Source organism: Hevea brasiliensis, chromosome 9 (assembly GCF_030052815.1).
Source record: "Hevea brasiliensis isolate MT/VB/25A 57/8 chromosome 9, ASM3005281v1, whole genome shotgun sequence".
NCBI classification, from domain to species: Eukaryota; Viridiplantae; Streptophyta; class Magnoliopsida; order Malpighiales; family Euphorbiaceae; genus Hevea; species Hevea brasiliensis.
The window spans coordinates 34,461,573-34,533,661 of record NC_079501.1 but is presented as its reverse complement, the minus strand read 5'-3'; the positions used below and the strand labels follow the sequence as shown (position 1 = coordinate 34,533,661).

The window sequence follows — 72,089 nt, the reverse complement described above, 5'->3', positions numbered from 1 at the left end:
TTCAGGTCATTTTGACCTTCCTAGCTCGAGTTATGACCAAATGAACAATTACTGTTCATTTGGTCAGTTTGTGTAGTGGCAGCCTGCTCTCATTTCACTTTGGTCAATTGGTTCACTAAGTTTTGGTCAGTTTTTGGCCATGGTTCCTTAATGAAAATTGTGATATTTTATGTCTATTTTCATCCCCAATTAGTGGCATATCAATTGGACTTGTAAAATTTCCATTTTGGTCCTTCAAAGTTGGCTTGGTCATGCTGCATTTGCCCTACGAATTTAACTTCCATTCTCACCATTTCCACACATCTCTTTTGGTCATTATTGACCATTTTTCAGTTCACAATTGGTCAAAGTCATCATTTATGCATTTCTCCAAAATTTGCCTCAAAACCCTAGGCCTCCAAACCCTAATCTCACTACCTTGTTGCAATTAATCACATTTAAGAATTTCAACTTAACCATTCAACTAATTAAGGCTTTTAAACTCTTTCTAATGCATCAAACCATACAAATTATGTCCCTTCTTCAAGCTGGCCGAAAATTTAATTTGTCCTTCCCCCCCCCCCCCACATATTTGTTTTCATTTCATTAGTTCTAAGCTCATTTCAACAACTAAATATGCATTTAAAATAGAAATTGAAGGTTAGAATACCAACCTTAGGTGAAGCCTTTGATCTTCACTTTTTGTTCCAACTTCACACTTTTTCTTTCCTCTATTCTTCCTTTCTATGATGATTTAGAGGTTTTCTAGGGTTTAGGATTAATTTTAATGAAAGAACATTAAGTTATTCAAGGTTGAATAACTCTTTAATGGTGGAAATTCATGGAGGAGGGAGAGAAGGAGTTTCGGCTAGCAAGAAGGAGAAGAAGCAAAAATGATTTTTGTTTCTTTATTTTGGATATTTATCTCTTAATTGACTTAGTCAAATTATCAAATAAATAAATTTTATTTATGACCTCATATATGATGTCACCACCTTTTTAACTTTTTGATTTTCCTCTTTTTTTTATTTCTATTTTTCTATTAGTTCTTTAATTTAATTCTCGATTCCGAAATTTTCTTTTCTCCAATTTTATTTGACAGTTAGGTCAGGAGTCAGCTCTCGGGATCAATTGACCAAATTGCCCCTCGCCGGTTCATCCCGGTTTGCAAATAATTCCCTATTTCTTTCGGTTCCCTGACCTAATTATTTGACTGACTTAACAGTTCTTTTTCGTGATTTTCTCTTTTCCACTGTGTCCATAAGGGTCCTAAGGACCGCAGCGTCACTTTTTACGGTTCGAAATTTGAGTTTAAAACGACTTCGCAGTCGTTCCCGAGGAGGTCACCCATCGCTGTGACTCTCAGCTCGTTTAACTTCTTATGTTCTGTTTTTCTTATTTATAATTAACTAATTGAACATTATTAATTATTTATGTTTATGGTTTCTCTAGTTGTCTTAAGTGTTGTTCTAATCCCCTTAATTGTCCGGACCGACACCGATCACCGGAACAGTGAAATCTACCAGGCTATGCAAACGGGGGTGTTACATACTACTAATAAGTGGGTTGCGTTAGACCATAGAGCACACAGGACTATAGAGATTAAAACACTAAAACCCATTCTTTTTCGGTCGATTCAGTTTTTATTGTTTTTTTAGTTAAAATTCCAAATCGAAATCAAATTGAAAAACCAAAAAACTAAACCGAAAAATCGAACTAAAACGATTCAATTCGATTTTAACTATTGTTCGCTCACCCTTACTATTGATTATATGGATCTCACTAATTATTACTTGTAAAAGAAAAATGCATTAAAATTGTGTATATATATGCCAGATGAATTATATAATGTCAAGTTACATATACTAGGCATATTGTATAATTTCACTCTATGATTTTTTTTTAAATAAAAATAGGACTCTCTGAATATAATGGTCATAACTTTTTTAGATTCGAGGTCTGAGATCACTAGTTATCATTCTCGATTTAACTCCTTCCTGACTATAAAAGGGGATCTACCACCAAATCCGAGGCTCTTTTATATACTCGAAGGTATGGGCATGAGGTGCTAACGTTCACCATTTCGTCATAACTCAAGTGAAACTATGCCTCCTCAATTACTATTAGCAAGGCTAAAAGAGTAAGTGTGATTCGTGTGATAGCGTAGTACAATGCAAAGAAGTTTAACAAAGGGATAATATTAGATTTGTAGAAATATATTGGAGTAACTATCCATTATCCCCAGCGGAGACACCAAACTATGGCGTGAGATTAAAGATTATCTATTAGGATTGCATAAAGTGCACCAGGTAATGCCTTTGAGTTTACTGGTAAATACCGTCTTCCTATAATACTATCACAGTATTAAGAATTTACACCACAAAGTCATAAATAGACAGGAGTCACTACCCAAGTGATAATTAGGACATATTCATTATTTTTTTCGAGGGACATCTGATTGAGGCATCAATTTTTGAAAGGACAACCGAATGGACTTAATTGATTCACTCAATTTTTCTGATAGGACCGTGGATGGCAACTTACTCTTTGCAGAAATTCTACAACCGTCATCACCATAACCCAATGCCTAGGTTTGGGATAGTGGGTATGCAAGGGGAAGGTATTAGGCACCCCTTATACCTGGTCTAATATCATTAATTCGAATATCAGTCCTCTACTAATATTTTTAAATGTCTTATTTATTATTTCTTTGTCAAACTTCTTATTTAAAAATGCAATTTCCAAACCTACACATGTAAGTAATTCAAACAGGAGTTATTATTTACAAATAATTTTATGCATAAGTATTTCTCATCTATGAGTTGCTAAATTAAATTAAGTGAAATTTACCGAATGACTAAAATTAATTTATTATCAATAATTTAATTTATACACAACTTCAATTTACAAATAACCTTAAGTTTCTATATAACTAATTAATTTATTTATTTACCAAGTTACCTTAAGGATAATTAAACTAAATAAATTATATACATATATAATTTATTTTAATAAATATATAAAAGATCAAGCAATTACATCCTCAAATATTTGTTTCAAATGTGCTAATTTATGTTTATTCTTTACCAAATATTTAATTATATTTAATTTACATGCTAAAGTTAGTTTTTCATGCAAAAAAATAATAATTTTAATTTACTTAATATTTGTTTAATTAAATTTCATACACAAGTGGGTTAAAATATAAATAAAATCGATTTTATTATTTACCAAGTAAATCCTATTATTACTGCTATTACATATAAAATTGTTATTTTAAAAAAGTTTAAGGGGTACTTACCTTTTAATTATTATAGTTGTCATTGGGGTAAGCTATCCTTAAAGAAGAGCCTTCTTTTCTAGTATAGTAATTTAATCCATGTCTTACTCCCATTAAACTCCATGTAAATATTGCTCTTTTTGGTCTTACCGTAGGACTACTTACCAATTTATTTTTTAAAATAAAATAAACATTATAATTAAAAATTTAATCACTTACAATATGTGCTTGTGATGGGTCAAAACTATATAATGGCCATGGGTCAATCTAACCTAATTCTAATACTTCATAACATCATATCACATCATATACATTATTAAAATTAGATCAAGATACAATTTAAAACTTAAACAAAATATATATATATATATAAACAAAAGGAAATTTCCATATCTGCCAGATTTACTATATTTTTGTATTTGAATTTCTAAAAATATCTAAACAAGTACAAAAATTACGTAAAAATTACAAGAGTAAGGTCAAACATCATATTAAATTATAACATTAATTACCTCATCAAGATCATTACCAAAAAATTTAAAAAAATTGAAATTTTTAACAGTGATCGATTTACACTACTTTTTTAAAACGGTATTATCTCTCATAATACAAAAGCTTTTTTCATGAAACTAATGGAAAAAGGTAGATGAGATCTTAAGTTTAATTTTAGACCTAAGAATCAAAGAAAAAGATGAAGAATTGAGGAAATGATCCTTGAAATTCGACTACATTGTAAATCGTGATCTGCTAGCACGCTAACTTTGGATAGCCATAACTTACTCAATTTAATAGCTTTTTTCACAATTCTTGAGGCTAAAATTATCACAATTTCATGAAGATTATGAATAAAATTTTTATACAATTTTATAGAAACTAAAGTACACAAAAATTGATTAAACACAAAGTACTAAAAATAAAAACATGCACAGAGTTGTTATCACTATCAAATTTATCACATATACATGAATATTATGAATATATAAAACTATCTAGAGGCACATGAATATGAAAGAACATATATATGATATGTTTCTTAAATATTCATAATTTAGAATACATGCTTTAAAAAAATCTTGAAGGTTTGTTGAAGAAAAAAGGAAGAAAGCAATAAGAAGAATCTTAAGAGTGAGATGAGGAAAGCTTACCGAATTGGAGAGATGAAGTAAGAGTTTTTTTTTTTGTATTGTTCTCTCCTCCCTTCCCTCTCTCCTCCTTTTGTCTTTTTTTCTGTTAGGTATTTATAGGGTTTAGGTCAAAATACTAGAGAGCACATAGAAGAAGCCCACCTAGATATGAATTCTAAATATGTATAAAAATAATATATTATCGATCAATGCATTCAGCATATTCAATAATGTTTATTTTATTTTATTATTCGGATATAATATGAGTTTTACAAATATCCATACATACGTACGCGCATACACAGACAAAGATCTTGTAACAAAACAATGATTTACTAAAGCTTACATACTATGGCGGACATGAATAGCAGCTTACCAATGCTAGATGTCAATATATCAATATTTCATTGTTATTGTTTTAATTTGAAATTCAATTTCTTGTATTTTTTTATTTAAAATAATTAAAATTATTTTTGTGTCATGAGATCAAATTTAACTACATTCCAATTGTTAAGTCAATAGTTCACAATAATTGGGATGTGACACTACTGGGTAGAGAATGGAAACTAAAATAAGAAAGTATCAATTGACATGATATGTCAAGCAAGAAATTAAGAAAGAGACATTCCAAAGAAAAAGAAAAATAAAAATAGAAATAGAAATATAAAAAGACCTTCTAAACAATGTGATTGTAATTTTGTGTTAGAAGTAAAATACTAGAATGAAAGATGACAAAGCAACTAATGATCATGATTTGTGAGATGGCAGTAGTGAAATGAATTCTACTCAGTATCATAAACCATTTTAAATTTGAAATAACTCTTTAGTGCATTTTGTTTAGCTCTTGAATCAAATATGTGTGTGTGTGTGTGTGAGAGAGAGAGAGAGAGAGAGATTAAAATTCTGCCTCTGTCACTGAACACAAATAAAGAACAAGGGGGGTTAGGTATCCACCCTGATAACAAAGATCCCAATTTAGCATTTTTAGCAATCTAGTCAACACATTTGTTAGCTACTTTAGGAATATCTAATTACATAGGAAGGATATACTGATAAAAATCTCTTAATGTCATGAATGAAAGGCTCTACATCCTAAGGCCAGACTGAAGCATGAGAAGAGAGTAAAAGAACTAGTTGTTGAGAATCAGTTTCAATATAAACTAGAAAGAAACCACTACTAGCAATAAAATGACATTATTCTTTGAGAGCATAAGCCTTAGCTGCAAGGGAGAATGACTGATATACTTAATAGCACAACCATTAATCAATATGCCATCTGCATTCCTGACAGTCACTCCATACCCAGCACAGTAGGATTCTCCATTAAAAAATGCATCAATATTGACCTTCACATTGCCAGTAGAATGGTGGGGGGGAGGGGGGGGGGGGGAGATGGCTTTGAGAGATTACCTCTCTACAAAGAGGATTCCCAAAATGCTATTGCGGAATGCTAGATTAAGCAGTTCATCAAGAGCATTCTGTGCTTTCTTAATAGTATCACTAGTATTCTGAAGCATTCTATATATTCTTCATTCTCAATAGCAAATTAAGCAAAAGGTTACTTGGCCACACATTATTCTCTATGCCTAAGTGACCAATGCAAAACTAATCCTGTCATTGAATTGAAATGCCTAAGCATGACAAAGAAGCCAATTATAACCTTAACCATGTCATCAGCATGCCTACGCGGCAAAAATCAATGAAATCAATATATCCAAAGAAAATTATTTTACATGCCCCAAGCAATAACTTTTAAAACAATTGCAAACCAGTTTTGGGAGGGGGATATGTGAATGTGATGGCATGGTGTAATTAATTAGAAATTGATACTATAGGGGACATCTAATAACAAAGTAAAATTTGGGTATGCCTGTTGGCAACACCCAACACCCAGGAATTGCTCTCGATGGGCTTGCGCAAGTGCCCTTAATAGTCCTGTGACACACGTAGCACCCAACAGTTGCCCTAACACTTATTAGCAGCACCCACAAATGGGCAAATGTCAAGCGGTAGGAAGTTTAGGTAGTGAAATATAATATTTAGGAACTAAAGAGGATAATATCCATTTATTTTTTATTTATTTTCACTTATGTAATTTCAAGGTTGTGATAGTTCAAACATGGTAATGTTTTCTCCTGGCATACTCTGTTGTGTCCCTAACGCACTTTTGGGAGAGTGACACTCTTTAGGGGAAGTGACTAGTTGAAATATCTAACTCTAATTCAACACCAAGAACACCTATGACAGCCCTTGAACAGCTTCTAAAGCTTTTTCTATTAATTAGAAAATCAAGTTCTGCCTTTTAAGAGATTAAAGATGTAAACAGGACACTAGAAATAATTTCTAGTATTTTTAATTCAAGAGATTGATTGCTAATCTCTTTGAATTGATGAGAGATGAAGAAGAAAAGATGGAGAGCCTCAAAATAGCGTGATAAAGGAGGAGGAGCTGCTGGTTGTCTTTTTTTTTCTCTTCATAACAACACTTATATAGCTAAGTTAACACATTAAACCTTTGCCACATGTCACCCTCTGATTGGTTCTAGGTTTAATTGACCCAATCACATTGTGCCAAGTGTCAAACCTATATTTAATCTTAATTTTAATCATCTTATATGATTAAAAGACATTTGGCAAGCTTATGTGTAATGCCATGTGTCACCATCTCATGGTGCTACATGTCACCCTGTGAAATGACCAAAATGCCCCTGCATCTTAATTTTGAGTTCTCAACCAAAAATAATTATTTTTCTTCTTCTAATCAATTTATATCAAATATAAATCAATTAATTAATCTCTATTAATTAATTTCTCATTAATTAAATTCATATTTAAACACTTTAAATATAAATTTAACTTATACTATACATCCAATAATCTAGATTTGGCTTCAAGTCATGCTAGGGACTTTGCAATCTAATTGCAAATCAAACCTATTTAATTAATCAATTAAACTCTTTAATTAATTAATTAAATCGTATTTAATTAGGTGATAACTTGTGTATATGTGTGACTTACTAGGCTCATCACTAACTGGCAATGAGATATGATATCAACTCTTAATATCATCAGAACTCTTTCTTACCATAAATGATTTCTCTAAATCATTTTATGCACCTCATAGACCATGGTTAACACCTAGCATAGCATGCCATGGCCACCCAATTAGTAATAAGGTTTACCTTAAATGAACCTATAATCATATGTTACCATGCACTGGAATCTCTCTGTTACAAAATCCCAACTCAAGCTGGAGTCATGGTTTATGTCAAACTCCATTTGCTATGAATATTATGTTCTCTTTTAATTCTAGTTCTTGATTAAAAAGATTTTCTCATCAGAAACTCTTTTCTGATTAAATCTATCTGTCCTGACCAGGAACTTGAAACATCAAGAACAATTAAATGAACATAGGATTTTATCTCTATTTACTTAGAGGAACAGATTCCATCTTGATCAATACCTACCTCCATATATAACTAGTAGGAGCCAACACATGCCCATATACCCATACATAGTACAAGTATGAAAGCAGTATCAAACTCAAACTACCTGTATACAAGATAACTGTACTATCTCAGGTCTAAAGATTATATGCACTGATATGATTTATGACAAAACATTGACAAGAGTAAACTCCATGTGCTTGTCATAAGTGTCGCTGGTTCGGCCTACTTATCATTTATAAGTGCCTATCATGTTTGTCATATGGCATGAGACTCACCATTCCATCTTATTTATATCTCATATAAATAACTTGGAAATAAACATGAATACAATCTGTCTGGATAAGTCATGTCCTTATTATGAAGTATCCTCAATTGTGAACCTATTTATGATACTTTGTACTAGAAATTCTGTCACTCATATTCTTAACAACTTAAGAATAGAATTTCTAACAAAATATCAATGGACCTTTTCTATTACATATAAATATCTTATGTAAACAGAAAAGTGGTAATGCCTTTTATTAATAAAAACATGTACAAGATACATACTAAATGATATACTCTAGGGCATACTACTAATAGTGACTAGTTGAAATATCTAACTCTAATTCAACACCAAAGTCATCTATCCTATTAGGATACTACTTCAACTTCTAATACAATTAGAATTACAAGATTATCTTATAATTTATAATAAACTCTGATAAGATCATAACTTTTCTACTATAAATACACTCCTTCGTAAATATGAAATCAAAACCTACAACAACATATGTTAATTAATAGCGAAGTTGTCATTATGCAAAATCTTAGAGATATTATTGAGCTGTTATTGAGCAAATTTTGTAGATATATTGCGCAGATATATTGGAGATATTATAGGACTCAAAATTCTGTTGTAATTGTTCTCCTATTTTTCGATATTTTGTTTTCCTATTGTAAATATAAGACCACTTTGCTTATTCAGAATAGATAGATACCTGATTTTCTTTTACCAAAGTTAACATGGTATCAGAGGGATTTTTAAAAAAAAATTATATAAGAATGACAAACTCATCCAACAAAAGTGTAGTCAAATCTCCATATGTGCTGCAACTAACTGACAATCCTGGAGTTTCTCTAGTCACCTGCTTACTCAAAGAGGATAATTATTCAACATGGAGAAGACCCATCACAAATGCCTTATTAGCCAAAAACAAAATGGGATTTGTGGATGTTAGTCTTCCACGACCTAAAGCAAATTCACCAGACGAAGCTGCATGGATTAAGGGAAATTCCATGGTAATCTCTTGGCTCTTTAATTCATTGCATTTCTCTCTTTATGACATCGTGGCTTTCTTTGATACGGCAACGGAGCTTTGGAAAGATTTGGAGCTATTCTCACAAGGAAATGCACCTCATGTTCATCAACTGAAGATGGAGATTGTTAATACTCAACAGGGGGATCAATCAGTGGTCACTTACTACACCAAATTGAAGGGATTATGGGATGATTATGGATCGTATTCTAACACACCAAAATGCACTTGTGGCGCTATTAAGGAATTTGCTACAGAAAAAGAAAAAGAGAAGGTTCACCAATTCCTTATGGGATTGCATGACAAGTTTAATGTTGTTCAATCTCAAATTTTAAATATTGAACCTTTGCCCTCTTTAGCTTGTGTTTATGGTTTGGTGGCACAAGAAGAATGACAGCAGCAACTTGCAGCCAGTAAAGGAGGTAACTCATTAAAGGGGCAGCTTTTGCAACTCCAAAAGGAAATTCCAAACCATCCAATTCTTGGCCATTAATAGGTAACTGTGATATTTCTAAATTTTTTTGTGATGACTGTAAAAGGACACAACACACCAAAGAGACCTGTTTTGAATTACATGGCTACTCGGATTAGTGGGAGAAAAACAAAAAAGGAAAAGGCAAATTGACTAATTCTAGTCGAATTCCAGTAGATCAATGTATGACTCCTTCTCCAGTAAGTGGTTTAACGAAGGAGCAATATCACTACTTTATTTCTCTTTTAAGCCTTGAAAACTCCAAAGGTGTTGAACCAATGGCCAATTTTGCTGGCAAGGCTGTTATTTTTCCTGCAACTAATTATGAATGGATATTTGATTCTGGGCCTTCTGATCATATGATTTGTGAAAGGAGTTTTATAATTAATGAAAGAAAGCTTCAATTTGGTTTTAATATATCCATTCCAAATGGCTCTTTTATCACTACTGATACTTGTGGTAATGTGGCTCTTAATTCTTCAATTACCTTAAACATTGTTTTCCATATACCCACCTTTGCTTGTAATCTCATTTCTATCAGCAAATTGACCCAAACACTAAATTGTGTTGCTCTTTTTTTCCCTTCCTTTTACATGTTACAGGACCTAACCACGAGGAAGCTGATTGGAATGGGTGAGCTGAAGAATGGCCTTTATTACTTCAAAAATCAAGCACCAGCTTCAGCTTTCTTGTCAAATAAAGACCAAACTGATTTATGGCATTAACGCCTCGGTCATTTATCTTTTAACCATTTGTCTCTTATTTCAGATTTTAGGCCTTTTACCTCAAATAATATTGATGTTTTTTGTGATGCTTGCCATCAAGCTAAGCAAATTCGCCAGCCTTTTCCTACTAGTTCAATTAAAACTAAAGGGGCTTTTGATCTTATTCATTGTGATTTATGGGGACTTTATCATACCCCTTCTTTATCTAAGTCTCATTATTTTTTTACTATTGTTGATGACTTTACCAGGGTTACTTGGGTTTATTTGCTCAAACATAAAACTAAAGTATCCCAAACATTACTTTCTTTTCTTGCCATGGTTCATCGACAATTTAATTACCTTGTTAAAATTATTCATAGTGACAATGGCACAGAATTCACCAACATTTCTCTTCAACAAAGTTGTCAACAAGAAGGAATTCTCAATCAGTTTTCTTGTGTTTCAACACCTCAACAAAATGGTATAGTGGAACGTAAACATAGACATTTACTTGAGGTTATTAGAGCTTTAAGATTTCACGCTTGTTTACCAATAAAATTTTGGGGTGAATGTGTTCTAACTGCTGCCTATTTAATAAATTACACACTCACACCTCTTTTATCCGGAAAAAGTCCATATGAATTTTTGTTTTATTCAAAGCCTTCATATGCTCATTTACTTGTTTTTAGATGCCTTTGTTATGCATCAGTTATCCCACGATCACATGATAAATTTCATGATAGAGCCACACCATGTATTTTTTTGGGATATCCATATGGACAAAAGGGGTATAAGGTTTATGATCTCAAAACACATCAATTCTTTGTATCTCGTGATGTCATTTTTCATGAAAAAATTTTTCCTTACAAAGAAAATGTCCTGTCCCATACAACACCACCATTTAAAGTACCTTTGCCATTACCCATTGATGATATGTCCACTTTATACCCATTCTCACCTAACCAAAATCCATCATCAACAGACTCTGACCACCACCCAATACCCACCCAAATACAACAAAATGACATAGATACACATGACATCATGCCTACCTCACAAATTCAACAACCAAATATTGAACAACCAGCACCATTTATTGCTCCTAGATGATCTCAACATGCCAAAACCCAACTAGCCCATTTTAAAGACTTTGAACTTAATTTATCAAAAAATAAAGGCTCTTTAGGTTCATCCAACACAGCTTGCTCAGGTACAGGTCCAACATATCCCTTGTCTACATATCTTTCTTATTCAAAATTTTCCTCTACTCACAAATGTTTTCTTTCAGCCATTACCCACCATAATGAGCCCACATCTTACCAACAAGCAGTGAAGGTTGATCATTAGAAGAAAGCCATGAAAAGTGAACTGGAAGCTCTTGAACAAAACCATACATGGACTTTGGAGCATCTTCCTCCTGATAAAAGGGCCATCAGGTGTAAATGGGTCTACAAAATAAAATACAATTCTGATGGATCCATTGAGCTTCACAAAGCTTGCCTTGTCGCCAAGGGTTATACTCAAGTTGAAGGTTTGGATTACACTGAAACTTTTGCTCCAGTTGCTAAACTCACTACTGTTCGTACACTTTTGGCTCTTATAGCTATTCGAAATCGGGAACTTCACCAATTAGATGTGCATAATGCTTTTATTCATGGCAATTTACATAAGGTAGTTTACATGCAACCACCACCTGGATATTTGTCTACTGATGACAATAGAGTTTGCCGTCTTCGTCACTTTCTTTATGGGTTAAAACAAGCCTCGCGATAATGGTTTGCTAAGTTTTCTACTGCTATCTTGCGGTTTGGTTTTAAACAATCCAAGGCTGACTCTTCTTTATTTATTTATCATCAAGGAAATTCTTTTGCAGCTATCCTTGTGTATGTGGATGATGTTATTGTTGCCACTAATGATTCATCCAAATTTGAGGATTTAAAGAGCTACTTAGCTTCTTGGTTTCTCATTAAAGATTTGGGTTCTCTTAAATATTTTCTTGGTTTAGAAGTTGCCCGGAGTTTAGAAGGAATAGCTCTTTCACAAAGAAAATATATGCTGGACATTTTAAAAGAAACGCGTATGCTAGCATCCAAACTAGTTAAATTTCCAATGGAGCAACACCATCATTTAGCTTTGGATGAAAGTTCTCTTCTTAAGGATCCTAGCCCTTACAGAAGGTTGATTGCAAGGTTGATTTATCTCACCATTACTAGACCTGATATTTGCTATTATGTTCATTTGTTATCTTAGTTTATGCATCAACCTCGACACAATCATTGGCTAGCTGCTTTGCGCATATTGCGCTATTTAAAACTTGCACCTGGTCAAGGTTTGTTTCTATCAGCCTCAAGTTTTTGGTCACTCAAAGCTTTTTGTGATTCAGATTGGGCAAGTTGCCTACTTACACGTCAATCTCTTAGTGGCTATTTCATTTTTTTGGGGCATTCACCTATTTCTTAGAAGAGCAAGAAACAAGTAACAGTGTCGCATTCTTCAGCTGAAGCGGAATACCGTTCTATGGCAGCCGCTGCTTGTGAGATTATTTAGTTACGACAAGTACTTGTAGATTTATGTGTTACACATTCAGATCCAGTCCCTTTATTTTGTGATAGTCAAGCAGCACACCATATTGCAAATAATCTGGTCTACCATGAATGGACTAAACATATTGAGGTGGACTGCCATTTTATCCGAGATTGCATCCAATAAGGTTTATTAATTTTCCATCATATCTCTACTAACAATCAGATTGCTGATGTATTCACAAAAGCATTTGGAGCTCATCAATTTCAGTCTTTAGTTGCCAAGTTGGGCATTCAAGATCTTCATGCTCCAACTTGAGGGGGCGTAATAGTGAAGCTGTCATTATGCAAAATCTTGGAGATATTATTGAGCTGTTATTGTGCAGATTTTGTAGATATATTGCACAGATATATTGGAGATATTATAGGACTCAAAATTCTGTTGTAACTGTTCTCTTATTTTTCGATATTCTATTTTCCTATTGTAACTATAAGACCACTTTGCTTATTCAGCAATAGATAGATATCTTATTTTCTTTTACCAAAGTTAACATTAATTGACTATAATGTATTCTCTCATGCATACTTTTCATTATATGATTCCTAACTTAGGCACAGGAATCCATAAAAAAAATTAAAAAAAAAAAACCTAGACATTGGAGAAAAACTCAAACATTTGGCCATAAACTTTCTGAGCTCTTCTTTGATCACATAGTTGCTCGACTCATTAAAAATTTAGTTTTGCATACCCTTTAATTCCGTTATCATAGTTACTTAGCGTAACACAAATACCTATGCTATTTGTGAACAAATACGAGAACAATAGGTGCTTCACCGAAAGCCCTTCATCCACATCAATATATGGAATTTTTTTCTTTTTTTTTTTTTAATTTCCAGCATATACCAGTGAGAGATCTATTGCCTTGATTTCCCAAATTTTTCTTATAAAAAAAATCTAAAAATTTAACATTTTCTATTTAGATTTAAAAAAAGAAGTCCACTATTGATAAATATTTACATTACTTTTAATATTTTAATGGAAAAATAAAGCCCTTTATTTTTTATTTTGATTATTGAAATTTTAAATTTAAGGGATGATGTCCAAAAAAATCTTAAACTTTGAGTTTTTACAATTATATCTAAATTTATTTTTTTTAACAAAAATAACTTGAACTTTTGACTTGTTTTTAATTGCATCTTGTCCTCTATTCTTTTGTTAATTCTAATGATGAAAATGTCCAAAAAAAATTTTCAAACTTTAACATTTTTTATAATTATACCCTAAATTATTTTTTTTAACAAATATACCCTGAACTTTGAAATTCACTATAATTGAATCACATCATTAGTTGCCCCAGTAGAAATGCCAAGTTAACACTTCTAATCCCTAAATTAAAACTAATTAAACCCAATTTATAATAAAATAAACCCTAATTGATGAATTAATAGGACTTATATTTTGCGGATGCAAGGTATGTCTGGTTGAATTGTTGAGAAGGGATATTGATAGGAAATGAGGTTGAGTCTTCATAAGGATAAAGTTGGGTTGGGCAAAGGTGAGCACCATAGAGATGAGGTTGTTGAGGTGATAAGGGCTGGTTGAGAAAGATGTTCTATGCTCTAATGTAATAGGGGAGCAATGAGAACGCTGGTTGGTAATGGTGGAGTGAGTGAGTGTAGGAGATCAATGTCAAATGGTTTTGTGAAGCGTAGAGGTTGAAGGAAGTTAGCAGCCAAGAGATGGGGAGATAGAAGATTAACCTCTGTGTTCTTGGTGGAAGTAGTGTCAATTTTTGTGGAAATGAATTTCTTTCCTTTTTTTTCTACTATAATTATATAAATTAACTTAGCACCTCTGTTAGTATTCAATGGGGCAGCTAACAATGGGATTCAATTATAGTGAAGTTCAAAATTCAGGATATATTCATTAAAAAAAAATTGGGGTACAATTGTGGAAAAAAGGTAAACTTTGAGAATTGTTTTTGGACATTTTCCTATACTAATGTGGTAAAGTTCATTACAATTAATGGTGAAATAGATGACAAAATGGAATTGTAAACAAGTTACAAGTTTAGAGTATTTTATTAAAAAATAAAAAGGTATGAGTACAATTGTAAAAAACCCCAAAATTTAGGATTTTTAAAACATTATACTAAATTTAATGCAAGAATATCAAACTCAAGATCAAACATAACATATACATGCACAAACTCTAATCTTAGCTTGCATCACATAGCTACGAATATGATCACAATGTACTTATCATGAATCACATCCATAGCCCACCAACTATATCAATGCCATAATAATTCCTCGATTAATACTTGTACCTCATGAGTTTAAATGCCCTTGATTCTTGCCATACATTGTGGCAGGGCTATGCATTGGTAGGGCTATGCATTATTTGATCTTGATGCTATCATAGAAATTTCCACGAGTATGGATTTGCAAAACAAGAGAGCACCAGTAGGTTAGTTAACCATCACTCTGATGCCTAAGTTAGCATTGAGAATTTGGAGAATGAGAGTAGAGTTGAGAGAATAAGGGTTGGATCTTGTGTACCTATCAATCTTTATAAATAGAGGCATCAATTGGACTCCTGTTGGGACTAGGAGTATTGAGTTGTGATAATGGTTAATCTCCGAATATCTCAAATTATCTGTTGGTAAAGTCCTTATTGGTCTTAGAGTCATCTTTTTATTAGGATTTTAACTCATCAAGCGAGTATCTTGGAATAATGTATAGAGAGAGGGAGATATTCTATTTATAGGCTAAGTATTCGAATGACCATCCTTATACCTGTTGGGCGATGGGTGGATCACCCTCTTGGGTGAGCATGGTTCAGATAGACACCCTCGATCGAGCGTATTTTGGACAATGTACCATCAGGTCTGAACTGACTCAATCTAGCAATTTAGTATTTTGATTTGGTTTCAGTTTTAGATTTTAAAATTTTTGGTTATTTTGGTTCGATTTAGTTTTGAGAAAAAATTACACAAAAACCAAATGAACTAAAATTTAAAAAATGCATCATTTTATATCTATATTGTTCCCAAATATCCTTAAACTTAGATACACTTATTCAGAGACTCAAATATCCTTATATTTGTTCCCAAATATCCTTCTTTTTCTCACCCCTATTTTAGAGACCATTCTTCATTTCCTTCTCTTATAGTCTTTTTCTTCTCTCTCTCTCTCTCTCTCTCTCTCTCTCTCTCTCTCTCTCTCTTCTTTTTCTTCTTCTTCTTCTTCTTCTTCTTCTTCTTCTTCTTCTTCTTCTTCTTCTTCACAATCAATCTCCGTCCAATAGACCTAAAACCACAATCGACAATGTTGGCTGTCGACACCATATTTTGGCCGATCCCCGAAATCAATAAACTTTGAAACCGATCCCTAACACTGAGTCTCCCTTTGCCAGCCAATCACATTTCCGATCCCTTCTCAAAAGGAATCGAATCAATACTGAGTCCCCATATCATTTAAAGCCTCACCGATCTCTCAAACCAATTGTCAAGTCCCCTGACCAGTCAATTATATTTCCGATCTCTCTTATCAAACGAGATTGAACCAACATTAGGCCTTCGTGCCACCAGTCTTATTGCCGATCTCTCTTTAAAAAGTTTGGGAATAATAAAGTTAAGGTTCCGATCCGGTTTAATGATGATTCCGATCTTAAGTGTTCAAGTCAAATTTCCAATTTTAATTAAGTCCCATTTAGCGTTTGTTCTCAGCCGATCTCATGCTTATAGTGTTTTCCGACCTCTTGCACTTAGATTAATAATCACTTTTAGTTGTTGTGACATGTTCAGACAATCAAGTGCTTATGCAATTCAGATACTTTCCGATCCCATCCATTCATTAAACAAAAAGGGAATTTCATTTCATTTCAAACTAAAATTTATACAAGTCATTCGGCTGGAGGATCACCCCCAGCCTGTTCTAAATTTTGTTTGCTCCCTCTCTCACCTTCAGCCTCCTCCTCACTATCTTCACCTTAGTCCTGGGGAGCCAGATCCACCATCCAAGAGAAGTCCTCCTCGGGATATCGCTTCCTGAGCTCGGCCAAGAGATCCCCATGAGCATTCACATAAGCACCAACCTCCCTCGTCACTGCCTCTTCTTCTTTTGCTTTAAGCTCCTCAGTGAGGCGAGCGACTTCAAATTTCTGAGCACCAACCTCTTTAAGAACATGAGCTCGCTTTCGGCTTATCCTCGTAAAATTTCATCCGCCCCTCAATTTCAGATATGTAGTTTTGGGCGGACGAAAGTTGAGATCGGAGGGAAGCAGCTTCCTGACCCACCTTCTCGACATCCTGCCTCAAGCGGTGAGCCTTCTCCTGGATAATATGTTGGTTCACCAGACTCTCCACGCTCAGGCTCATAGTTTGCGTCAGGATGTCGTCGAGGCTGTTCGGGGTTAGCCTATCCCGATCCTCCCAAAGGCAGATGGAGGACCCCAAGACCTTAGCAAAACCTGGGTTCTCTCGAACCATGCGGTTCTTCTCCAGCGAATGGATTAGGATCTGGGCGCCGCGGGAAAGGGTCCTCACAGGTGGTTGGGAAGGACCCCCTTCCGCACTCGAAGCAACTGGAGGGGGTGGTGGTGGCGGCTCTTCTTGACGAGGAGAAGACCGAACCACTTCTATGTCTGGGATTTGCTGTCCCGAGGGGTTGAGACGAGCCTCCTTGCATTTCCCCAGGATCATGCCTGGGCGTCTGAAGCAGCTCGGCCAGCTACATCTCCCGCACTTTTCGGGAGACCTCTCTTTTCCGCTTCCGGCTCTCTTTAGAAGCCTCGCCGCTTGCCATACCTGTATAGAAAAAAGGTCAGTGAGATCGCTAAGGCCCAAAGATCAGAGATATAGAAAGTACCGAAGCCGAGGTCAGAGAGCTGAAGCCCGCATTCTTGGCCGGTGACCAGCTGCATAGTCCAATGATGCAGTTTCGCTATCACTGCATCTAAATAAGAGAATTTTTGTCTGGCCACCTGATCTTTCAGTTCCATCACCATTAGGCCCTCTTCTCTATTCAGGGTGATGCGCTTCAGAATTAACGGGCCCTGATGCAGCCAGCTGCGTGGGAAACCCTCAAAGCCGTTCAGAATTTTGCTCCTCAGAATAAAGAAGCGATTCTTCCAATTCTTCAGGGAGGAGGGCAGATCAGTAAAGAGCCCGCAATGTGGCTTCGCCTGAAAGAACCAGTACTCATCGTCCTTTCGGCGAGTTAACCTATGTGGCTTGGTGAATACCTTCGCCGTTGGACTGAGTCCTTTAGCTCGACAAAGACCTCTGAAGGCCACCAGGATCCGCCATGAGTTCGGGTGAACTTGGGTTATGCACACTTGGTGAAATTTTAAAACTTCCTTGAAGAAGTTGTCAAGAGGGAATCGCAGCCTGGCTTTTAGTTGCTCTTCGTATACCATGATCATATCATTCTCTTCAAAGAAGTGATCGGCTCGAAGATCGCCGTGACACTTAATGAGTTCGTATGAATCAGGCTGAATGTTATACTCTTGGCTAAACGACTGCAGGTCGGCTTCTTGAAGGATTGATGGCAGTTCATCCATGGGAAGGTTTTCTCTCCCTGAAGAATGTGTTTGCCTCAAGGATGCTGCTTGACTGCGGGCTGGAATGGAGGTCCTAGGGGGATCAGATCACCCGCTTGTTCCGACTACCTCTACCTCATCCGACGACCACGAGACCTGAACGGAAAGGGGGCTTGCCGCTCTCTGACCCTCGGCGCCGCTCATTTTCAAAGAAAAGAGGAAATTTAAACTAAAAAAAAGATCAAAACCCTTACCGGAGTGTGATCGGTGTCGGAAGAACTTGAAAAAATGAGAGGATTTTGGAATCGCTCGCGAAAGGTTGAAAATGACATAAGGGAACAACTGGCGGACTCATCCCCTATTTATACTAGTCTGAGCATTTAATGCTCACGGTGTCCCAAGCGGCGCATCGGTTAGCGGGATTCGCCAGCTTTTTCTGACACATCTCATGAATATTCCAGAAATTCCATAATAAGGAGAGATCGGCTAGTTAGAGATCGGTGAATTAAGGTGAATGTTTGGAAGTGTGGATCGGTCAAGGGCTGTTCAGTTAGGAACTGGATCGGATAAACACATCAGAGATCGAAAAATAATCAATGCAATAATAATAAAAATGATAGTTGTCAAAATAAAACTTTATTTCCGAAAGGTCAGATTACATCATTTGGGCGATCTCTAGATATCGGATTACATTAAAAGTCGGATTACATCATTTGGGCGATCTCTAGAGATCGGATTACATGAAAGGTCTGATTACATCATAGGGGCGATCTTTAGAGATCGGTGGAACATCCTATCTAATAAAGGCCTATGTCAAAACCTAGTCTCGTGGCTGAATCAAAAGATTTGTCCGGCCATAGATAGCAGATAGATGTACAGCTCAGATGGAGTGATTATGACTCCCATGAGGATGGAGAATCATCTCCACTGTCATCGACCAGAACCGAGCTGTAGTCGGGACGCCCAATGTGGTGAGGAGCCAAATGAACTTCAAGGGGCAGTCACCGATGTTAAGGGGAATATTAGCAGTCTTCTCGCCCAAAATCAGTTCGCCGACTATATCGGTCGAACGATTCGAGATCGACACAATCGAGGTCCTTGATCCAGGTCTGCAAATTAGTCCGGTTTTCTCACTGTCATCAAATGAGGTTATCATGATTCTCCGATCACCAGGATCGTAAATTTTCAGTCGAGAAATAAAGAGGACAATCGGAAAAAGATCAAAAGCAACTATCATGGCCGGGATTATTGTCGGAGCGGTAGGAACAGGAAATGTGAGATGGAAAGAAGGGAAAATCAAATGCGGAGGGGTTTCCCGTTGAAGGTATATATTTAGGGAAAATCTGAGCATTTATCGTAAGCAGAAAACGAAGCGGATGCCTCAAAAATCGAAGGAATAAATGCTTTGACTGAACCAGACCTGATAAAGGAAAAGACCGGAGTAGGAGAGGTTAGAAGAGGGGAGCCCGGCATGAGAGATCGGAAAAGGATCATGTTAGAAAGATCGGAAGGGAGAGGAGGTCGAAAAACAAAGAGAATAAGACAACTGCCGTTAACTGTCGTCATAATCAGAGCCAAGGTAGTTAAAGCGTTGCAGACGAAATCTCCACCGCAAGCCTCAGAATCGCCCACATTACTGACAGGTGCCAGAGTATGTCATGACAGTGCTGTGCATCCCAATCTCCACCGTTGATCTTACTTGTAAGGACGAGCCCAGAGCCCTTAGATCAAAGAAGAAGACGACAAGACCGACACCTTTTATTCCCAGCCCTCGGATCGCCCCGGATAAGAAAATTTGAGCCGTCAGATTAGAAGAGAAAAATGATAAAAATTTCTGAAAAGGATCTCAGCCATTCATTCTGATTCTCTTTAATTCCCAAGCGTCAGATCATGTCCTTCAAAATCTAAACCTTCCATCTCCCTCAAAATAAATCCTGACCCTTCATGGGGAGCACCCGGTCCCTATAAATACCTGCATGAAAACTGTTCAATGGAGAGGACGAAGGAAGAAAAGGGTGGTAATTATAGTGGAAAAGCTCTGAAAATTAATTCAGTTTCGCTACTCTGCTATTTTTAAACTAGAAAGACTTTAGAAACTAGTTTTCTCAAGTATTTTCTTTAAAGAAGTGTTGGACACTGGAATTCCTGATTTCCAGTTTGTTCATTGCTCTGTGATAGCCTTTTTTCTTAAGTTTTCAGTTCTGTTTTCACCACCTTTATATCCACTTTTATTTTCTGAGTTCAATCTCATTCATTATCATTCCGGTTCGATCATATGCTAACTAGGCATTTGTCATTTCAAGGTAAGCATTAGTCCCAGACTGTTAGCCCAAAACTCTGCAACATTCGTGACTCCATAGTTAGTTCAATAGGTTCAACTCCCTGCAGGTGAGTGTTTGAACCATTGCCTTATCCAATGTTCATCTTTATTTTCTTTTTATTTATGCACGTAATTTTCATTAAAGTTTGTCTTGTGTCAGAAGGTCCCACGTAGATGGTTATTCTCATGAGTTTATCTTTTGATGCAATAGTTCATGTCATTTATTTATTCTTGGTCTTTTATTTATCTCCCAATGCGGGTGTTCAGGTTACGGGTAACGTATAGGTAGTTGGATAAAGTGTTGGTAGCAGTATTTTGACATAAGAGTTTTTTTAATAAACGTTCGGATAATAAATCAAAGAGTTATGAAGTCGAACCACTAGACTAGCTTGAGAAAATGACTAGGTCAGGTATAGTGTAGGAATAAATTGAGTTTCAAAATTAACAAATGAAATAAAGCAAATATTGCCTGTCGAAAGGTATTAGTAAGGCGATCACATAGGGGGTCGGTCAAATTCAGTCTGATGTCCCCTATCTAGTCATGAGGTACCAATGAGTTAAAAGACGCCTAATTCAGGTTCTCGGCATCGTCGGATGCCAGAACCCTTAATCTTAGGCTCTTATGATGTGTAGCTGTAATCAAATTTTAAGAGGTCGGAAAAATCCTTATCCGACTCCCATTCAAGTAAAAGAGATCGGAGGAGAGTTCTTATCTGATTCTCAACCAAAAATTTTAATAAATATTCAAAAGAGATCGGAGGAGAGTTCTTATCCGATTCTCAACAAAAAATCTTAATAAATATCTAAAAGAGATCGGAGAAGAGTTCTTATCCGATTCTCAATCCAAAAAAATTCTAATAAATATTTAAAAGAGATCGGAGGAGAGTTCTTATCCGATCTCCAATCTAAAAGAGATCGGAGGAGAGTTCTTATTCGATCTCCAATCGAATTCTAACAAATATGCAAAGTAATCCTACAAACGAAAACCGCAACACAACACCAATTCACTAAGGTTGTCTCATTTACTTATGTATCTGGGTAATCCGAATTAGTGAAAAATCAAATATTCCTTTTTATCAAAATGATTAACATTCCCATTTGAACCCCCTAACTATCGATTCTAATTTATAAAGAACGTAAGGTTAAATCTGCTCACCCTCATTGAGGGACGAGGTGGGGTGCCTAACACCTTCCCCACCTGTTTACGGACCCCGAACCTAGAATCTCTGTATTTGAAGTGGTTTCATTTTAATTTGCATTTCACAAATGGTTTTCTTTAATTTCCCTCAAAATTAAAGTGGCGACTTCTCACTCTTTCCCACTTCGGTCAGGGTTCATCCAGGCGACCGCAAAACTCCTTGCGACATTGGCCATAGCCATAGGCCCATAATGGCAGATCCACTACTTTCCCTCCACTCCTTTACTCCTTTGCACTCACCATTATTTGTATGATAGACCCACCACCCATGGTGTCGGCCATAGCCACAGGCCCATAAGGAGAGACCCATTGCCTCTCTTCCACTCCCTCAAAGCCTCGAGGTCCTTGATGACTTGATCTTCTTCTTAGCTTGCCTTGCCCATCCACCTAGTGTAGGTGCTTCTCACTTTGCTTGGATAGGTATCGATTATTTTGCTCACATGGTGCTTCTCACTTCTTAGTTCTTGCCTGTTTGTTGGTATATGGTTATCAATAAATGTAAGTCTCAGTTCTGAGTTCTCGATTATTTTGTGGAAATCTCAAATTGGAACTTATTGTTGGTTTTTTGATATTAGATGAATGATAAAATTCAGTTAATTATGTGTTTGATTCACTGATTATGTTTATTTGGGTTGATTTTGTGTTTGATTCATTGATTATGGCTATGTAAATTTGAAGTTTGAAGGCTCAAATTTGAAAATGGGTTGTTAATTTGTGAGAAAAGAAAAGGTAGATAAAAGGGGAAAAGAAGAGCCGATTTTTTAAACCAAACCGAATCAATTTATTTAGATTTATTCAGTTTGATTCCTTAATAGTTCAATTCGATTCAATTTGTGAAATATTGAAATTTGATTAATTCAGTTCTAGCGATTTGATTCGGTTTTAACTAAATTCTAGCCCCTATATTATGGTAAGGAAACCTTTTAATTTCTGCACATAAATGCAATGGTGTCATAGGCTTGTAGGCTTGGTTTTGAGCTATCAAAGACTTTGTAGATATGGGCTTGAGCTTATCACATATGGCACTAAGTCTTCATTCAAAAGACTAAATAAATAATTGCATTAAAATGTTTTAAGAGTTAAATTGAGTCAAGCAAAAAATTTAGAGATTAATTAATATATTTCCTTTTGAATTATAAATTGGGTGATAATTTTAAACTTTTACATTGCGAGATAGATATTCAATAATCAAATCACTAATTTAATGACATAAATTGAATGTAATGACTAAAATGAACCATGATTTTATAAATGTTTGAGAAGAAATTAATACACATTGCTAATAGGCTGGTCCTTCTAGATCTCATATCAGTTGTGGAGTGTGTATGAGTGTGGGTTATGTGGAAATAATAACTCTGTTAAAATTGTTATGATTTTAAAAGTGGTTCATTCTCGTCACTAATCCGTGTATATGTGTGTTTTTATCTTAAAAAAAAAGTTAGGAATTACAATAATCCTATGTGATAGATACATTAGATAATCTTTTTTTTTTTTTTTTAGATTTTGTCCCATATATTGATAGAGAAAGATTCTCTTATGTATATTATAACAACTTTATCTAATGATATCACTTAACGGGCCACAATTTAATAGTTTATTATTAGTTTTAGGATTTATATAGCTTTTTGTTTTTGCTATTTGCAAGGTGAAGCCCGAAAAATTTTTTAAAGCCCGAAAATTTTTTTTGGGCCAATGTTATATAAAATTAAATTTAAAAATGGTTTACACTCATTGTCTATCATATTATATATTCAAAATTACTGTAATAGAGTGTAATTAAGTTATAATTTTTTTAGAAAGCCAATACTATAAAAATTTATTTTAATATTTTACATTATCTCTAACATAATAAAAAATAAATTATTTTAAAGAAAGCCAACCATTAAAGTTATCAAACTCAAATAATTACATTTTCTTAAAAATTTAAAATGTTAATTATTTACATTTTAATAATAAAATATTAATTTTTATATTTTTAAATTTTAAAAATTATATTTACTTTTTTTATATAACATAAAAAAATAGAAATAAAAAACTGAAGAACTACATACTTCTTGTAGGCACCTTTAGAGCTACTACTCCTTCTTCTTCTTCTCCCTACCTTGTTCACCAATGGCATTGTGACAAATAGCCTGGCAAATTAGGTCACCAAAGACCAAGAAAGGAGCGTGAGGCCCGCAAGAAGGAAGACCAGCACTAGCGCGAAGTCGAGCACTCCAAATCTCGACCCATCAAGAAACAGGGAGAGAAATCTGAGAAGCAGAGAAGAAAACCAATATTGCTACAAAACCGAAGGTCCAAATCCTTTATTTATTTATGACTACATAGGAAGATATGGAGTGATCCAAGCCTATCAGCCCTTCATTCACATAGATTCCATGATTCAAACTTTATAAACTTGTTTTGTCATTAATAAGTCTGAAAGTGATGGACGAAGATCCTTCATGTGCTGAAATAGTGTTGTTATTCAGAAAATGTCATGAATTTGTAACAAATGTAATTTTTTCAGTCAATATAGCTTTTTTTGGAATATTTATAGTGTCTTTTTATATAAGCTTATTTGTTCTTCGTTACAAAATTTGAATTTCTTTAATGCATTTGCTAAAAAAGGCCCTAAGAGAATTTTTTGGGAAAAATAATAAATGTGATACTCATACTAAATGCAGTTAAACTAAATTTCATGACATTTTCTGATTTTTTTGATAGCCACCAATTAAAAGGAAATATTTTTTTCATTTTTGTCATAGCTATCACAGCCATTGAAGCAGTATTGGACCAGTTGTTGTTTCATCAATTTATCATAATAGAAAATCAACCCATATCAATCAATCGAATTTGTGTGAATAAGTTGTATTAATCATATAGAATATAATTTTCATTTGTAAATAGAGATATCTTTCTTTGTATCATTTCCAAAAAAGTTGATAAACTAGGTGGATACATAAAAGATATTCTTTCTTTTCCATCACTTCGATACGTATAAAAAAAATATTGTGATATTTTTTTTTCTTACAGCATTCTCAAACTGATCATTTTTTATATATTGAAATAGACAATTCCAATGTTTAGAATAAAAAAGAATAGCTATAAGAGGTTTTTCAAACCAGAAAAAATCTTTATTTTTTTTATCTATCAATATTTCTAACTTCAAATTTTCTTGATTCCCAAGATCGAGAAAAGGAAGTTTCTAATCATTGACTCAAATCCATTGTCGAACCTTACTCAGTGGAATATGGAGGTACTTATGACTAAACGGGTCAATCTAGTCTTTCTCAAAAAAGTGATAGATGGAACTGCCATTAAATAACTTATTAGCATATTAATAGATAATTTTGGAATTGTATATACATCACAAATCCTAGATCAAGTAAAGACTCTGGGTTTCTAGCAAGCCACTGCTAATCCTTTAACCATACCTTCTAAGGGATGGCTAGTCCAAGATGCTGAACAACAAAGTTTGATTTTGGAAAAACACTATCATTATGGAAATGTACATGCAGTAGAAAAATTACACAAATCTATTGAAATATGGTATGCTACAAGTGAATATTTGCGACTCAGAGGATTAGAGAGCATGGCTACGAACCATGGTGTCGTGGGTTTGAATCCCTCCTCGCCCACAACAGGCCAAAAAGGGAAGGACCTTTCCTTCTGGAGGTAGGAAAATCATGATCGAGATAGCAGACCCAAAGCTATGGAACTTGGTATGGATCTTTTGTCAAAGTAGAATATCCTCACTTTTTCTTTTTTTATTTATTTAATGTTTTACCATTTCCATATAGTATGCTTGGACCAAATCTTTTTTTGTTTTTGTCGATAACCTTAGACCAATCAATCGAATATTGATTAATACATAATCAATCGAACACTACTTGAAAAAGAAAATAACTCTTCTGCTCAAAAATGAAATGTTCCAAATGTTCCTGGAAATTTTTGCTCCCATTAGACCATTTGTATCTATATGCATTAGGATCCTAATTCATGGAAGATATATTTTTTTAACCTATTTATTTGTTTTAAATCGTTGATGGTTTAATCTGAATTTGAATATGGGGATTATTTTTCTCTTATGATGATAAAATATTTTTCTTACTGTAAAACAAAATTTTATTCAAATAATGATATTGAGATAGGCAATTTTAAAATTAAATCTTTTTAAGGATTTTTTTTGAGTTCTTAGGACTTGAAGAAATATGAGATAGACAAATATGTTCTATGGAATCACTTGAAGATTCAAAAAGATCTTATTTCTTTGTCTTATCTCTAATATTAAAATTGTAAATAAAAAAAAATTCATACAATAAAATATGGGGTTAAGTTAAATTGAATTCTTTCGATACTTCTTTAGAAATTAACCAATAGAAGTTAAATTTTTAGATTACTATGTACCAGTTGCTTTAATGACTATTCACGATTCCATAATTGAATCAATTACATACTCACACACATACTTGACCCAGTAACGAGCCTAATCATATTTAATGGTTCAACAATGAGAATATTGAGTCAGTTCAACCACTGTAAGGCCCATTTAATAAAAGTAAAGAATCTTGATTAAAGATAAGCAATCTTGATGGGATTGCCAAATATAATTATGCTCATAATTATGCACTATAAGTAGAAATATAATCCTATAATTATGTTAGCTAATAATATCCATATAATTATATAGTTGACTTACCATAACCAATAAATGTCTATATCCTATATAAAGAGATCAAATCATCTATGGATGTATGTTCTTCTCCCTAATTAATTTAATACACCATTCTCTCATACCAGCTCTAACTTAAGGGTCAAAGGGTTTTTCACCGAAAATACCCTGGTAGACATCTGACCCATTTGTTATTTGTTTTGCAAGTCCATACTCGTAAGGAATTTCCATGGACTGCAATAGTGGCACCGTCTATGGGAAATGACATAAGAAGCTGTGTCTCTTCCTTATATTCTTTATATTTTGAACTCAAAAGGAAGAATAAAACAAGTGAGAGAATGACTTGTGGTTTACCATAACCCAGCCAAAAATTTTTTATCATGCTCAAGAAATTTTTAAATTTACTCAAATACAATATAAAAAATTTCTTTATAGTCACATGAGTTTTGTTTTAAATATGCCAAAGGGCTTTATATCCTATTGGACAATTGATCAATAACATTATTCTTGTAGTAAGTGTAAATGCTTTATCATTACATCACTCTTTCTTCTTTGCTATTACGTGCCTATATATAACCCATATGCTTGAGGCGATATTTTCATATTTTATTTTACAAAGATTTGACACTTAAAAATAAATAAATAAACATAAGAACCAAATTATTTACAGTTTTGATAGTTTTTCTTACGTTATTTGTAACCAATGGGCAATTTGACATTGTGATATTGTATTTTCTAGTTTTTCCATCTGTTTATTAGTTGTCAAATTTGCCATCTGCCATCAATTTGCTAGATGCACCAAGACTTTATTGCCATTATGTTTGTCTACAGAAAAATAATAAAAATAATAATATGAATGAATAAAGAGAGAGCCATTATACTTTACTCGATATTACTAGGCTGCTGCTTTTCTGTACCTGCATTGCACTGTTTTGACTAAAGGAAGAAATTGCCTTAGAATTTATTTACAAGATATCATCATATGTTCTACATGGAATTATTGCATTAATTACCATCTTGCCATCATATGAATAGTAAAAAATTTTGTGATCACAATTTTGCCATCATTCATTCCATACCCCTGCATATCCATTGATCTTTCTTTTGGCAGATTAAGCTGCATACCTTAATTTCATTATTTAATTTTACTTTGTGGAATTAAGACTGCTATTTTATACTCATCTCCTTTTGGAGACTTGATAGTATTTGTTTATTTCTATGTTAATTTTAGAAAATAACTTCTAAAATTAATTGAAAGAAATAGTACAAGTTTAATTACATGTTAACTTTTAAGTGGGAGCATCTCAAATTATGTTAGAGTTTACTTTGCTTCATTTTCTCAAAAATTGCCTTTGATCTTTGTCACTTAGCTTCTACAGAAAATGTTATAATTTCTAGTACATGATTTATATCATATGATGCCCATGCACTCATAAATATTAAAAGTCTTCACCAAGCAATCAGTTAGAATTAATTTATAGACCTCTTCCAAATGTGCAATATACACTTTACACATCTTATTATTTGATGAAACTATTGAGCAAATTTACAACATATATTATATGGAATTATCTTCACAAAAATACTTATACAAAAAATTATTTTTGTAAATGAAAAACAAAGGGTGCTTAGCCCATCCATGGCTAAAACAGAGGGTGCTTAGCCCATCCGCAGCGATAATTCATCAGGCTAAATAAACTAAGGATGCTTAGCTCATCTACGACAATAGTCTGTCAGGGCTAAAAAATAAAAGTGCTTAGCCTACTCAAGGTAATAGTTTGCTAGGCTAAACTGTAACACCCACCATTTCTTAACGTCGAAATTTATGCCATTGATGGAATATTCTTACGAATTCAAAGATTTTAGAGATAAGGGAGTGGTAGTAAGAAGTGCATGTGCTTGTATGTATGCTATTTTTAAAATGTATTTAAAAATGAAAATGTTTTTATGGTTTGATCAAAGAAAAAAAATTTTAAGTGTTGTTGGGCAAAAGGAACTTCGGCGGCCTAAGTCCTTTTTACTGTTCTAATTCATTTTTAGGCAAAATGAACTCCGGCAGCCGGAACTAAGACTTTCGCTAGCCAAAATCCCTTAGCAAGTGAGGGTATAAACAGCCAACAACTTATTTTCTATCCCAAAAATAACTTGAACTCTCACTCCTCTTTTTTTCTCAACTTTTTGAGCATGCGAAGGGTGTTCCAAGGGAATTTTAATGGCAATTACATATTTTAAAACTTGATTCTTATAAGGGAAAGCTTAATGAAGGTGGTTTGAAGCTATAATTATCAATTCATTTCCTTCTCCATTTCAAGGAAAAAAGGTAATTTCTCTTTTCTTTTGACCTTTTAGAAGAATCTAGATATGCCTAAGTGTATTAGATGGTTGAGTTTTGAATTGCACTATGGTTTTAGCATTGTTTTAAGCTTTTGATATTGGGGAAAAGAGCTGCATTTTAGGTTTTGGATGAAAATATGATTTTCTTTGCTATATTTTGGTATTTGATTGTTAAATGAAGTATTGTTCTTGCTTTCTATTAAGTCCAAGTGTTTATGGACCTAGAATAGTTAATTTCCTTAGTTAAACCTAAGGATTTCTTATTTTTATGTTGATAAAAGTTGTTGAAATCTTGAATCCTAGATTTTTATTGTTGCATGTGAGTTTGGAGCATGGATTCAAATTGTTTTATGCCTTAGGAATATGTATATCTATTTAAATTGTGTTTTGGAGCTTTGTAGTATGTTTTGGAAGTTTTGGGAGAGAATTTCTGCTAGTTTTCAACCTAGAAATTCTAAAAATTTCCAGGTTTAACTGCAGAAGACCATTGTTTTGACAGTCAAAGCATGTAGTTTCCCAGAAAAATCTAGAGAAATTCCATATTTGGCAGTCAACCCTAGTCTTGGCAAGGCTATGCTACCATTACACTATTTATGCCAGCTAAGGTAGTGGTGAAGCACTACTGAGCTGCAATGGCTACTGCCCAAAATGGGCACCCAATGTTCAAAGGTTCAGCAACTGAAGTCCAAGAATCTGGCAGCCAAACTTGGTTCTGCTAGCTTTATTTCTCCCTCGATTCCAAAGTTCTAAAACGTGATTTTATGGTTCCTAAGGGCCTAGAATAAGATGTTTGATGTATATATAGAGTTTTAGAGCTTCGAATAACTCATTAGGTTTCGATGATTATAGGATCAAACTTAAGGTTTTCAAGAAGCTAAGGATCCAAGGTTAGCTATTGTTTGTGTTAGGTGATTGATAGGCTACAAGAGGTGAGTAATTCTAATCTTAATATATGTAAACTTGTTAAATTTAAGTTATGATCATCCTCATGCATCATTTCATATTTCTTTAGGGTGTATGTATCTAGAAAATGAATATAGCATAATTGCATAATTGTTGTTGATTCATGATGGATTATGGATGACCCACTGACTCTCTTCATGTTTATGACTATGTTATGGATCCATAAAATCCAAAGGGAGATCTTTTCAATGCCCCTTGGTGCATGACGTACGTCATATTTTAAGTGAAAGTCCTGAGGAGTCTCTGTATGAGCTGGGCACATTGGATATATTAAGCGAAAGTCCTGAGAAGCCTCTGAGTCGGGCATATAGGATTTGAAAAATCACTAGTGACAAATCCATCTTATATGAAATGTTTATAATGTAAAAAATCATTTGAATGATGCAGTCCATATATATGAAATGAATGTGATAATTAAATATTTTTGGTTAGGTTACTCACTGAGCTTATGTAAGCTCACCCCTTTCTCCTAACCTTAGGTGCAAGCGTGTAGGAATAGAAGAGTTCTTTAGAACTTGAGCAGCAAGGATAGATATAGACTGTTTTTATGAATGTTATATGATTAGTGGATATGCAAAATGTAAAGAAATAGCTATTGTGCTTGTATTTAAGTTTTGACAAATGTTTTATCTTAAATACAAGTGATGTAATTATGTATGTTTTAAATCCAAGCCAACTCCTTATGTGAGAATGTATGCATAAACTAATTATGCTTTAGTGATTTTATGTATGTAAAGATTTAAATTCTGAATCAATTTTATGTTAAGTATGAATGAGAAAACTAAAGTGTAATAGTTTGGTGTATGCTTGAATTGTGACATATAGGAATATGTTCATATATAATAGGTATTTAGGCTTGCTACGGGTTTCAATTGCCTTATACTGACCTGAACCCTAGCACTGGTAACGGCCCTTAGTTTGGGTCGTTACATAAACAAATGAAGGTGTAAGCCCATCTAAGGTGATAGTCTGCCAGGCTAAGCAAATGAAAAGTAAAAATCCACCTAAAGCAATAGTCTACTATTATCAAGTTCAAGGTGATAGTCCACATTCTAAGAATTATAAGGCGATGGCTAAAACTTTATTCTCTAAACACAACGAACCTAAAGATTCATACTCTAAGGGAGGGGGGGGGGGGGCGCGAAGGGGACTAATGATATAGCCCCCCCAAAAAAAATATATATATATACACTTAACCCAGTAACTCGGGTTTTTCGGATAGTAATGAGCCTAATCATATTTAATGGTTCAGCAATGAGATTGTTTAATTAGTTCAACCACTGTTAGACCCACTCAATAAAAGTAAAGAATCTTGATTAAAAATAAGCAATCTTGGTAGAATTGCCAAATATAATTATGCACTATAAGCAAAAATGTAATCCTATAATTATGTTAGCTAATAATATTCATATAATTATATAGTTGACTTACCATAACCAACCATTGTCTATATCCTATATAAAGATATCAGATCATCTATGAAGATATGTTCTTCTTCCTAATCATTCTAATACACTATTTTCTCATATCAGTTCTAACTTGAGCGTCGGAGAGTTCTCACCAGGAACACACCGGTAGACCTCTGATCCATTTGTTTTCTGTTTTATAGGTCTATATACACAAGGAATTTTTATAGACTGCAACAGCTATCCTGTTGCTTGAATTTTTCTTGGTTGTGTTTGATGTGTTCTTAGTGTAGTTTTAAATTTTTGTGTGTTTTCGGTTGGTAACTTTGAATCTTGATTTGTTTTGAATTTGAATTGCTGATTTTGTTGGTTTAGTATTCTTGTTACTCTTGAATCTGTGTTTAAGCTTAGGGTTTAGTTTTATATTTATATGTTCTTGAATCTAGCTAAAATTTGTTCTTCAATTTTATTTTTTCATTTTAATTAAAATGGTAAATAACTTTAAATTTTAAAAATATGAAAATTAATATTTTATTATTAAAAATTAGGAATATATATATATATATATATATATATATATATATATATATATATATATATATATTAAATAGTCTTATTTGAGTTTAATCAAAAAGTTGTGGATAGATTACTAGCAAGTGATTTCATCAGTTGGCATGAAGCTTATCTCCAAGTGAACTTTACCTTAAATATCACCCTCAACTCAAGGGTGGGAAATAGCATACATATAATTAAAAAAAAAGTATGGATAAATATTTTAGAAAATACAAGGGCAAATTTGAGTTTTTTAAATTTTTTTTCATGTAAAACCAAATTTACATATATTAATTTTTAAAATTATATCTAGTTGAGTGTATAAGTAAGAATTTCCCAGCTTGAATAGCTTAAAAATCCATGAAAATCTCATAAACATACCATATAATGATGCTGGCTGGACCATAAATCTCTAAACAACTGAAGAGCGCACTTAATTTCTGCCTAGACAAATGATATTGATTGATTTAATTTCATCATACACAAATGATAATGATTGATTGCAGAAAATGATGAAGATTCTGAAAAATTTTCATCACTATAATTGTTAATTAATGCATTTATAATAACACTATCAAATAGAAGTGCTATTTCATAATGATTTTAGGAAAAAATGGGTGGTGAAAAGAAAAGCAAATCATGCATCACTAAGCTCATCCCAATTAATATTCAGAATATCTCTACCCATAAATTTGACATTCGTTACCGATTTTATCGATCATTGTTCAAATAGCAACATGAACATGTAAATAGAAACAAAGAAATTATGTATTACTAAAACATAATATATATATATATATATATATATATATATATATATATACTGTAGACTATTATTAGGCACATGAAACACCCATCATGGAAGTGGCAGTGAACCTCTCGGACCCAGTTCTCCTCACCAAGGAGTTAATCTCCGGCGAGAATCCACCAAAATCAATCTCCAGCGCTTCAGGGATGGTGGAAAGAGCGCCGGACTTATCATAAACGATGTAGTATTCATGGCCCGGTCGATCTTTAGCACAAAATAAGCCGCTAGAATTCTGTTTAGACTTGAACACGGATTTCAAGAACTTGTGAAGTGATCGAGAAATTTTAGAGGATTTCTTAGATACAGCAGCAGGAGGAGGAGGAGGAGGAGGAAGAGGAGGCTGTGGATTCGCTGCCGCCGTCACTCTACGATCGGCTAAATGAGGCATGGATAAAGTTCTTGAATGTATAGCAGAGTAAAGTTGACGCTCGAAAGATTTGAGCTCAAAAGAATCATAAAGAGTGCTTCCGCAATCCCAGACAAGAGTGTTATTATTAATGGGTTTTCGTTGGTTTGTATTTCTTGATTCTTGAGTCTTTTCCATAACTAGGAGATGAAGATTTGTGAAAGAGAAGAGAAAATGAAGGGGATATATATTAGTAGAGGATTTGTTAGCTTTTTTTTCTGGTGGGTAGGTATAAAAATAAAATCAAAGGCGTTGGTTATGACCAAAAGGAAGCAAGCGTTGCAGAGTTCACGGCGAAAGCATATGAGCCATTAAATTCTTACGTAAGAGCTATCGTCCTCGCTGGGAACCCTGGGTTGCCCTACATCATGATTCTCTCTCTCTCTCTCTCTCTCTCTCTCTCTCTCTCTCTCTCTCTCTGCTTTAGTTCCTTCTAAAAACAAATTTATCCTCACCAAAACTCCCTCTCTCATTCTAAAAATGAAAATGAAAATTAATAAATATTTAATAAATTAAAAAAAAATCAACAACAAAAAACGTCTCAATCCTTATCTTAACCACTCTTATAGAAGATTGAGGAGCCTGTGGGACCTTCAATTCCAAATGTGTTAATCGTTGTAGCGCATCATTAAACTTTTATTTCACATTAGGAAAATTATTTAATTAATAGTAATTTTATTTTAGTAAGGTTATTATTGGTTTTTAATTCTTAAGAAGAATGAAAGTCATTAGTCATTAGAAATATCTTAGAGTTAATTTATATATCTTTTGATTAAATTTTTTTGAAGTGATTTTAAGAGCATATTTTATATAATAATTAAAATTATATGTAAAAATTTATGAATAAATATAGATTAAAATAAAAATATTTGACACATTAAGGTAAATCATAAAGTCAAATTAAGCTAGTAATAAGAAGCAAGCTCTATGACTTTATGTCCATGTGTATATTCTTAACTAATTAAAAACAAAACAAATTTGAGCTTGTTTGATGGGTATTTATTTATTTGATTGAGTTGGTCTATCGAGATTTAACATTGATTATAAATAATATATGTAAAATATAAAATTTAATATATTTTAATAAATTATTAAAATTTTATTAATGATGTATATCTTTCTATTGAGAGCCCGTGAATTATTTACCAATTAAAACAGAAAAAAAGCAAAGCTATAATCACAATTTTTTAAGACTTGATGATGGGACCCTAAATCTATTCCAATGATAAATCCAAATATTAATCAATCACGTGTATCTCATACCCATAAATATTGAATAAAAAAATGAACACCTTGTGCATTAAAATAATAAATTGGTAATAATAGAATGGGGTATGTGGCCGAATAATCTGTTGGGTATGATTAAAAAAAAGGGGCATTTTGAGAGAGATATTAACCATAATTCCATTCACCCAATAGGCATACAATTCAACGAGAAATTATTAGATACATTCGATATATATGTATCATCTATCATAATTATGTGAGATTTATTTTTCATATTATAAAAAATATTTATTTTTCTATGAAAAAGGGAGCACTACTTTTTAGCACTACTTTTTAATACTCTCAGTATATCTAATAATTAGCAATGACTTAACATCCATGTTGATCTAATAATTAGCAATGACTTAACATCCATGTTGTGAACAGTACTTTTCTACTCTCGTTTTTTCGGATGCTTTCCTAGTTTTGGATCATTCGATTGCTTCCATGTTCGTTGTGTTCAATTTTATGCTAAGTGACTCCTCTCAATTAATATTAAAATAAAAAAAATAAAATTTATACTTTCATTTCAAAATAAAATAAATTTAAAATTAAGTTTTAATCAAATAAATTCATATATTTTTTTAATTAATGTTAAATAAATTCTTACTTGATAAAACATTATTTTTTAAAAATAAATATTATTTTTTAAAATAAAATATTACTTTTTTCTATTAAAAATAATATTTTTATTCATATTCTTCAATTTCTTTTTTTCTTAGTTTTATTTTAATAAAATAATAAATAATTTTTAATATTTTAAAATAAGAAAAATTAAGATTAAAAATAATATTTTATTAAGTGAGAACTTATTTAACCTTAATTATAAAGTACAAAGGTTTGTTTGGTTTAAAATTTAGTTTTAAACTTATTTATTTTTCAACTGATAGTACATAAAATTATTTAATATTTTATTCATTTATAAATTATTCATACAATTATGGACTATGTTTTCCTTAATTAAGTTTTTTTTTTTCATAATTGGTTCGGCTTTTTATAATAAAAAAAATTTTTAATTTTTTTTTATATTTTTTTTTTTTTATAATAAAAAAATAAAAATTTTTTTTTTAAGTTTTTTTTTTTTTTTTTTTTTTTTTTTATTAAGATATAATCAAAGTCATATTCAAATAAAAATAACCTCAGACACACAGGCACAAATAATTTTTTTTTTTGTTTGTTTTTGTGTTTAAACTTTTTTTTTTAAAAAAAAAAATTTAATTTTTTTTTATATAAAAAAAAAAAAAAAAAAAAAATTATTTATTATTTTATAATTTTTTTATTTATTAAATTTTATTTTTTTTTTTTTTTTTTAATATTTTTTATATAATAAAAATATAATTTTTTTAATAGCAATCTTAACAATAATGCTAAACGGCCCTAACATATAACAAGCTTTTCTTTTTTTTCTTTTTTCTTTTTTTAATTATTTAAGTTATTTATCAAGTAACCCTTAAAACATGGCTAGGCCAAGCATATGCCTGCAATTTGATTTTTACTATTGAAAAAAAGTGTATCATTTTAATTTCCATTTCCCATTGGTAAAATTTATATATATATTGATAAAGTTCTTTTTTTCTTTTCTTTTATTTTTTTATCATTACATTTTATTATAATTACTAAATTTCTGTTTGAGTTGACTTCACCCACACCCAGCTCTCAGTTTTTTCAGGTTGTGGCCAAGCAAACTAGCTACGAACTTCATGAACATATAGCAAGGAATTTCATAAATTTTGAGCTCTCAAAACGACTAAACTATCGGACTACAAGGCAATCTTGGCTAGGGCTACAAGTTTAGAGGCACCTCTTCCACCAAGATAACTCAGAGAAATTATTAGAAAAGGCAAGTTTAGGTAACTCAAGGGCTAACTGATTAGACTTCCTAAAAACATGAGAAAAGGAAATAGACTGAAAAGAGTTAGCTATGTTGGAGAAAGCTTAAAAGGGATTGTAGACCTTGGTGTAATGTATTTTAATGGAATTGATGTAAAGCTGGAAGACAATGTTAACAATGAATGGGCTGGGAGCTTGGAGGATTGCAAGAGCACCTCAGCTTGCCTTGGTTTTTTTTTTTCTGTCGGTTCAGGTCCTTTCAGCTGGAATTCTGAAAACCAAGAAAACTCTCTTTTAGGGTTAGTTTCAAAATTGAGACCTACTAGAAGTCAAAAACTTTAACGGCTCAAATGTCTCTTTAGTGATGTATACATCAATTTACCTTAAATACATCATCTTATATGGAATAAAAGGTACAATTTCTCAGCCCACTTCTGGAGAAATTATTTTACATAATCGGATGGATTTTAACCAGATTCTCAATAGCCATAAATTTCTCCTGCTTCTATTGTTGACGAAGGATATTTTTATCACTCTTTTATGGTAAATGACTCTGCCTCTTCTTTCTTGGCAGCGAGCTGTGTACATTTTCTCCATATCAATTAGGGGCCTAATTAACCATTGCAGAGCAGGATAGCGGAGTGATATATGTGCAGACTAAGGCTTTAATCAACCACGTCACTGCTAAAGAGCTTTAACTTATTAGCATCAAGAACCAACTTCCTTATAGAGGAAAATGCTCCCATAATTCCTGCTCCTGTAAACACGATTATAATAGAGATGTTGATCCAATAGGTGAAAGATGATTTTGGAGGCTTGTAGGTCATGTTATAGAGAAGCATTGGGAGGACAAAATCTAGAGGGATAAAGCCTATAGCTCCAACAACACCATTTATGTCTCCAAAGAATGGAAGCATTGCTGCCATAAATCCACAGAATATCACGTAAAGTGTCCGAAGAATTAGCCTAGGAATCAGGTTCCTTTTGGAGAACATTCCTTGTTTCACATCAGCTGATTTCTTTTCCATGATCTCATAAGCTACTTGAGAATAAACCTGTGTTATATGTTGGAGAAAGTTTTAAAAATTAGTCAAACCAAAAGTAAGGTTCTGTTCATCATGCATAAGACCATTTTTGCATTGACCTGTAAAGATGTACACAGAATCCAGTTCTCCACCATAGATGAATTGAAGAGTGAATCTGTAAAATTACCACTTACCAGGCCAATAGCAAAGAGCTGAAGTAGTACAAAAGCGACTCCAAGGCCAAGAACCCACGTCGGAGCCAAGGAGGGTCCCTCATCTGGCAGTAGGCTTTTGAGTATGTTCGAATTAGATTTGTTTCCGAACACCCAGTATCCAGACACCGCAGCTGAGTAGAACGTAACCAGAATAACACTATAACACATCAAAAGGCCCTTCACCATCTTCCCAGTAGCAGGGGGAGCCAAAGTTGCCTTTGTGGATAGCACAGAAGAATTAATGGTTAAATAACACCTCACAGCAAGTAAGATTGTGCAAGTTAATTGAATTAATCAAATTTAAAAGTGCTTTCAAAAGACGCATGCTTTCATTTTTTATAGATGGAAAAATAAGGTTAAAATGTTAAAACAAATTCAAGAGACTCCAAAGCCAACGCAAAGATGCACTAAGATGCTAGAGTTACTTGGATTTCAGGCAGTATTCCATTCCCGAAAATAGCAGCTATTATGGAGATGGAAGTGAAGGCACTGAAGACCCTTGCAGACTCAGAAGATTCTAGCGAATAATCCCTTTGAGGTGCATTTTTTGCGAGACCTGCATGACAAACGTTAGTGATTTAAATCACAAAAAAGGAAAAAAAAAAAAAAAAAAAAAGCGCAATGATTATTCATTTTAATTCTGGAAGAAAAATTTCCCAACCTCCCTTAAGAAACTTGTTCGAAATGTACTAATTATAATTTTAATTAAACTGAACATAATTTTAAGGGCCTCAAGGGTATCGATTCGCCCCCAAGATAACAAACATTTTTTTCATAGATTGATATAGCACGAACTAGAAGTTCAACTACTTCCTTTGGCTAATAGCAGACTAGTAATTAATACTCAAACAGTAAGAATCAGAAACCAGTCTAGTCCTGGTATGCCTTATTTTCAGAAATTTAATGAAGTATGCTGGCCCATATTCGGCATCAAGTGTGTCATTGTCAGATCATGCACATCCAAATGCTAAACTAGTAGTAGCAATGTGGTGAGAGCATGGGATGTGAGAGCCTGAGAAGGAGAGATGGTCCAGGATTTAATTCTAAAACGATCCTAGCTTAGTTTCAGGGCTTGGGCAGAGAGCTTCTTGTAATCGTTGTAAGAACAGGTCTGGATGATCACAACAACCCCCACAAGAGAAATCATGTAAAAAAAATGAACTAAGATGAATATCAGGAGTTAAATGGGCCTGGCTTAAACTCCATCTATTAGTTCTGGACACTGCGTATACGTAATTCCTTTTCTTTCCTTTCTAGTTGCTACCAAGCAAAATCAATAGCATTTTACTGTTTTCTGTCTATCTGCAATGTAAACAGCCTTTTTGCAACGCAAGGAGAAAGCTGTGCATATCTGATAGAAATTGCCATACAGGAATTTTTGTACACAACAATGTTTTAGTCTCCATATAAATGATACTCAAGCAACAGATAATAGATGTAGATTGAAAGAAAGTTTCAGGGATGTGGTACCTGCATGAATACAAGCACCAACTACAAGGAAAGTGTAGCCCAAACTGAGAAGCAGTGAAGCCATGTTGAGGTGTCTGAGGGAGTGGAAGGTTGGAAGCTGAGAGAGAACAATCATTACTGCTGTCACCATTGCTATGAACTCGTACAATTTTAGGGATCCATTGGGAGAGAGGTTCGAGTACACGATCTTTTACATCCCAAAGAGCGGAAATTACAGACAGAATCGTTAGACTACTAGAAGAACGAAACATCATTTATTTATGTAAATTATTTATCATGAAGGAGCCCTTGCCTCAAGGGATCTGCAAAAATCTATGATTTAAGAGGTTAGTGTTAGTTTCTATATTAAAAAGTCGCCCAAAATGGAGGTTTCTTGCAGTGTTGTTCTCGATGGAAATTTTCCCATACAGGGCAGGAAGAGGGCAGAGGTAGGTGTAAACCCTGGACTGCTAAAACTACAGGACAGGTGCCTACATTATGATTGCCGAACCATTTTCACATCACCGCGGTGAACTACAATTCATTTTAATTGGATTTACACATGCAAGTGGTGAATATGTGCTTACTTGTGTCGTGTAGATTTGGAAATTATGAAGACTGTTGCGTACTCTATCTAAATTCTAAATCTGATGTGCCTTCCAATAATCTTTGCGTAACGGGAAGGTCACCATATAAAGACGAGAATAAGTACAGACCTTGAAGGCACATCAGATGACGAAAAAGGAAGACCAGAATATAATCAATCCGTGGTTTCGTGTTCATATTATCTGCAACAATGAATGGAACGGCCCACCCATAAACCAAGCAGAAAAAGAAACATAACCGGTTTGCTTAAGAGATCAAACTTGTCTCCATTATGCGAAGAACAGATAAAACTGGTGACTTTTAATGATTAAAAGCTGGATTGTATTGGAATCACATTATTTATACCATGTTTTAGAAGCAATAAATAACAATACCTGAATGCATTCCCCTGCAAGCAAAATTGCTCCTATACCAACTCCAGTGTTGATGGCTGTTTGAATAAATATGACAAAATAAAACATCCAACCAGACCCTGTAAAAAAAGAGAACGCAACTCAAATTTGTAAACAAAGCAACTCCAATGGCCTTTACTACAAATCATACTATCCTATTCTTTTCACATACAAACAAAACCGAGTAGAATTGCTTATAGACATTTTTAGCTTAAGATGATAAGCAAGTTAAAAATTAATGATTATGGCAGCACATAGGAGCCAACAACTGAAAAGAAAGAATTTCTGCTGAGAGCCTGAGATAAGGGAGCTTTTTACCATTAAAGTATATTGAAAAAAATAATTAATTAAAGAGGATTGAACTTGAGAGAAATTATGAAAAGAAAGAGAAATAAATTAATGTGAAGACATTAATTAAATTAATATTTTGTATTTAATTTATAATTTTAATATTGAGACGCTACTTATAACAACATTTAAAATTTAGTCAAAATTATTATTTTTTGTATTATTTTAATTTTAATTTTAATAATTATTTTTTAAATTTTATATATTATTAATATTATTATTCTATATTTATTTTATAAATTTTTTTATTATATAGATTATTCTATTATGTGTTATTTTATTATTATAATATACACAATATTCAAAATGTCATTATTATTGGCTTCCCAAAGCATCCAAATCTTGTACAGCTCAAAACTCCATTATAGATAGTATTTCAATATAAAAATTATAAATTAAATATCAAAAACTAATTAAGTTAGCGTCTCGTTAATAATCCTGCCCACATCAACTTATTTCATCCCTTTTATAATTTCTCTCAAATTAATTTCTTTTTTATTAATTATTTTTTCCATACGGTAAAAAGCTCGAGATGAGGACAGATCTAGGTTATTTGTTGAAAAATTTTTTAAATAATGGATTGAAAAGAAAAGAGGCTGTTTGTTGGCCACCGAGTGAGGAGGTTTCGACTTTAAATATTCCTTAATCAAGATAATTACAACTTGTCAAATTGTCCATGTATATGTTAATTTTTGCCTGGTGAATTTAATCATGTTCGTTAATTACATAAAATTTATCATAATTAATTATCACAAAATAACACTTTCAATTATTTTTCTCTCTGTACCTAAATTTTAACATATCTTAAAACACTGAAAATCTAATCCTCGATCTTATATCAACGTTACGGATATCTACATAACAGAAGGCCTCTATTGCACCTTCCGTGTCCTTATGGGAATTCCACCAATCCTCTGTAATAACATAAATTGTAATAATAAGCTTTGAGATAATAACGTACGGAGAAGATAAGCATTGGGCAAATGCTACAAGTCACTATCACGGTGGCGCGACCGCTCCTTCACATAAATTCGACGCAACCCAGTCAATGCCCAATCAATGTACACCCACTAAAACCTCAGCTCAAAATCCACGTTACACGCAACAATAAGAAAAACTCTTACCGACCGCACAAAATAATTTGGATGATTTATAATTAAGTTTTTAAATATAGCAAAAATCACATATTCATCTTTACATATTTTTAAAGGCTTAATATTAAAAAAAATTAAAAATTTTATACGTTTTTATAATTATAGTCATTTTTTTATTAATTTTAAACTAATTTAATAATTTAAAATTTTCTCATTTATTATAATCTGATCAAAATTAAAAATTTAAAAGTATTAATATATTAGTTAACATCCAAAAAATATTATTTTTTTAATATATCATTAATAATGTAGTATAACTTTAATAATTAAAAAAATTTAAAATTTTTTTATTTTTATCAGTTATACCGATTTTATAACTTTGTTTCATTTATAACTAATTAACCAATTTTAATTTAATTTGGTTAAAAATTAATATTTTATTATCTAATAAAATTATAAAAATAAATATTTATGTTACTTAGCATAATAAAAAAAAATAATTTCTCTCTTTCTTTATTTTTTTATCAATTTAAAAATTAAAAATTTTCATAAAAAGTCAATAATAACAATATTCATCATTTTAGCTGTAACTAATAATAATAATAATAATAATAATAATAATAATAAACATATCATTGAATGTCTATAAATTATTGGATGATAGTGGATGGGAGGGGAGAGAGATATTATTTAGAGGGAGAAATATAGGTGTAAGATGTATATATAAATATTATTGGATAATAGGTATGAGGAGAGAGAGAGAGGTAGAGGGAGAGTTAGGTTGGGGGATATTTTTAATTTTAAGTAAATAAAAATTTAACTATTTTCATAAATAAGTTCTATAAATACCAAAAAAAATAGAGAGATATAAGGGAATATTATTTTTTTTGTTATATCAAATAATATAAATATTTATTTTTGATAATTGCATTACATAATAAAATATTAATTTTAATCAAAATAGATAAAAATTAGTCAATTGACTATAGATGAAACAAACTTATAGAATTAGCTATAATTGATAAAAGTTAAAAAATTTTAAATTTTTTTAATTATTAAAGTTATACATCGTCAATAATAATATATAAAATAATAATTATTTGCCACATCGATAAAAATATAAAAATTCATACCACATCATCTGTCATATTAGCAATAATATATTAAAAAATAATATTTTTTCCACTTTAGCTATCATGTCAACATTCTCAAATCTCTAATTTTGATTGGACCATAATAAATATTAAATTTTAAAATTATGTTAAAATTGACAAAAAAAAACTTTAATTATAATTATAAAAACGCATAAAATTTTAAATTTTTTATAATATTTGGTTATTTTTAAATAATAAATTAGTCCTAAACTTTTTTAATGTGAAATAATTTAATTCTGAAATTTTATTTTATTAATAAAATAATTTATTTATCTAAATTTTATATTTAAATAATTATTTATTTTATATTTAGATAATTATATATAAAGTATTTTATTAAAAAAATTAAGAATTATTTTATTAATATAATAAAATTTTAGAGATTAAATTATTTTAAATTAAAAAAGTTAATCAATATAAAAGATAAAGATTAATTTGTTAAAAAAATTAAATTTTAATGAATATAATTATAAATTACTCGAAAATTTATATATTCAATGAAAATGGAATTTAAAAAATAATACTAACTTTTAATAAAATTTATCGTATTTTTTAAAGAGAACATATCTTTTTTTTTTTAATATCGATTATTTAATTGGTGGGTATATAAATTCCCAGAATCCCGAAAACGACTCTAAAAAAGGATCCGAATTTTCAGCTAACTGCCAACTGAACCGAGTCCTTAATAGTTTTCGGTTGCGTGTACCCGTAAACAATGGCAGCATATTAATAAATAAAGGAATTAAAGTTCAAAAAAGAAACAAGTGTTTAGTTACCTAAAACGTCGGCGGCTAACTCACGGAAGCGTATATGGCGCCGACCGGCTTTCTCACAGTGTTCGAGCACCTTGGACATGAGATAGTAAGAGTAGAAGGTAACGACTCCCATCACTGTTAAGCATAAGAAGCCCAGGCCCCACCCTAGACCTCTGAACGCGTATGGCAAAGTCAGTATTGTAGGCCCCACTATCGCCGTCGTCAAATGGAACCCCGCGTGCCACCACTCGCCTTTTCTTCCAAAAATACATTATTAGTAAACGTCAAATGGCGAATTAAACAAAGCAGAAAAAACGTGAAACAGTTATGAATTATGCCTTTTGATTCGAGGACGAAGGCTGCACCGGCATCGACTTCGCGGCGGGAGTCAGGAAAGGGGTCAGGTTGCGGAGGATGAGCCATTGGATATGGAAGCTAAGGCCCAAGGGGGTAGGTGGATTACCAATAGAGCAAGAGAAGCTGGCGACAGAGAGCTGTTTGCTCTGTATTGGAGGCGTCGAAAGAAAGCTAAATTGTAGCAAGAAGCATATTTGCCGCCCTGGATGTGAGAATGATGATGTGAATGCGAGAACATATATCTGTAAAGTTACAGTCGTTCACGAGGCAAGATGATGATTTTTATACAGGCTTGGGTGAACGAAATAGTTTGGCCATTTTAACGTGCTCTTGTCCTAAAATTACGTCGTTGCCCCTCCTTTTTTTTTATGGTGTGGATATGATCCACGCGTTTGATGGGTTGTATGTAATTAAGAGTAATGTGCAATTTGGATTCATTCAGATCTATCTAAAAATTAAAATTTTAATACAATTTTAATTTATTTTTTATTATTTTAATTTCAATTAAGTAGCTCTAGGTTTTTCAATTTTAATTCATTTTGAGAAGATTTTAATTTGATTCTCAATTCTTAAAATAATTTTATATAATTATTTATTTAAATAAATTTTTTAATTAATATTTAAATTTTAAATTAAATTATTAATACATAATATATTATATAATATATCTTTTAACTATTTTTAAATTATATAATTCTTAATTATAAAATATATAAATAATTTAAGATTTCATATATTATATAATACAATAATATAAATATATCATATGATATACATTTTAACTATTTATTAATTATGTCATACTTAATTATAAGATATAAATATAATTATAAATTAATATATATATATATAGTACACCGTAATTAAGAATTATAAGGAATTTAATGTATTTATAACTAAAATTATTAAGAAAATATAAAGAAATAAAATATAATAACATGTTGTAATTATATTAAAGTATATAATGCATTTAAAAAATAATATAAATATATATGTATAAATTTAATTCTTAGTTCAATTTCAATATAGTTTTAGTTCAGTTTTTTTGTAAAGAATCAGAACAGAACCAAAGTGTAATGATCAGGCTCCTACCACAAGAGAAATTACGGACAATTCCTCTAGTGGTTGAAGCTCGATCTTTACACAAAGTATTAAAATAATTTTAATTTGACATAATACTTATCCGTTCGGTATGATTTTTCGATTCTATCTCAGACTCTTAAAAATGGTTTGACAATTAATTTATATTTTTTAATTTTTTATATATTTAATTTGTTAATTTTAATAAAATTAAACTGCTTTTTTTTTTTCAAATCATCCTCTTTATTTCAATTATTTATATAATTTATAAACTTTATTATTTAAATACAGTGACAGAGCTATTAAAGGAAGAGGGCCATGTCCCCCAAACTTTTTTAACATTCCATATATATATATATATATATATATATTAAAGTAATTATAAAAATATTAGGATAATTTTTCAGTTTAGTGGCCCCAATCTACATAATTTGCATATAATTTATGACTCTAATCTTAATATTAATTTTCTATTATATTTTTTATAGGTTTCCCATTACAATTATCCATTAAAACAAAATCTTATTATAATTACTTCAAATAAATCTAATATCATAAACTTCTATCAAAATAATGATATAATAATTTACTTATTTAAAATATAAAAATTTATTTATTTATTGTAAGTATTTTTAAAAATATGTTGTTAATATTACTAAAATTTTATTTCTCTAAATAATTTATTAAAATTTCAAGTAAACATAATTAATTTTTATTATATAAAGTTTATAATAAATATAAAAACTTGGTGATTCTGAATAGAATTTTTAAATAAAAAATAAAAGTAATTACTCAATCAATTGGCACCCTTAAATTAAAATTGTTTAGGGTTATACTATCCTCTCATATTATTATTAGCAATGCACATATTATATTATTTTTATAAATAGTATTAGTAATGTATATATTATAGATAATTACTTTTAAGAATATCCATCTTAAAATTCATAATTAAATTAAAAAAGTTGACATAATGAATTTAGACTCTTCAAAAAAAAAAATCTATGAGTAGGCTTAAAATTTCTAATTAACCAATTACTCTTGGAATTAAAATAAAAATTTATTGATACCTCAACATAATTACTCAAATTGCTTTGCTAATATCCTAAATTGTAATGATAATTAATATCACTCATATTATTTTAGAAATCTAATCATTTTTATTGAATTTTATTAAATAATTTAATAATTATAAAAAATAAAATTAAAATAAATAAATATAAAGAAAAAAAGACTAAAATTTTAAAGGTTGATTTTTTAAAAAAATTTTAGTTCAATAATATATATTGACATTAAATTTTATTATATCATAATTATCTCTCTATTAAGGGTGAGCATTAAACAATTAAAATTTAAAAATAGAACCCAACCCATCTAGTTCAATTTTTCCGTTTGATTATTTAGGGCCATCAGTTCGATTCGGTTTAAAATTCTAGAAAAGTTTGGCTCGGTTCAATTTTTAAACTAAATATTCCTTACAAACTCAAATCGACTGAAATTTAACTTTTCCAAGGTAATTCCTCCAAAATAGGCCTAAGCCTTCAAGTGTTCAGGGCAAGTTATTAGGTACACTCGATATATGTACACCTTCACTAATAAAATATTATGTCACACCTTACCCCTCCATAAGGCATGACATGATCCTGTAATATATCTAATGAATTACCAAATTTCGCCTACCGATAACTCATTAAATATACTACAAGGGATTTTAAAACAATTTCCATTTTATTTAGGTGAAAATGAGGATAAAAGAATTGTTAAAATGTTTTCAATTTAGATGCATATCATAAGATATTAATTTGAATTAATTTGGCAATTCTAGAATTTTTACAGAAATTTTGGCAGAGTAACGGCTAAAAATTAAGAAAACAGTTTTTCAAAACCTGTGAAAATCAATTCATAAAAATATATTATCCACAACTCAACTCAAATTATCACATTTCAGTCTTAATAATCTCTATCATAAGAAAAGTAATTCATTATTTGCAGAATTCAAAAAGAAATTTAAATAGTTGCATTCATTGGAATAACAAAGTTTATATTATAAAAATTTACATTAACCAAAATAACATTATGAGCTTTTTATACAACTGCTCAATGTGCACATATAAATACATATAGATATATGTACATCAAAATGAATATACAAGGGTATACCTAAAATATATACCCGAAGTTATATCCTGTTCTGCTTTACGCTGCTCACTCTACAGCTTTTTCCTTCTCCTTACCTGCGATAACATAAATAAGTTATCGCTGAGTATTACACTCAGTGGTGCACAACTAAAAATTTTGAAGCCCAATATAAATCATAATTTACCAAAACTTAATCAATCATAATTTCAAACACATATAAAAATATTACAATATTTCTAAAATGAGAGAATCATTTAACAAAATCACATTTGATTCCAAACAATCATAAAACACAAGTTGCTAAAAATCACACATTTAGAACATGACATAAATTTCCAATTCATCCTAATAACCAAAGGCTAATGGAGAATACAAAGGCTAGCTAGCATATATATGAGTACTCATTCAATTCGTCCTCAACTGCCACACACCTCAACACTTCAGCCAGAGAGGGAAAACATATCTAATTCATCTCACTAGGCAGGCTAATGAGGAATACAAATCACATAGTCATGTCAACTGTGGTTTCAAACCATATTCAAACAATTTCTCATTCATCAAATATATTTATCAATTCATAATTATATTTCATTAAAAACAATTACCCCAAAAAGGTTTAGCAACACACAATACCTCAAATTAAGATTCTCAAAGCAATAAGAGTCATAAATCATTCACATAACTCATTCAAATCAATTTCAATTTGAAAAACAAAGAGATAGTATTAGTTGTGCACAAATCTCTTTATACTCTTCTTACTTAGTTCAACTTTCCCTCTTCTTAGGAGGCTTCCTTTCCACTGAAAATATACAATGGCGATGTTTCAATACTTAATTTAACTACCACTAATATTCAATTAATTAAATGCCTAATGAATGCCTAAGTTACTTAAGCAATGTCAAAGAATTTGGGTATTTGACAAATTTATGTCCTGACTTTTGAACCCAATTTCAACCTAGTTCTAGTCATAATCTGATGCGGTGTTTTTCATGAAAATTGTCCCTCTATTTAGTTTTATTTTTCCAATTTGAATCACTCCATTTGGAGTTTTGTAGCTCTAGTTATGATCAATTCACCAAGTACTGGTCCAATGACTAATACTATTCTAGATCAAGGTAGATTCTGGAACTCAAATTTGTCAATCTAATTGAACTAGTTATGGTCATAATTTGACTTGGTGCACTTCATATGAGTTGTTCCCATGTGTCTCATGGTTACACAGGTTCAAGAATCACTAAATTTGAGGTTATATAGGGTGAGTTATGATAATTTAACCAACCTGGACTCATAAACCATACTACTCCATAATTCCAGGTTTCAGATCAGGTATTGCAATTCATATTTGAGGTCCTTACACTCAGAATTTGGGTAAAGTTTCTAAACCAAAGTTGTAGTCCTAAGTCTTAGATTTTCATATCATTTTGGCTCATCCCATTTGGAATTTTCTAGTGAAAGTTATGGTCTAATTACTGTCCTAGAGTCAATTGGCTAAAGTGATTCCAGTGCAGGAATTCCAGATTGGGAAGTCCTGAGTTCTCCCAACAATTTCACTAAGTTCTTTTAGGATTTAGGTTTTGGTCAAAACATCAAAGTTGTAGTTCTATTTCTTATGAAGATTTTGATTTTTGAATCACTGCATTTGCAGTTTTGTAGCCCATGTTATGATATTTTTGCCAAAACTGATCGAATGACCATTTGTCCAGGATTTCTAGGTCAGGTTTAGTTCTAGCAGATTTGTTGGACTAATTTTGCTTAGCAATTTGACCAACTTAGGGTCATTATTTGGGTTCATAATCTTCAGAAGAAATGTTCTAATATGTTTTAGGCTTCCACATCTAATTTAAAGTTTTCTAGTGTGAGTTATGCCTAATTGAAAATGTATTATTCATTTGGTCAATTCTGGTCAAGTCTAGAATACCAATTCCATATTCAAGTAAATTTTAATGTAATTTGTGGTCAGTTTCTGAGCAAGGTTTCTTCATGAAATTTGTGGCTTTAGGTCTTAAGTTTCATCTCCAATTGGCCTCACACCAATTGGAGCTATATATTTCAACTTATAACCACCTAAATGGACTGGACTCAAGCTATCCAGAATTCCAGCTTGTAACACACCACCAATTCATCATTCCTATTCCTCAATTCAACATCAATACACATTTATGGCACATTATATGACCTTAATTTACCATTAATAACATCAATTGAGTGACCTACCACAAAACCCTAATTCTCCCATCTTAATAATTTCATGCAAAGTCATGAAATCTCACTACATCGATCTTACATACAACATCTTTTATGCTAGAATTTATCATCAATTCAATTAAAAACACATCAAGCCCTAAAGTTCTTAAGCTAGCCAAAATCTAAGTTTAGAATTCATGCAAGTTTTTCAAGTTTCCTCGTGCTAATTCCACTCAATTCAACTTAATTTCATGAACTAAAGAACTAATTCAAGGTTAACTTACACTTACCTTAATTGGACAGATTTTGTGTCTTCAATTCTTTACATCTTTTTGATTTTTCTTGCTCCCAATCTTCCTACCAAGCTTGATTATTAAGTTCTTGTTAAAGGGGTTATGAAATTTGTGGGCTAAAACTAGGGTTTTTGGAGCTTACTATGTACATCAATGGAGGAATTTGGGAGAGGTGGTGAGAGAGAGTGGGTTCGACTGCCTTAAGAAGAAGAGAGAAATGATATTTTTTTTATTTTTGTTAATTTTTTCCTCTTATTATACTTATATTTATCTTCAAAATTTTTTAACTTAAAAATTATAATTTTAATTGTGTCATGCCTATGTCATGGTGATGTCATAAATCCACTTTAATCTTAAATTTCATTTCTTTCATTTTCTTTTCTTTTCCTACACCTCTTCATTTTTAATATCTTTTTCAATATTTTAATTTCACACATTTTAATGGACATTTAAGTCAAAAATCACCTCTAATGATGAATTGACCAAAATGCCTCTCATCGGTTATAATCCATCTTTTTAATAATGTCCAATGAGTCTTTAAGTTCTGATTTACTTATTTGAGCTTGTTCTTTTTTCTTTTCTATGATTTTTACATTCCCAATAGTTTCGTAATTATTTTTTGACCTAAGATGTCATGAGATCCCATACGAATTTAGGGACCTAAGATGTCACGGGGTCCCATACGAATTTAGGGTAACAACTGAGCTCGCAGTCACTTTCTGGGTCAGTCACCCATCGTCGGGACCTTGGCTTATTTAACCGATTTAGGCTTTATTTCACTTATTTTCTTCCTATTACATTTGATCTTTATCAATTTTATTTATGGTTTCTCTATGTGATCTAAGTATAGTTTTAGACATTCTAGTTGTCTGGACAAATTTTAGTCATTTGAATAGTAGAATGTGTGAACTACTTAATATGAGGGTGTTACATAGTGAGTCCTATCTTTCTATTTTTATTATGTAACTATTTTTATGTGAGTATACGATGTACTATTTTTTAGTGCACTTGGTGTACTCTATAATTTGCCAGTGTTCAGAGTCCATCCCAACCATCTAGAAGGAAGGTTCTAGTCTCATTTAACCCTAATATGTGAAAAATCATAAACATTGTTTTTTTTTTTGTTTGCTCTTTTCAATATTTCAAAACCGAATCTTCTCATATCTCCCCGCAAATCCCCTCCTCGTCTTTCACCCATAATTGAACTTCCCCTCTTCTTCTTTTTCTTTTTGAACTAATAAACGACATGCATCCTTCCTCTCTTTTAGTGACGGCTTGAAAACAAAGAGTCAGAAACCCACCGACTTGAAGACCTATATCCATCCTCATCCATCCCTCCCTTGCTCTGATGAAAACCTTTCTCCCTCCCCTACTCTGATTCAAACCTTTTTCTCTCCCTTGCTCAAATGAGGCTATCTCTTTCCTGCCCTTCTCAATGTGCTTAGATGCTTTGATTTTGATGGATTTGTGATTTTTCTTTTTTGGGCTTCCTCTTTTGGTTTTGTGGTTTTGCTATGGGGCTCAAATAGAATATGTTGAAACTTTCTTATGGGTGGAAGATTTGAAGCATGTTTTTTGTTTTCTTTGTTTCTTCTAGTTAGATTATTGTTGTATGTGTGATTTCTTTTTGTATTTATATTTCTTGATTTATAATTTTGCAAGTATAGTGAAAGATTGTGCTTATTGTTAAGATTGTGTGAGGGTTTTGAATTTTTGTTCTTGGAAACACTAAATTTGGTTCTCTATAAGAAAATGGCATAAAATTGATTAATCAAACTGATCCAAAATTCTTCAATTCAATTTGATTTGTCCTTTGTTTGGTTCGCATAATTCTATATTTCAGTAGTTTGGTTTTTCCCGTTGAACCGAATCGACCCCCCTCTCTCTCAAACTAATGGGCCATGGAAATGAATAAATATAAATTTTAAATTAATAAAATTTATTGGTAAATAGAATTTTATTTAATTTATTGCTTATCTAATTAAATTAAGGTGGTAACATAGGATAGGTTTTTTTTTTTAATCTTTTTTTAAAGTGGACAATTGTATAATTAAAATTTAAGGGGAATTACTAAAAACTACCCTATGGCTTCACGTATTTGTCACATAGAATCCTAAGATTAACTTTTTTAACGAAAAAGGGCTTTGAGTTTACACGCCGCCTAGAAAATGTTAGGTAATTACAATTTTCCTAAATTTACAGTAAAACCTATATAGTAATCCATTTAATTTTAAAACCTATCTATTTAGTCGTTCAGATTTTAGTAAGCTTACATATTAGTCCTTGCTTTGGGTGTATATGGATGTGAAAGTGTCCAAATTATTTTTTTTAATTATAAAATAATATAATATAATATAATAATAAAATTTCCAACTAAATTCTTTTAATTCAAATATATAATATACTTAGAATATTAATAAAATAAAATTATAAAATTACAATTAAAAAAATATTATAAAATACAAAGGACTATTTACAGTAAAATTTCTATTAAAAATTTATAAATTTATTTTATTATAAATAAAATAATAAATTAAATTTAATACACTATTTTATTAATTAAACAAAACTTTAAAAACTAAATTATTTTATGTTGAAAATAGAGTTAATTACATTTTGATATTTTTTTGTATAATTAATGATAAATTGGACAGAGAATTGGACAAAGGAGGTATCATATAGATTTATTAAAATATTAATAATTAAATAGGTGTATTTTAAAAATATGGAGACCCAAAGATATTGTAATTTATAGTAATTTTTTTTTGTTTTTTTATAGTGTAGATAATTTTTCCTTTTTGCTAACCTTTTTGTCAAAAAATTAACCTTAAAATCCTACTGTGCACAACCACATTGTAATTTTTTTTATAATTTACCCTAAAATTTATAAGTTACCTACATTTGATTAAAATTTATTTCTAAATAAAATTTTATATGGTTTAAAATCACTTGGGATGTTAACTTGGATATGATTTCTTTCATTCTTAATATGGACATTTATATAATTAAAATTCATAACTTAATTATATTTTAATTTTCAAATCCCAATTAAAATTAATTATTTGTTATCCATCCATAATAAATTAAAAATATTTTTAATAGTAATTAAATTTAGTCTTTTATTATCATAATACTAAATTATCATGGATATTTTTTGGACAATCGCATTAATTTCTCCCTCCTTTTCACATTTATCTATTTTATAAATAATCATTAAAATAGATTTAATAAAATTTTAATATGGAAATAATTTTTTGAAAAATAATTTAAATTTTAATTAACTTTTAAATAATATTATTTAAGCATTTATAACAAAAAAATACTTAAAATTAAAATTTATACTAATGAAAAATAAATGTTAATATATTAAATTATATAACACAATAAATAAAAAAATTATATACTGTTCACTATATAATAATAATAATAATTAAAAAAATAATTCAATAATTCAAGTTAATATTAACATAATAAATTATAAATATCATTAATTATTCAATTTTTTTTTGCAATAGTTATAAATTATTTTAAATTGATATAATATAATTTAAATTAATTCTTTAAATTAATCTCATTAATTACTCAAATTGAGAAATACCAACCATGGCACTTGGCAGGAGATTTTGGCTGTAAGTTTGAATAAAATGGAGGCCTTTTAAAAGGCAAGTTACTAGAGATGATAAGCCAACAGGTCCAAGGTTCAATATCCAGCGCGCTCCCTTTCCTACATTTTTTCAATTGAGTTGTAATTAATTGGTTGGAAAACCCTTTCAAACGCCTATGGTAATCAGATTGCTAGTTAACCGGTCGGTTCACTCCAATTCATACCAATTTTAACAAAATTAGGATTTCTAAGTGTTTAAACCGGGTCAAACTCTACCTCCTGATTAAACCGGTTAAACCAATTAGTCTAATTTAATTAATTAACAATTAATTATAAATTAGAATTTTCAGTTTTGTTCACGGAATTTTTGTTGTGTTCCTTACAAAAGAAAATTTGGCCAAGCTAATAATCATAAAATTTGAATTAATTGCAAATGATTAGTTTCACTTAGCTAATAATGGTAAATTTTGCATTAATTCATTCATCCGCAATCTTATGTTAAAGTTCACAATAATTAATTACAAAAAAAAAAAAAAAAAAAAAATTGGCCAAGCTTCTTGTTTTTGAAGCTCATTATGTTTTCTGTTTTTTCATTCTTCTTAAGCAGTTGCAAGGCTTCTTGTTTCTGAAGCTTCTATTAGAAAATATATAAAATAGGCTTTATACATGTGATGGTGGGACTAGGTTGATGATAATTTCTTTTGAGACAAAGCAAAGCTATACAGAAATTCCAAACAACAAAATTTAGAATTAACTTGGAGATGATTACTGGTATTTATAATAGTTAAAAAGTCACTTTGAAACATCACAACTTTTGGCTTTGGAACCTCTTCAAACAGATATAACTTATGGTACAAGAAACTCTTGAGATAGATACAAGGTTTGGCACGAACATCTCTTAGAACATTGATAACAGTTAGTAATTAATAGTTTTATTTTCTTACTTTTTTAAAAAATAGACACAATCTTTGAGCTAAAATAACTGTTGACTAAGCATAATAAAAAGGAAATTAAAATTTACTTAATTTATGAGTAGTGCCCAATCTTTTAACTATTGAATATTATTTTAAACCAAAGACAAATTTCGTGTTTCCCTCCATTTTTTTTGGTATTACCAACCAAACTTAATTAATTTTGGTGAATAAAGGTTTATAAACACCTTTTCCTTTTATCATCTTCCAATGTGAGACAAATAACTTCTATCACTTATCACTAACCATTCTAACAACTTCAACATCTCTTCTTCTTCTTCCATCTTGAGATTCATAGTTTCTTCATCCTTTTTCTACTTGTAAGCCTACATTTCTTGCATTTACTTCTCCTTCTTCTTCTTTGTGATCTAACAAGAAAGGAAACCATGTTGATAAACAACTTTTGTTTGCAGTATATATGCTTGATAGGAAAGGATTTTGGTTGGTTGTGGAGCAAACCTCTTCATAAGGCCTCCTTTGTTATTTGGTCATATTCTTCCATTCCTCACTAGCAATCTTTGCCCCTGACAAAGTCCCAATTTCAATAGCAACGGTTCAATAATAGAGAATGATGATGGGATCTTAAATTACCTTAAGAATATTCTCGCTTTCAGTAAATGTTGGAAATCTGAATCAGGTCACCCATGTGGGTCAACCTGGATCCATGGTTTTCTATTTTGTGAAATAAAAATACAAATTAAAAGGAAGCAATGAACCTGTGTATTACAAAGAATTGTATTAATACAAAGAGTTAAATCCATACATAGAGTTCTATCCATACATAGAGATGTATCCACATGAAGAGTTGTGTCTATTGGCTAAAAGTGATCATATTAAATTATAAATTGTCAATCTTCTTAAGAAAAAGGTAGTTGGTTGGAATAGTAACAAAAGTGTTACTATTTGGAATTGATTTTTAGGCTTCTTTTAAAGGTATTCTCGACCTCAATAATTTAGAATATTATATCTTTTTACAATAATTAGGTACACACTTCGATTGTGAATTGATCTATATAGTTCATGTTATTCATATATCTATATAATAGACTAGTGATACAAATAAGGTGAAGATATTAGGGTTGTATAAACATGGGTTAAGATCCACGTATTTTGAATCTATGTGTGTTGGATCCTTATGATTTTCTTCATTGGTATCAAAGCCTTAAATATTTATTTTCTAGTCTAATTAACAAGTATTATTATTATTATTATTATTATTATTATTATTATTATTATTATTAGTGTTGATTTGTGAATTAAATTTATGTGGATAAATATTTATGTTCTTCCCATAAATTCTTCCTCTATCTAGAATTGTTTTGAAATTTATTTCATGATTTACATATCTAAATTTTAATACTTTGATATTTAAATCTTGATGAATATTTCATATTCTAGAAAATTAATTTTCTATTATAAAAAAAAATTGAATCTTTGAGAAAATAAATCTAAAAATTTTGTTCATAAACAATTGTAAGCAAGTGACTGTTTCAAACCCATTTGTGCTGATGGTAGCTGCTGTATGCCACACATGTATAGTCAGCGTTGTTATGCTTCGTTTGGCTGGGCTTGTCGACGACATGGTATCAGGCTTGTCAGCGATGTGGTGCTACACCTAGAATGGTTGCACAATCAAATACTGTCGCATAATGTTAGCTGTTCCAAATACATGCCAGTGGCCGATGCTCTTGGACCATTGCTAGACGTCTGGCTAGTGGAGTTTGATGGCTAAAGAAATGGCTAGAAGCATTAGGCTATCTTTGCGTCGCGTGGTTCTAAGATCGTAGGAGAATGGTCGATGGGGCAACTATGAAATGTTGGGTGCTATCACCAGAAGCACCGCAACTCGTGGTGGGCTAAAACATCATTGGCGATGACACTAGGTGGCGTCTTTTGCTAGCTAGCGTGAATAGCTCTCTAGCATGAGTGGGTCTCTCGCTGTTCTGCGTGCATAAGGAGGACGAAAGTCATGAGATTGTTGCTCCTAGTTTTTTGATGTAATTACAAGAATGCCATTTGAAGTGTTGCCCTTTGTATTCAACCAAATTACAAATATGCCATTTTTTTTTCCTTTTTGAATTTGATCTAAATTACAAATTTACAATAAAATTAATTCTAAAGATTTGGATTAAAATAGTTTAATTCAAATTATATTTGTAATTTTAATTCTAGTCAAATTGGGATATAAATTAAATTGTTTAATTTAAATTAATTCTAGAAAAATGTTTTTTGGAATTAATAAAAGGTGGCATGTAAATATTTGGCATTATAATTAAATTGTTTAATTCTATATTAATTTTAGAAATTAGTTTCTAAAATTAATTAAAGAGCAATTGAATGAAAAAATTATTGAATTAAATTGTTTAATTCAATATTATTTTTAGAACAGTGGCACAGTAATTGAATTTGAATTATAAGATTCATATTCTTAAAGAATAAATTTTCTCGACAGGGCAAGATAAGTCAATATTTATCTCTATATGAAATTGCAGACTAGAACACTTCCACTGTACAAATCTAAATGGATTCTTTTCCTAGTGAAAGTATTTCAATTGACAATGAAACAAGTTTCAATTGCCATCAAAATACAACCTGTAGTAAATCCATATAATATTGCTGGTCTTAGTAGGAGTAATATAAATATTGACAAATCAATTTATCGGTCTCAATCACGACGATCGAGTGGTATGAATGTTTCCCATCGTCATTATGGGGATGAGACAGTTACAAGCTTGTTATTATTTATGTGATGATAATATAAAGAGCTCAAAGCTTATAACATGAAATGTCACCTCGGAAAAGAGATGAAGAACAAGGGTTATTGTAAGATAAATAATTGCATTGACCATATGTTATTTTAGTCACATTATCTATCTTGAATGCCATATGTGAGTTCTAAAGTAAAAGAGTAGACAAATGAACTCAAAGTTAAACATTGGAGTGTCTGAACTATCATCTGTATAGTATTTAATAAAGACATATGCTCCAAGAGGAAGGGGTAAATACCATAGCATGTGATTCATACCACATGTGCGATTTGTGTCCATCAAGCGGAATGCAAGTGTGATCTCTACTTGATAGTGTGTGAGACCCTAAAGGTTATAAGTAATCTTTACTTAGTACCCTTATGACTCTAATCAGTTATTCAAGACTTAGTTTAATGTTTGCTATCTTAAAGTGTTGACAAAGGACTATAAAAGATTCATTATAGAGGGGCATTCCTAGAAAAGCGAGTTAAATTAAGATTGAGAGTATTATGAAAAGAGAAAGATCATTGGAATTGTCACATTAATCTATGTTCATAGGCTAGCCAATTATAGTTATCTTTGCAATAAAAACATAATTATAAACTCAGGATGTGCGAATGAGATTGGAAGAGATTTGAATGTGATAAATGATCTATAGTATTGCATACTATGTCTACTCTAAGCTCCATCAATTGAGATGTTATATTATCATAACATGTATATAGCAATTGAGCTCTAGAAGTATGCACCAATCACACGGTCTATTTATGAAGTATAAAATTGCAGAATTAAAGGAAGAGTTGACTTGTCATGTGTGAGTGGGAGATGTTGGAAATATGGATCAAGTCACCCATGTGGGTCAACCCGGATCCATGGTTTTTTATTTTGTTAAATAGAAATATATATTAAAAGGAAGTAATGAACTTGTGTAATTATAAAGAATTGTATTCATACAAAGAGTTGTATCCATACATAGAGATGTATCCATACGAAGAGTTGTGCCCATTGGCCAAAGGTGGACATATTAAATTATAAATAGCTAATCTTCTTAAGAAAAAGGTATTTGGTTGGAATGGTAACAAAAGTGTTACTATTTGGAATTGGTTTTTAGGCTTGTTTTAAAAGTATTCTCAACCTTAATAATTTAGAGCATTTTATCTTTCTGCAACAATAAGGTACACACTTAAACTATGAACTAATCTATATAATTCATGTTATTCATGTGATTATATGGAGGTATTGTTCAAGCAATTTCATTATTGTCTTTTGGTTCTGCTCCTCTTTCAAAAGCTTCATTACTTCATCCTCTCATTTCTCTTTTGCAATTACCTCTAGATAGGATTCCTTTTTGGCTTGATATGTCTCTTCATAGGGTTTATTTTCCTCTGCACTAACATTCTTCCACTTTGCCCTTAAGAAGTTTAAGATCTCTTTGAACTTTACATCTTGGCTTTCTTGCTTGACCTACATAACAAAACATCAAAAGATGATATAGTACAAGAAAATAAAAACTTCATTTAAAAAAATATCAAGTAAAATTAGAGGATCCATTTCCCTATTTTAACTGATTCCATTGATCTTTGCACCATAAGATGTAAGGTGGGGATGGCCTTTTCTTTTCAACTTTTTCTTCTTCTTCTTCCTCTTCTTTCAATGATTGAACAAGAAGAAAAGTCTGTAGCAAAATCAATTAGGGAAATTTTGATCAAATTAGAACCTAGAGAAAGCGTCAAAACCAAGACTATTTCATTTTTATGGCAATCTTAATTGAAAGGAATCAGAGAGTTTAAGATAAAAATCAATTGAGAATTTGATTTCTTACTCTTTTATTAAGATTTCCCAGCAACCAAACAGAATTAGATACATGATCTCAATAAAAGAGGAAATATATAAAAAAAAAAACCATGTTGGGCTTAAACTCCTTCAATTTATGTAACTTCTTCAATTCAATATGTAATTTCTCCTGCTCTTTACCCTTTGTTTCAAGTTCCTCCTCCTCATCTTCAACATCTCATTTTTCTCTTTAAGTATCTCCTCAGTGTTCTCTTTCTCAACCCTTAACTTCTAGAACATTTCTTACATGCCCTTTTCAAATGAAGAAGATTGTTTTGCTTAGCTTTTGACGACTTGGCCTGCGATTTCTTGGGTGAAGAGAGAGGTTAGGGGAGGTTCTCATGGTTCTCTTTCAAAGGATTAGTGTCTAATGGTGGAGGTGGGATGGGAAAGATATCAGAGATCTTCTAAGCAATGATATTAACCTCATTTATTAATGGATTTTTCTGTTTCTCGGTTTTCCTACTGTTCCTTGGTTTCTTTGTAAGAAGTGGCTCAACATTGATAGGCAAGGCAATTGTAGCTTCAATCATGGTTAATTGGAAGAGAGAGTTTGGTTGTTTAGAGGAGTAAGGCTCACATTGTGAAATTATTGAATAAGAAAGACGGATAAGCTAAAAAGAAGCTAAAGATATTTTGCACGTTTGTATGATATCAAAACGAGCTACTGAAGTCATATTTTTAAGCAATTAGTTTATTTAAAAAAATTCAAAGAGTTAGACTTTTTCAAAATACTGCAAGAACTCAATCCAGCAAATCTCTCCATATCAGTAGATAGATCAGCAACTAAGATATCTTTTCAACACTCCTCCTTGGATCAAATGTTACGCATTTTTTATTTTATTTCATAGAACTTTTGAATCGGGCTTTATACATGGCTTTGGGCTTTGGGCTTTGGTCATAATATCTACAACTTCCATATTTTGTAGGCATGATTATAGCATCATGGCATTAGTTATAACATCAAGGCATATTTTTATAGTTATTGGCATAAAACATATTTTATTGTCATATGTATTTATAATGCTTTTCTTTTTAGAAAAGTTCTTCCTCCTATTGTTGATTCATTGCAACTTTGGCTTGTCCTATTTGTTGTTGAGTTTTGCATACCCTCTCCATGTTACCCATTTGACCACATTTGCTGCAATTAATATCTGGTCTCCACCAACACTTATAATGTAGATGATTTGTTTTCTTACAGTGAGGACAAAATGGATGATTTTCACTCTTGCTATCTGACATGTTTTTCCTTTTGTTTAGAGACTTTATTAGAAGGGCATCTTCTATAAAGCTTTCTTCCATTTTAAGCTTCCTTTGTTCAAATACCTATAATGCATTTACAAGTTCTGCTAAAGTGATGCCATGACTCGATCCTATGGGCCGGACCGGCACTAGGACTCGGGCTGGTATAAAGCTCCCGAGGCTCGTAATAAGCCTTACTATTCCCAAATCTATAATCAAGGGCCAACATGTAAATAAAATAAAAATAAAATATTTCATTTTAATTCAGATCAACCCAACCCGCTGATTATCAGCTATTAAAGCGAGGGGAGCCCACGTCAACCCTATTACCACCATTTACAAATTATTTATATATCATAAAATTTTCATTCAGTAAAAACCAATAACTCAATTTAACACCGTCTCTAATAAGATCCCTAATACTGCTAACACATGCGAAATTCTAGATTATAAATTTAGAAAATAATATTACAAATAAATAACTATTTATGAATCTACAAGGAAGAAAGTAGGTTACTCTGAAAAAGAACTCCTCCTGTAGCCTGAAAAATAGGATGAACAGGAGTGAGCGTTCGACTCATATAGTAAGATATTTATTTTACATACAATCTCTATAACTATCTAATTCTAATGAATTCTTGGAAATGAAATGCACCATCTTCATACAAGTCATACAAATCATATTAAGTCACATCAAAGATAATCTGGAGCACTCACGCACCCGTGTCAAATCCATACTCACACATACATATATGGGGAGCTGATCCCCCAACCTAGCTCTCTTAATCCAAGGCCTGCGATCAACTCGAGCCGCACTTTCTCTTAATAATCCATATGCGGGGGTCAATGATATCAACTCAAAGCCTTACACACCCTGACTTCCTCAAAAAGGACTGGGCTCTAAGCGAGACTAGCTCAAGCCGATTTGCCTGTCCTACCCATATCCATATATGCCACATACACAACCACTCTCACACACAGCTCTAGATTATAAAAACACAGCAACCAAAGTAATATCATTAAGTATAAATACAAAGTAAGGCATGCCTAATATTTAACTATATAAATATAAGTATAAGTGATGCATGAGTATGCCAGAAATATAATAATATTGAAATTATAAATAAAATAAATATCTACTCACAAATTGATCAGAAACTGCTGCGGTGGCTGCGGGGAGAAGGATGACTGATCCTGATTACCTAGAAAATTATATTATAAATCCATAAGTGCTAACCCAAATCAAGGATTTTAAAGAAATAAGGACACTCTAATTTTGTGTCGGAAATCTGGCAGAGTCTTCCCTGTACCTAAGACCTACCCAACCTGCAAAATAGTTCAAATAACACTTCTAAAATCACAAGTCTCATATTCACATCCCATCAATATCACATGGCCCCTCTTGGGTCCTCCAATCCAAGCAATTCTCATAAAATAAAAAATTACATTTTTGCCCCTAAAATTGATATTCTGTAAAAATTACTCAAATGAGCTCTAAAAATTCTAAAACTTAGCCCCGTGGTCTTTAATAAAATTATAAAACTATTGCAAAAGGAATTATAATTTTCTAATAACCCTTGAATATTTTATGAATTTTTATTTAAGAATATTACTCAATTCTATAAGTTTCCGATAGCTAACATATTCTTCATTCAACCCAATTCAACATTCACATATTTAACTATCTATTCTCAATCTTTAACTAATCACATAAAATTTAAATACCAAAAATTCATATAATTTTTATATGCCCGTATGCTAAAAATCCAACTAAAACCCATATTTATTTTTCAAAAATATTCTACAATCATTCAAAAATTCAACAAACACCATAGAATATCTCCAAATCATTTTACTTTCATCATATATTTTTTTTAGAATTTTTTTCTAATCTTTTATGTCCAAGAAACATTGCATTTAAGTACCACAGACTAAGAAATAAGAAAAATAATCTTACCCAAAGCTTATCTAAGTCTTAAAAATTCTAAAAATTTTTTAGAAAGCTTCTGGAAGTTGAATCATCCCTAAAGCTCGCCGGAGCCACTGCCAGAATCACCGCACACGGTGGCCGACTGCCAGTCGGTGGCAACATCTACCGAAACTGGTCACGCCAAAATGTTCCTCCCCTCCTCCTAAGTCAGAGGTGGTCTCGGATCGTTGATCCAATGGTCGGATCGTCCTAGATTTGACCAAAAAGCTTGAAAAATCAGAAATTTCTCTCCTCCATATCTCACTCATTCGATGACCAAATGTTACAAAATGGGTATCAAAAGAAAGCTCTTGAAACAAGCTTTCCAACGCCACCTGAATTGCCTTGATCGGACATCAGACGAAGCCAAAATCGAGCCTGGAAATTGGACCACCTGCGCCGGCATTTTTGGAGGAAATTCCTCCATTTGCGCCATTGCTGGAGCTGCTTCGGCCAGAAGACTGGTTATCGGTGTCACCCAGGGTGGGGGAGGCTCCTTGCCGGCAGTAGTGATGGGTGGTTGCCCGAAAAAGAGAGAAAAAGAGGGAGAGAAGTGGGAGAAGGAAGAAGAAGATAAGGGGGAGGGGGAGAGAAACGCTGCTGTATTTTCTTCCCCATCTTTTTTTTTTACTTTACTATTGGGAATGAATCTGGACATACACATTGTCTAGATTCATTCCTGGAAAATTTTAACTCTTCTCTTTTTTTTTATAATAATAATAATATGTTTAAATAAATTCTTGGAAATGTTTATAATTAAATCCCTAACATTAATTTAAATTTCTAAAAAAAATAGTAATTTTATTAAAATAACATTCCAATTAAAACATCTTATTAAAAATAATATTTGAATTTAAGAAAAAATTGGGTTGTTACATTCTTCCTCCCTTAAAAAAAATTCGTCATCGAATCTTCAAACAAAACGGGAATAAAGAAAAGAATGATATCGGGATAGATGTGGGCATTTACTCCTCCAACTATGCAGAGATGATTGAAACATTTTATTCTTCAAACTCTTCGTATACTATAGATCATATTTCACTGTTCTCTGATTCTATTGTAGTGTCTTAACTGTTATTATCTCTTCCTAGAGGGGCTCTTATCTCTTAATTATTCATTGACCATTTTTCTGACATCTCAATTATTCACTATACCTCACCAAGCTTAACTTGATGCCTCATAATATCCATCAACTTTGGTGCTTATCTCTCTTTCATTGTACCCTAAAATGTCTCTTAGTGACTTTAGACCCCATTCCTTTGTTTCAATAATTTATGCTCCCCAAAGATATGACTTATGTTCCTTATCCTATAACATCCTATGAGATGCTTTCCTGTAGCAACTATTATAGGCATCTTGTTCTAAATCTTTACTTGTTCTATGGCCTCAATGTTTAATACCTATGCATCTTCTCACTCACATGATACCTTGAATTTGCGATTTACTTTGTGTCATTACTAAGGTCCTCAAATCAACTCCTATCCATCTTATGTAACTAGTTATGTAGAGCTCCATCCAAGTGTTGAGCGTTCATATTCTATCTATTAATATTAGAAAGTAGGCTGGGCTTCTTCTCTGACCTAATAAAAGTCTACATATTCCTAAGCCATCCAGTCAAAATAACTTATCATATCCTACTTCTTTTCTGAAAAGAGAGCCCCTAGCATACTTATTCCTTCTTATTCTCATCATTATAACCAACTCTACTGAGCTTTTCTTCCGTCCTTAGATCTTATCCACTTCCTTTTCCTATTTCTGCTATTGTTGATATCCTTTCAACCTACTGTACTTATTCTTTAACCTTTGTCCTCTCTCATTCTTATACTTGTTCTTCAAGGATGTCCATCCCATCATCAATTTTAACCTTCCTTTTATTTCTTAGTCCTATCTTGATTACCAATTCTATTACTTCTGAAATTCTAACCTTATGATTGGCTCCTACTATCACTTCTTTCACATTATGTAGTACTTATAATTAACCATAGAAAATTCTTCTTGTACCTCCTTCCCAGCTTGATCGTTAGAACATTACCATTCTCTACTACCCTTAGTAGGAAATTACTCATCTTGGTTAGATAGGAGCCCCAGAAACTATAAGTTCCATTTGAACTAACATAGAGATAGGAAATGTGTGCTATGCCTTAATTCCAAATAAGATATTTGACGTGTTCATTCTCCCTAATATAACTACATATACTGCCCATAGCTTTCCAAACTTTAGCCTTAAATTTATCCATCAACAACAATTTTATCCACCAAAACTTATCCATAGCTAGCACTTCCTCTGGTTTATAGCTCAGAAGGGTTACGAGCCCCGGGCAACTAACTCGACTTAACTTTTGTCACAACTCTGATCGTCCTTTCATACTTAACATCAGGTATTTACTTACCGTCATTTATTTTCATTCATGTTTCCTTATAATGTGACACTTTAGTCCTACTGAAAATGCTTATCTAACCCTTGATCGCAGACCCCAAAACTGTTATCTCACCATCTCTACTCAGGTCCTAAGCATATGTACCGCTTTCCACCTTCCTTTTTGTTCGTGCTGCCTATTTGAACCAATAGGTTTACTTTTATTTAATTTAATACTTATTAATTCACTCCTTTGCTTGATGGGACTGTTCAAGACACTATTGCACATCCTATAACTTTTGCTTGCTCTGGTTGTTTTCCTCAACTAACTTTCCTCCCTCATGTAATCTCATTCTAAGCTTTCTAATAGTGCCTCTCAGTTCATCCTATTTTACCTTGCCCAGGATGGCACTTTATGTGCTTTATATCTCACTTTGATCTACCTAATCTTGTCCTATTCTTAGCTATTCGGTTTGCTCTTTAGTTCACCTCTTTTATCTTATCCAAAATAGAACTTGACTACTTTATTCTTTAGCTCTACTCTCTTTCTTAACCTGACTTTCATGTTAGAAACTTATACCTTTTTCACTATCCCTACCACGTCGTCTACACCTTGATGTTACTCAGATTTGGTCTTCTGATTAGTAATTCCACTAGCATTCGTGTTATTTCTCTGCTGCATCTAAATCAACTATTTAATTTTTTATTTCTATATTTTCTTTTATCTACTGATATTCTATGACTTATTTTTACTGACTTGCAGTCATTGTCCTTTCCTCTGCTTAATTACAAACTACCCTCTAATACCTTAAGGAAGGAATCTACAGGATCCCCTTTTTCCTTGCTACTCAAAAGCTCTGCATATATCATGATCTGATCCCTTATAATCCTTACAATGAAATCCGTACTCTCTCTAAAGGGGGGGGGGGGGTGCTTGAGCCAACTATTCTCTATCACACTATAGTCCCATTTAGGACATCATTCCATAGATTATTATATTAATGGTACTCTTCTGTCTCTCTTGCGAAGACATTTTCATACTGTGCAGCATAACTGACTGTAAGAGAGGTACTACATCTACCGCATTACCACAACTATGTATAAGGCTGTCAGCTCGCTTTTTATATTATAAACTTTCTTAGAATGCCATTTCGTAGGCTACAAATATTATTCATAACCTCTAATCTCCTTTAGGGAGTAGAGCCGTACTTATGCTCCACTGTCACACAAAGGAGGTGCTATCTTCATTAAACTTCAGGCAATACGTCCACCGTAACACCAATACTACCAACGATCTCATATCAGAGACCAGATGATCCCACTAAGCAGGTGTCATCATTACACTACAACCATACTAAAAACCTCTAGTCTCGTGCCACTTATGCTATAATTCTGCACTCAAGTTAGGATAACTGAGTCACTGACTCTAGTTACTGTCCAACTGTGACCTTCGATGTTCTAGCTCAAGGGTCTTTAAACCGCTAACTAAGAGTTCCAAACTTTTCTGCAGAAATAAAACTCTGTTATGGCATAACTATACCAAAACAAAGACAGTATGCAAACACCCTCACCCTGGTGCACCACAGGAAAGCACGCAGCTCTATATAATAATTTCATATCGGTACTGTAATCTGTAGCTTACAACACAAACATCGAGAATATTGTATAATTATTACGATACGTCCCGACAGACTAGGTCTCCCAATCTCTTTTCTCTCTTGAATCTACTGATATCATAAACTTACTCTGACTGGGTCATCCATTGACGACTGCCAGCAGTGGTATCCTCATCCTTATCTAGGGCAACTATACTATCAAAACTCACCTTTATGTACTCGTGCCTAGCACCAGATAGGCACACCACTTAGACCCTTACTGACAGAAACATAGCATTTCTTGGAGTACGTATTTCCCTGGTAGACCTCAACACGTCAGCTAAATCTATTTCACATCACCATGTACTTCACAAAACTGAGGTGCTAAACTGAAGCACTCTTAAACTACCTAAGGAATAATGCAGAATCTAAAAGCAAGAAATTATAGAAGAAGATGAAACTGGATCCTATACTCCACATGTAACATCCTAACAAGACTCCTTTTACACTCCCAAGTATACTCTCTCCCATGAATCTGGAGCCTAAGCTCTGATACCATAATTGTCATGACCCAATCCCATAGGCCGGATCGGCACTAGGACCTGGGCCAGCATAAAGCCCCCAAGGCCCAAAAACTAAGGCCCAACATGTAAATAAAATAAAAATAAAATATTTCATTTTAATTCAGATCAACCCAACCCGGTGATTATCAGCTACTAAAGCAAGGGGAGCCCAGCTCAACCCTATTACCACCATTTACAAATTATTTATATATCATAAAAATTTTCGTTCAGTAAAAACCTGTAACTCAATTTAACACCGTCTCTAATAAGGTTCCTAATACTGCTAACACATGCGGAGTTCTAAATTACGAATTTAAAAAATAATATTACAAATAAATAACTGTTAATGAACCTACGAGGAAGAAAACAAGTTACTCTGAAAAAGAACTCCTCCTATAGCCTAAAAAATAGGATGAACAGGAGTGAGCGTTCGACTAATAGAGTAAGATATTTATTTTACATACAATCTTTATAACTATCTAATTCTAATACATCCGTGGAAGTAAAATGCATCATCTTCATACAAGTCATACAAATTATATTAAGTCACATCAAAGATAATCTGGAGCACTCACGTACCCATGTCAAATCCATACTCACACATACATATATGGGGAGCTGATCCCCCTACCCAGCTCTCTTAATCCAAGACCTGCTAGTGAGATCAACTCAAGCCAGACTTTCGCTTAATAATCCATATGCAGGGGTCAGCGAGATCAACTCAAAGCCGTACTCACCCCGACTTCCTCAAAAATGACTGGGCCCCAAGCGAAACTAGCTCAAGCCGATTTGCCCGTCCTACCCATCTCCATATATGCCACATACACACCTACTCACACACACAGCTCCATATTATCAAAACATAACAACCAAAGAACATCATCAAGTATAAATGCAAAGCAAGGAATGCCTAATATTTAACTACATAAATATAAGTATAAGTGATGCATGAGCATGCCAGAAATATAATAATATTGAAATTGTAAATAAAATAAATATCTACTCACACATTGACCAGAAACTACTGCAGTGGCTGAGGGGAGAAGGATGGCCGATCCTAATCACCTAGACAATTATATTATAAATCCATAAGTGCTAACAAGGATTTTAAAGAAATTGATGCATATAACCCCAGAAGAAAAATTTTGAAATTCAATGCTCTAATGAACTAATCAACATACTTCCCCTCCTTCATGAATATCATTTCAGTTTTTTGTAATTTAAAAACACAACTATATAGTCCATATATTTTCTAAGTTTTGAATTATTTAATTCTTGCAATAGTAATTTTTTTCCACTTTGAATATATTGACTAACAGAAAACTTGACAAATAGACTAAAGAATAGATGGAACGAAAATACAAAGACTAACCAATGCATTTTTTAAAATAAGGAGACCAAATAATTAGTTTTGCTTGCATTTTTTTTTTTAAATGTAAAAGAAGTTTTCATTTTGTATCTAATAACATTCAAATAATAATTAATTTTTGAAGGCATTTTAAGAATGAGAAAATATATATTTTGCCTATAAATATAATAAGTTTCAAATAATTTAACACATTTCCTTCCATTTCTCTCAATTCTCCCACTCTTTAATTTTTTCTCTTAATTCTCACCTTTTCAATTTCCTAATGAATGCTCTTGATGTCTCACTCTATACCTCTACTGCTCCATGAGAGAAAACTTGTAGGACTTTAAGAGGTTCGGACCATCTAGATCTCAACTTTCTAGGGAATAGCTTCAATTTAGAGTTAAATAGCAAGACAAGGTCTCCACATTTGATTTCTCTTCTTGTGATATGCTTGTCATGCTAGTTCCTTATCCTTTCCTTATAAATCCTTGCATTCTCATAGGCATCTTGCCTAATTTCTTCTACATAGTTAATTGAATTATGTTTCATAAATGATGTAACGTTCAAAGAAGAAGTAGTGCCATACTGATCATACAAAACACGAGATCAATAAAGTGGGCCCTTAGAAGGTCAAAGTCTACATTTTTAGGCTTGGTATGGGTTCCAGTAATGTTAAGTGGAGGTTTATCTAGAGTCCCAGAACTAACAAGAGCAAGGGAAAAATTTGAAAAAACTCAATCTTCCTTTAATCCTAATCTTAGGTTAGTGACCAAAGAATGCAAGCACATTAAATTCTAGGAGGATGAAGATGGAGCACCAACTCCTATTTAATTAGTAAACTTCAATAAAATAATGAAGTGAAAAGTAAAATGTAACTACTGTGGTTAATTTTCCATAATTTGAAAGTACAACTATATAGTCCATCTATTTTCTAAGCCTTGATAGTAATTTCTCTATACTTTGAATATATTAACTAATAGAAAACTTGACAAAAGGACTAAAGAGTAGACGGAACAAAAATACAAAGACTAGTTTTACTAAAATAAAAAGACTATATAGCATTTTTTTTTCATTTTTTTTAAATGTAAGAAGAAATTTTCATTTTATTTCTAACAACATTCAAATAATAATAATAATTAATTTTTTGAAGGCATTTTAAGAATGATAAAATACATTTTTTGCCTATAAATATAATAATTTTCAAATAATTTAACACATTCCCTTCCATTTCTCTCAATTCTTCCACTCCTTCAACTTTTCATTCTTTCAATTTTTTATGTCTCTCAACTCTCACTTTTTCCAATTTCCTAATTAATATTTTCTATTTGAGTTTATTTGCACAAAAATGTTAAGTGAAGGTTCATCTAGGCGTCCCAAAACTAACTAGAACAAGGGAAAAATTGGAAAAAGTCAATCTTCCTTTATCCTTAATCTTAGGTTAGCCAGTATCAACACTTTTGATCAATTATCCAATAGTCAACTCTCATACTTGGAGCCAACCAAAGAAAGAGAGCATATTAAATTCTAGGAGGATGAAGATGAAGCATCAATTCCTATTCAATTACTAAACTTCAACAAAATAATTAAGGTAAAAGTAAAATATAACCACTCAAGAGGTGATGTGGGGATGGATCAGGATGGTTACAATTCGATTGATTTGGAGACTCATATTTGCTACAAGTCTTTAAATATTATGACAAAAAGATCAAGGAAGAACTTGTCATATTAATAAGTGTTGAACACATTTCTTTTTTTTTTTTTTCTTTAAGAAAAATTACATGTTTTGACTATTTCTTCAAACTACTAAGATTCTCAATTTAAGAGAATTACAAGAAACATATTAAAAATAATACTTATTCAACATATTATAAGAACAAAATGAGTACGTCAAATTATTGAATTTAGCAGGATACCAGACTCCAATTTGCTCTGATATTTAGAGCAATCATTAGCAAATTAATCCTATTCCCATGATAATAACTTGCCGTTGAATAGATAATTTTTTTTTCAAACAAGATTATTATATTTCAAAGTTTTTAATGAAAGGCATACTGTTCAAAATATCATTTGGTTAATTAAAAATATTTTAGATGAATATTTTATTCATATAAAAATATATCAATTTGTTTTTACTATGTTGTCTCTAATATTAAATCCATTGGTGAATTCAAAAAGAAAAAAGAAAAAAAATTGTCAACCTTTTTAATGTGGTAGATGTATTTTTCATATTAGATGTATATGTCATGTGCTTCATATTTGTGCATTAAAAATATTTAGAAGTTTACATTCACTTATTCATCATATTAAAATTGTTTTGAGTTTTTTTGCCATAGCATTCTTGTGAAATGAAAGATTGGGAATGTTATTATGGAGAAAATAACATGAGTTCAAAAAAAATATTTCTGATAGTTGTACAAACAAAGTGGAATTCCACCTATAAAACACTTAATCAAACTCATGATTATGGCCATTTATTGTGTGCATTTATTCAACCACATTATCTATCTTTTGCATGTAATCCAAATAATTTTAATATTTGCAAATAAAATATGTGATATTTACAAATTTTAAATTATTTCACTATATCACTATCACATGTTCATGAACCCACTTCAAATTTATTTTTAATTGAATATGTAAATATTTTTGCTTCTTTAAAGGATCATAAAAAAAATCCTGACTTGAAGTAATCTATTTTAGTCATAAAAGAAAACAGTATTATTTTCAAAACATTCATGTGCCTAGTGTTTTGCTCTATGGTTAAAATGGATGATTTATATGATTTTTTAGTAAACTATTGTCAATGTATAGATTAGATGTTGATATGAGATAAATGGATCTCCCATCCACAACCAAGAAGGGAACGACATTGAGAAATATAGTTTCCAAACCGAATATTTCGCCCCTCATCAGAAGAGAGAAGCTCCAAGACAGCCTTAGAAACCGCCTCCACCATTAACTTGCGGACGCCCATATCCGAAGCTAGTTTCATGCCATGATAAAGAGCCAAAAATTCTGCCTGCATAGAGTTACAAATTCCCAAACTTACACAATAAAGATGTTAATAATTTATTATATTAGTATGTTGACTTAAATTGTTGAATTATCTATCTAACTATTATTATTATTATTATTATTATTATTATTATTATTATTATTTTATTTGTTATTTTATATGAGTTGATGTATTAATATTTACTTTTCATTAATACAAAAATAAAATTATTATAAAAAATTTCAATTTTAAACTTTTTTGTCGTAAATAATAATTATTTAAAAATTTAATTAAATATCTTAATTATTTTTTAAAAAATTACATATTAAAATTTAATTAATTTTTTAATAATTATTTATAAAATATATAAAAGTATTAATTATAATAAAGTATTATTATTAATAATTTTATGATATTTTTTTAATAGTATATCAGTTTAACACCGGTTGAACCCCGACTGAACCTTAAACTCAGCACTCAACATTGAATACAGTAAATCCTTATGATTCTTCAATGATTTTAACAAGGTACTGTACTCATTTAATCTAATCATCCCATCACAATACAAAACCATCAGATATGATAACTAATACATAAGCTTTCAAAATTCAGGACCTTAACATGAAAATTACTTGTAATTGACACAAACAACACAAATAGAAACATGATTTGAATCCTCACAAATGGCACAGCAACTGAATTCTTGTTCATACTTTACTTTTACATCAATAAAACCACCCATCATTGCAACTCATCCCAACTTGATCTCAACATCATATCAAAATGGAAATCAATCTCCATCATCAATGAATGGCTATATTAGCTATCAAACAAAATTATAATATCTGAAAAGTAAAAATTGAATGAAGCTTGATTAAGCTCTTCAAAACCACAATGATATATAAATAATTCCACAATAGTTAAATATATAAATGGTGACAACGAAACAATAGATAATAAATTCTCACTACAGGTCTCAAATAATTGCCTCCCAAAATAAGACAAACTAATTAACATGGTCATTTGTTGCAAGATTATAGAACCTAATCTAATATCATTGTTGTTAGCATAGACCAGACGGGTCGAACGGATTGATTAATTGGATCTCAAATTAATTTGAGTTTGTAATTTTATTGGTAAGTGATTTGATGTAATCTAATTGACTCGGTTAACTGGCATAACTGATCAATCCAATTGAAGCAAAATTTTTTTAATGTTAGCAATGAAAATTTAACTTGAGGCTTATAGAAGGTTTTAAAGTCACTATCAATTGAATTGACTTGTAAATATAATCAAATAGATATTGGAAATTTGATTTTGAACAATGAAAACTTAATTAATTATGTAGATGTGTTTATTTATATTAATAAGTATTATATTTAATTAATTTATTTATACTTAATTAATTTTTTTAATGATTTACTAATTGAACTACTAATCCATTGATCTGATTCCTCCTTCGAGTAAACCTTTAAATCGAATTTAATAACACTGCCTAATATAATTACATGATATATAATAAATAACATGGATTATACGTTTACAGTAAATCTTAACCATCTACCCCCGTCTCTTGAGTCACAAATGGTATGTATATTGAATGGCGAAAATCCACTGTATGTAACATATGAACCCTGGAGAAAGACAACCTCTAGCATCTAAA

General features: G+C 31.7%; 3 protein-coding genes and 1 pseudogene across 6 annotated transcripts in view; all 4 read right to left on the bottom strand.

The window, feature by feature from the left end:
- Window positions 1–32,439: 32,439 nt before the first annotated feature.
- LOC110671553 (uncharacterized) lies at window positions 32,440–33,432 on the bottom strand. Its single transcript, XM_021834042.2, has one exon. The coding sequence runs from the start codon at window positions 33,149–33,151 to the stop codon at window positions 32,636–32,638; it is 516 nt and encodes a 171-aa protein (XP_021689734.2). The 5' UTR covers window positions 33,152–33,432; the 3' UTR covers window positions 32,440–32,635.
- Window positions 33,433–36,446: 3,014 nt separating this feature from the next.
- LOC110671554 (probable GABA transporter 2) lies at window positions 36,447–43,861 on the bottom strand. The gene is made up of 7 exons (XM_021834043.2): window positions 43,486–43,861; window positions 43,169–43,399; window positions 39,779–39,876; window positions 38,820–39,006; window positions 37,775–37,905; window positions 37,329–37,565; window positions 36,447–37,164 (listed from the first exon to the last, which is right to left on the bottom strand). The coding sequence occupies exons 1-7, from the start codon at window positions 43,568–43,570 to the stop codon at window positions 36,775–36,777; spliced, it is 1,359 nt and encodes a 452-aa protein (XP_021689735.2). The 5' UTR covers window positions 43,571–43,861; the 3' UTR covers window positions 36,447–36,774.
- Window positions 43,862–57,740: 13,879 nt separating this feature from the next.
- LOC110671543 (high mobility group B protein 6-like) lies at window positions 57,741–58,888 on the bottom strand (annotated as a pseudogene).
- Window positions 58,889–71,922: 13,034 nt separating this feature from the next.
- Window positions 71,923–72,089, bottom strand: part of LOC110671555 (protein trichome birefringence-like 23) — a 3,801-nt gene continuing 3,634 nt past the window's right edge. For all 4 annotated transcript variants that reach the window (XM_058153717.1, XM_058153719.1, XM_058153718.1 and 1 more), the window contains one exon: window positions 71,923–72,089. This exon is cut by the window's right edge and continues 924 nt beyond it. The gene's annotated coding sequence lies outside the window, so the exon portion shown is untranslated.

Excerpts from the sequence above, each read along its gene's own strand:
- LOC110671553 (XM_021834042.2), bottom strand. The coding sequence starts at position 33,151 with ATGGAAAAGACTCAAGAATCAAGAAATACAAACCAACGAAAACCCATT.
- LOC110671554 (XM_021834043.2), bottom strand. The coding sequence starts at position 43,570 with ATGGCTCATCCTCCGCAACCTGACCCCTTTCCTGACTCCCGCCGCGAA. Across the intron at positions 43,400-43,485 it reads CTTCGTCCTCGAATCAAAAG|GCGAGTGGTGGCACGCGGGG; the intron begins GCATAATTCATA and ends TTGGAAGAAAAG. Across the intron at positions 37,165-37,328 it reads AGCTCTTTGCTATTGGCCTG|GTTTATTCTCAAGTAGCTTA; the intron begins GTAAGTGGTAAT and ends CATATAACACAG.